General features: G+C 39.5%; 1 protein-coding gene and 1 long non-coding RNA gene across 2 annotated transcripts; one reads left to right on the top strand and one right to left on the bottom strand.

Annotated features, from left to right (window-relative positions):
- Positions 1-44,591: 44,591 nt before the first annotated feature.
- Positions 44,592-56,987, top strand: LOC101467951 (transforming growth factor beta-3 proprotein). Its single transcript, XM_004541874.4, has 7 exons — positions 44,592-45,596; positions 49,449-49,612; positions 51,616-51,745; positions 51,861-51,968; positions 52,604-52,769; positions 52,961-53,114; positions 55,183-56,987. The coding sequence occupies exons 1-7, from the start codon at positions 45,251-45,253 to the stop codon at positions 55,339-55,341; spliced, it is 1,227 nt and encodes a 408-aa protein (XP_004541931.1). The 5' UTR covers positions 44,592-45,250; the 3' UTR covers positions 55,342-56,987.
- Positions 56,988-67,659: 10,672 nt separating this feature from the next.
- LOC143412601 (uncharacterized) lies at positions 67,660-71,411 on the bottom strand. The gene is made up of 4 exons (XR_013093116.1): positions 70,644-71,411; positions 70,133-70,285; positions 69,676-69,766; positions 67,660-69,084 (listed from the first exon to the last, which is right to left on the bottom strand). It is a non-coding gene; the product is annotated as an uncharacterized LOC143412601 (long non-coding RNA).
- Between the last annotated feature and the right edge of the window lie 678 nt (positions 71,412-72,089).

Genomic DNA, 72,089 nt, shown 5'->3' with positions numbered 1-72,089 from the left:
CATCTGTTCAGAATGGCCTCAAGACTGGCATGAGAGAGGCCTGTCTACGCTGCTTGACCTTGGCTCGGCGGCCGCGGTTTTGGGAAAAAAATGACTGTTACAGCAGACAGACTACAGCGTGGATGATGCATACATGTGGTGTAGTGCACCTTCTTAAATGTAAACGTGTCGTCAGACTGTAACCCAGATACGCTCTCTATACTAATTAAATGCACAGGCTAACATTTAAAGCGACTTCACGCAGTATGCCATCCATGTGCTTCGCTGTAATCAACAAAAGCAGCAACATCACCATCGCGATGATAAAAATAGATCATAGCAAGGCTAAAAAACATGTTCACATTGTTGCAGCTACACAAGTTTATGCACAATCCCAGTTAGGGTTTGTGTTTGTTACTCACAGTGTTAATGTGGACATCTATTTTGTTTTAGTTTTAGTCGAATAAATATCCCTCACACTCTGTCAGCTGCAGATAACCTTATGACACAAGGAGATTACTTTTGATTGGATCACTTCCAAACTCATCCCGCCTTTCTCCACAACTTCATTCGTTCTGGTTGGATCTCGTCTCTCCAAAACATTTTCATCTCCTTTTTATTCACTGACTAGAAGTTCAATACATTTTAGCAAAGTTTTGGTCCTCTTATTGTCTTGTTTTCATTAAAAAAAACCCCCACTAACAATCAGTAAGAAAAATAAAACAAAACAAAAAAACACAGTAAAAATGAAATTAAAACTGGTTAGTCAGTAGGTTGTTAAAACCCCATAAGAGAACACATTTTGGCAAATATATGACAAATATATATATATATATACATATATATATATATATATATATATATACATATATATATATATATATATATATATATATATATATATATATGTAGGTGTGTGTGTGTGTGTGTGTGTGAACTACCCAATGCGTCCAGGACAGGACGGTTTCATGGGTCCTTGGCAATAATCCCACCAACTCAGGCTGGAAAAACTAACAAAAGAAACCAAAAGGCAGATACAGACACACACACATTTACACACACACACACAGTCCTTATAAAAAAAGTTGATAAAAGTCCAAACTTAAGGTTGCTGATTTCATGTGACTGATGTGCAGTTTATATTAAAGCTACTTTCAGCTGCTCACTCCTTCACACAGAGGTCACCACAGAATGCAGCTCCAAATGTTTGAATTGGCAGATTTTTGTGTCAAATGCACGTCCTGATACAACATGAAAGGGATTTGCATCTCCTGCTGGCATCTTGCATTCGTTTGGCAAACATACAAACCACTACACTATGGAGCCACTATGTGTAAAACAACACTGACAACCTAATTAATAGCAGAGTGAAGCCAAATTGGACAAAATATCTTGAACGACATTAGCTTAGTTATTTCTATTATATTTTTTAATGCTTGCTTTTAAAACATAATTTATTAGTCTAGATTTTTTTTGCACCTCTGTTTGCCCAGTGTGCTATTTAAAAAAATACTTGACTTTAGTTGGTACTGGCGTATTATCTGTTCCCTAATATGTGACAAAAAGTTGTGAGATATATTGATGACACAGTTTACACACCAAGCATCTGCAAAAAGACTTAACACTGTAAAATATCTGACTCATCTTAAACTGTTTTCACCCATGAAGCAGGTCAGAGACATTTTTCACAGTTGTCCTTTTTGCAGATGTGTAGAGAAGGCAGCACATAAACCCACTCAGCAGCAGCAAATGCACTGCATTTCTGTAAACCAGGATAACATATGGCTATAATGCCCGATCTAAATGACCTGATATATACATTTTCACATGCACCTCTACTGGCTAAGAGTCCTAGAAAAGTTGCAGTGTTGCAGTGCATGCTTGAACATGGCTTGGACACAGATGTGATCTAATGAATGTGAATGAAACTGTTTCCCCCTGGTTACACAAATCTGGTCTAAAAAGTCCAACGTCAATCAAACTACAAATCATGTAGCATGTTACTATAAATGTAAAAAATCAAGTGCAGCTCCAACTATGGGAAAATACAAAACATCAAAATAAGTAAACTGCACAAAAAGAACAAGAACACAAAAAACAATGAAAATGAAAACTAAACAAAAAAACAACTAATGCTTACATAAAACTTTAATACTAAGCTGAAACCTATAAAGAGCATCAGCAGGGGTCAGCAGTCACAAAAATACTGCTCTTTAAAGCAACATTGATCAGTTTTATAACAAAGAACTGGAAAAAAAACTGTGCAAATGTACACCCAACTCAGCCGCTCCCTTTGTAACAGATTTCAGCCCATTGTTTACCTGTTCCATCCACATATTTAATTTCTGGGGCATTTTGGTAAATGGCCTTTATTTGTATAGCGCTTTACCATTCCTAAGGACCCCAAAGCGCTTTACACATCCAGTCATCCACCCATTCACACACACATTCACACACTGGTGATGGCAAGCTACATTGTAGCCACAGCCACCCTGGGGCGCACTGACAGAGGTGAGGCTGCCAGACACTGGCGCCACCGGGCCCTCTGACCACCACCAGTAGGCAATGAGTGAAGTGTCTTGCCCAAGGACACAACGACCGGGACTGTCCGAGCCGGGGCTCGAACCAGCAACCTTCCGATTACAAGGCCCAACTCCTGAGCCACAATCGCTTTCATCGCTTTCATGTTGCCATTTCTGGAAACAGAAGTTAGCTGTGTTCAGTTAAATGTGAAGGTCTGCACCATAAAATCAGTGAACATCTGGAAGCAAACTAGACTCACCTATAATTTGGTAGAGACCAAAAAATATAAAATAAATAGAAAACAATTTGAATTAACATATTTCTCTATGATGGCTGAATGAGTAAACAAGCAAATGTTTCCTAATAGGTTGTAACTGTTCTGGGATTTATAGCTCCGAAACTCATTACTGGTCCATGCAGCCATAAAAGTGGTTAATTTTTCAAATAGTTTAGTGCATGTAAGATTCAGACCACTGACTGACCTCAAAATTTTTTACCAATACCCAGTTGGATGTCTTCTATGAAAGGCGAGTCTTTTTTTTTGTATTTTTTTTAGCACTGCAACTGGCAACCAAGTAAAATCTGGCATTAGTTCAAAAAATAAGATCGATGCACATTTCAATATCTGGTAGCCTTCCTAGTTGACGCATTTGTGACTCAACTACAGCACAACAAAGTCCACTTCTTGATCAAATATGAATCTGAGGCTAAAAAGGAATTGACTTTCCCATCCAAGAAGAGCTATCCAATTTTTTGTTTATCATGAGATGAGGAAAGCTGACATGAAAATATAAAAACAAAAATTGAAATTAGTTCAATAAAAATATATTTTATTTATATATGAGCATTTACAACAACAGGTGGCTTTGATTTAAAGTAAAGACCCTGAAATATTAGAGAGAAAAACCCTAGCAAACACAGGACCCCGTTTAAACACTTGGCAAAACTGGGAGGGGAAAATTCCCTTTTAACAGGAAGAAAACCTCCAACAGAGCCAGGCTCAGAGAGAGGCAGCCTCTACTGTGACCAGCTGGGGGTGAAGGGAAAACAGAAGAGGAAAAAAAGGCGAGTATACAGGACAAAAGCGAAGACCTAATGCAATCACATGCAGTAGTGGAATCTAAACACATGTGGAGTGTAAAGATGGAAGTGGAGAAGAAGTGTTCAGTGTGTCCTGGGAAGTCCCTGTGCAGCCTGAGCCTAAAGCAGCATAACTAAGCGATGGCTGAGGGTCACCTGATCCAGCCCTCAGTATAAGCTTTATCAAAACCGACATTTTTAAGCCTAACCTTTAAGGTAGAAAGGGTGTCTGTTTCTTGAATCAAAACTGGGAGGTTGGGAGCCCTGACAGCCAAAGGCTCTGCCTCCCATTCTACTTTCGGAAACTCAAGGTCTCTAAGATATGATGCTCATCCTGATTATTAAATGCTTTGTATGTGAGGGCAAGAATTTTAAATTCACTTATAGATTTAACAGGAAGCCAGTGAAGAGAAGCCAAACTAGTTGAAATATGATCTCTCTGTCTAGTCCCTGTCAATACTCTCACTGCAGTGTTTTGGATCAAATGAAGATTTTTTTCAGGGAGCACAATTTTATAATAGTGAATTGTAATAGTCCAGCCTAGAAGCTTGTTTTTCAGCATCACTCTGAGAAAAGTGCAGAAAACAGGGATGAATATATTTGCATTGAGTTAACATGGTTTGATGACAATTCATAGCTTTGAATTAAGATCGCAGCCATTATGAAGCCATTCTGTCTTAATCTAAGAAAATACACAGTGCTCTTCTGGAATCAACCATATATTTCAGAAAAATATTGCAGAGAAACGACTGACCACTACCAACACTTTTCTTGCTTTAATTCTTCATGGAGGTTGTTCTCTGCCAGTAAGCCTATCGATTTTTCTATCAAATACAAAAACAGGCATAGTGGAGAGGCCACAGAGGTCAGTGTGAATTAGAGCAGAGGTGTGTGTGTGTGTTTGTCCGTGGATATGTGTGTATGAGGGCGTCCCCTCCTCTTCCCCCTACATCCCCGTTGTCACTCCCCAGAGGCCTCTCTGTTAAATTGGCTGACAGATAATAAGATCATACACGAGAGTACAGACACAGAGAATTTGTCCCACAGTCCGAGAGTCCTGCTTCTGGTAAAGCTCTTGGTCTGGTTCACAAACCCTGAGCAGAAGTATTTGTGGTGATGGGTGAACCTGTTTCACAAATATTTAATGTTAATGGACTCCAGTCCACCCATTGCTTCATTTTTCATGACCTTTCCACATCATTTGACCTTGTGCATATTTATGGGATCATAACATTGACTCAACAAATCACTCTAAAAGTAATTGATGAGGAATCCTTGCTTAACACACAGCATACATGCACTGGATACTTTGTTAGGTACACCATCCTGGTACCAGGTTGGACCCCCTTTTAATTAAAAAGGCGCTGCAAACATTTCTCAGAGAAAACCCCAACAATACTATGACCCCCTATGACCAAGCGCTTTGTTGACTGTTTGGTGACAGTGGGAAGGAAAAACTCCCTTTCAACAGGAAGAAACCTGCAGCAGAGCCAGGCTCAGGGAGGAACGACCATCTGCTGCGACCGGTTGGGGGGGTGAGTATTTCCACTGTCACCATCTTGGTTTAAAGAAAACCAGATGTGACAAGGAGGGGCAGGTCTAACTGTGAAACTACATCCTCAATGGCTACCAACCAATCAATTACAAGTTATTAACCAATGAGCATTCCACAGATAAACTTTCATCTTTTAAAATTTCAAGCATATTAAATTTAACGATTTAAAAATAGACTTTGGTATGATCCGAAATTAGTGACTGAGCCCATATACTCAGCAGGAAAGTATTTACAAAAGGTCAAGGCAGCAGGACAGAAAGCCCTTTCCCCATAGACCTTAAGTCTTCTTTCAACCATGACTATCGCCATCTGGTGGCTTTCAGATCAAATGCAGGTTTACAGCGCTTCAACATTAGTTTCATTTTTGCAGCCCAGAAACTATGACCATGCTTTATACTGTCTATGCCTGTCGCATTTAAAGAATCTTCTACTGTTAATAACAGGCCCAAAGTATGCAAAAAAAAAAAAAATCTGCAACACAAACATCCCAACACCACCAGCAGCCTTAACTGTTGATACAAGGCAGGATGAATCCATGCTTTCAAGATGTTACACCATATTTGAACCCTAAGAGATGAATGCTGCAGCAGACCAACTTATTTTCAATATTCTATTGTCTAAATTTGTTGAGCCTGTGTGAACTGTAGCCTCAGTTTCCTGTTCTTAGTTGATGGGGTTAGAACCTAGTGTGGTCTTCAGCTGCTGTAGCCCACGTGCTTCAATATGTTGTGCATTCAGAGATGCTCTTCTGCATACTTTGGTTGTTGTCATTCACCTCTGACCTCTGAGGCACTTTCACCCAAAGAACTGCAACTCACTGAATATTTCTTTACTGGACCATTCTGTGTAAAAACCCTAGAGATGGTAGTGTGTGAAAATGTCATCATGAAATACTATCACCAGCACCTCTGGCAACAACAAACCTCCCACATTCAAAGTCACTTAAATCACCCTTCCTACCAATTTTGATGCTTTGTCTGAACATCAGCAGGTTGTCCTGTCTGATGCTGGCATGTAGTTGGCCGATTAGATATTTGTGTTAACAAGTGCATGAGCAGGTGTACCTAATAAAGTTACCAGTAATGTTTTCTCACAAGCAGCCTGGTTTCTTTCTCAGAAACACCATTCATTCACACATTCAGGGACAATAATAGGCATACTATAACTTTGCCAGCTGCTGAGATCAGAAGGCTTAGAAGCACCATTTATTTTTCTCAGTCTGTGGATCGTGTGTTAAAATGCCATTTTCTAAAAAAGCCAACTGACTATAAATTGCCTTTTCAAAAGCTCCAATATTATAGGTCTTCTTGCACATCTGCTTGTGGTCTAACTATTTATACTGCAGTACCTTTTTTCCCATTATCTCTTAATCTCTTTGCTAAAATCCCAAATGGGCCAATTTTATTCAACAACTATCTGCTTTACATTTATCTATAGTCATCATATTGAGATATTCAGCTCTCCTTTTTTTCCCACAACACCCCTCAATACATCCCCACAGCGTGTCCTCGGGCCTTCTGCCCCAAGGGCTCATGGGATACGAATATTCCCTGGGGCTGCTGTTTTCACAGCCTGTGAGAGAAGCACTCGAGAGAGAACAGGAGTGAGGCGGCAGCAGCGTTTCTCTGTTTGCTTGATGTCACTATAATGGAAATATGCATAAGTGAGAAAAAGCATAGTGGGCCTTTGGGGCCCAAAAAGTACAAATATTTTAATAACAAACACTTTCACTGTTTGCCTCCTGTAATGGCACCTGGGTACTATTTCACATTGAATGCAGTCAGTCGCTGCTGGATTGTGTATGCATAAAGATATAGATGTTTTCTTCTTCTTCTTCTTCTTTTTTACTGGAAGTGATTTTCATGCTGTGGAAAGTTTTTGCTGGTGAGATGTCCTTTGGAGAACTGTCATTAATCAAAAGTCAAAGTCACCTCAGATCTCACATTAGAAAAGACCAGTTTAGCTACAGCTGAAATTGCAGCTGACCCCTCTTGCCCTGAGCACTTATTCAAAATCAGCAACACGGCCATAGGGGGCTAAAACAACTAAATTGAGTGAGGTTGCAAGAAGCTAGTAAGAGTACTGAGGGAAAATACCCAATAAAGCACTGCCAACTGGCACTCTCGGGGGTTTCTTTGAGCTTTCTAGTGTCCTCATGGGTGACTTATAGCTTTTTATATGATTTAAATGTAAATGACAAGGGGGTTATACAGCAGTGAACAATGCAAAAAAAAAAAAAAAAAAAGAATGTTCCTGCCAAAACAATAACCTCTGTCCAGCTCAAACACCTGCTCGTGTGATTAAAAACAGACATGGAAAGTATTGAACATACAGAAGGTGGAAACCTTCAAAAGCTGGGTGAGGTGAGGTTGATAAAAGTGGACCAATTAACCAAAAACAGCAACCAGTCCTGAAATCTGGTTGCTTGCCACCGATGAGTGTAAAAAAACAACGCTAAACTATTTGTGTTTTATTAAACAAGACTTTCAGGTTTTGCTTAAATTTGACTAGAATTTCTGTTTTTCCTCCTTCTCAGACGCCAAAAAAAGAACATTTCCAGATAACTAAAAGCACTCATATTAGTGCACATTTGTGTCTGCGTTTTGTGCATTTCAAACGGGGAAAAAGACAAGAAAACACAGTAAAAAGGAGTGGCTGAACAAGTTAGGTTCCCTCCTTGGATTTTCATAATGAGCTGTCAGTCATTTCTCACTGCCCAACAACTTTCATCTGCCCTGATTCTTTCCAACCTCCCTCATTTATCAATCCTTTCTCTCTTCTGCGACGCTCTCCTCCGACGCCCAGTGTCGTTTATCACGTCCGGTGGAATAGAGTTTCTCCAGCTGTCAATTTAGGAAATGGAGTGACGAGTGAGACCCCAGGGACCCCTCACTAATCTCGGGCTGCAATGTTACACAAAATGATATACAGTACGTCTCCAGCAGCCGGTTACCCTTGCATCCACTGAAAAACACCCAGACATCAATAACCCGTGCTCCCCAAAAATTCATCCCGTTAGAAAACAAGCGCAAATAAAATCAAATATTGTGTCAACGAGTTCCCGTATAGCTGCGTTGTTACAGCTGGTATTTATTCTGAAGCTTAGCCCTGCTTTAGCCGACTGCTCTTTCACCTTGATGGCATTTAATAAAATGCTTCGTGTGCCATGGTTTTAGCGGCCAGTGCTGCTGTTGCTGTCAGAGCCAGTGAGGGATGCCGGTGCTACACTGTTACGCGTCTCATGGGGAACGGGTATCACACTCTGCCACATGACAGACGTGGTGGATGAGTGGTGAGTGAGACCTCTGCTCGTCACTCTGCTGACCGGTTAAGACGGCAGCTGGGAGTTTGCTACGTGTGCTACCTCGCCTGCAAACACATAAACACCTCAAATCCACTGACACCAGCAACCTAGTCTTGTTATTTTGGAAAATTTGAGGTGATGAACTGTATCTTTAGGGCCAGTTACTGTTACTGCACATCAAAGACCAGAGTTTGTCTTCATGTTTTAAATTTTCCAGTCTGAAATAAATGCATAACCACTGCATAAAGCAGTAGCAGTTGGACAGCAGGGTGAGGTTTGAGTGCAAGAGAATGGTAACAGTATAGCACTTACTCCACTGGCTGGCCACTTGTAATCACCCTTGTGGTTTAAAAGGTCGAGAGGTCAGAGGTTATGAGAGATAAGGACCCCGAGGGAGCGTCATAAAACACTTGCGACACTTCAGCCCTCGTTTGTCAAGCTAGAGCTCGATACTGCTCATTCATCTTGTTTAGGAAAGTCTTTTCCTTCAATAGACGTCTTACATCATAATCCTGCAACGCGCCCACAGTCTACACTCTCTAAGGCCAGTTTTCATTTTATTTTTAGTATTATGGCTAAATTTAAATGTACAGAAGATTTATTTCGAATAGTTCTTCCTCTGCGTCTCTTGCAGTGAGATACGCTTGGTGCTTTCAAGGGAACACACTTCCTTAGATTGGGCAGTAACAGCGACTGCTCCCCCTTGTTCACATCTGCATTGTGTTTTTTTTTTTTTTTTTTTTTTAAAGTTTGCCAGCAGAGAAAGGCACAATCAAACGTCGCACACAAACCAAATGTGATTCCCTTACATTAGGCAACTATGTAATCACATTTCCCATGTTGTCCCTTACCTTGAACGCTACATCCTGTTGAAACTGGAGCCAGGATGCAGACGCTGCATCAGGAGGGTCACAGTGCAGCCCGGTGCAGGCCTCCCTCTGTTAGCTCTGCATACAGAGACGCTCGCTCCCGCTGAGACATCTCATTTAGTGCATCTGCAAACAACATTACAGGTGGAAACACTTTAGGAGATGTCTTGCAAACATTAATCCAATTTGTGTCCAAACCCATTTCGAATGTGTGTTCGGCTGCACTCATGAAATGAGAGGGATGCAGCCACGATCAGATGGATGCAACACAAACATTTCCAAGGACTTCAGTGGACACACAAAGGATATGTCATCACTATGAGGCTCTGCATTCAGCGAAAGGGAAGGAAACTGATGTTTTAAATTGCTGAGAGGCTGGGCTAATAATTTGTATACGTGGAAGCTAAATGTGGGGTCAAATTTAAAAGCCTCTAGTAAGATTTCAACAAAAGAAGACAAAAATTATGTTTATTAACTTAAAAAGTCTCTTTTATGTTCTACAAGATCGTAATAGAGGAAGAAACCGGAATAGTACAAAGCGTGTAAACACAGCATGAGCAGAAATCTTAAAATTAAATATTTACAGCAGCAGGTGGTGACAGTTGGGAGTCATATCACGCCTTTTAAAAATATTGGGATTCTTGCTCCTGATTAAGTAGTTTCACATGGCTTCCAAGTGATTTTGAAACAGCAGTGATCTGCTTTAAATCAGCAACCAGGTCTTATTTGTTTCCATTTAAGTTCACGTAGGATGGATATTAAAAATATCAATGTTTAGTGATACAAGATGTTTACAAAAAATAAAACCAAAACAAGAACTATTTGGGATCATTGGACAAAAACACGCATAACCGTCAGCAGACAGAGGTTTCTTAAATACATGATTAAGAATTTTTAACAAAAGAAGAAATGTTCAGTGTTTTGTGAGAATAATAAGCTTTTAAGTGGGTCAATGATTGTGGGAGAAAAAGGTAAAGAATTTTACCAAACTCCAAAAACAGACACGCATGCAGTAGACAGTGCAGATAGTTTAGAATTCAGAAATAGATATTAAATACTGCCTGTAGTTAAATACTACCCTCTAGTGGGCGTTACAGCATTGCTGGGTGTCTAGTTATGATCCAGTTCAAGGAAAGCAAAGTCTCCATTTCATTACCAAATGATGTTGTTGTTCTAATCTCACATTCAGAGCAAAACACTGAAACGTGATCTTCATAAAGGCGTGAGTAATCCGAACATGAGAATATCAGACGTAAGCTAACGGTCCTCGGTATTTTAAAATGCTCAAAGTCAAATATTAAACATGAGAAGCAGCTTTTTTAACAAGTGAGGCATAACGTTAAAGTTCATCTGTTCATACAGAACTAAAGAGATCGTGCAGGACAAGAGCTAAACATGGAAACAGTCATTTTCAGTAGTACATTTAATATTTACTGTGGCCTTTACAAATTGTGAATGCAGGTTTATTTATTTAATTATTATTTACTTATTTTAATATTCGATACACTAAATGTGTTATATATAAATTAGAAAAAAAAATGAGCAGACAGGTGAATAATATTATAGTATTACAGCTCTATGGTCTTCTTTTTTCCCCACCTTTCGCTTCACTCTTACACTTCCATGCTGCGAGCTAAGCTACTGCCAGCATGAATGACATACGGCACCCTAGTCTCCATCTCTGCCTGCTCTTAGCATTCCCCTCTTGGTCACGTTCAATTAGCTATCCCCTAAACACTCTTTCTCATTAGTCTACCCATAATCCACTCATCGTGCCTTGATTTGGCAAATAAATCACACTCTGAGTTTTTTCAGACTCTTCCTGTCTTCCTGTCTGTCTCTCCCTCGTTAACCCTGTCCAGAGTTTCTACGGTGACAGTCTCCGCCAGGCCTCCTCATTGGACATGGCAGCCGGCAATTTGCATGCCAGACTATTTCTCTTCATCATTGGGCCTCTTTCTCGAGCTCTCTCATTCTCCCCCTCTCTCTCTCTTTTTCTATGCTAGAAGAATAGAGAATAACTCAGCAACTGACGGCAGACGGCATGCACGTCCTTGTCCTACAAGGTTACGAATCCATTTCATCTGTGCAAGAGGGGAGTGAATTAAAATAAATGATGGCCGGACATTTATTGCATTCCGGGGTGAAGGAGGGATTGGGGAGGAGAGGCACAAGTTGCGGAGTGAGACTCGCGTCTCATACTGAGCCAGACTGGCAGACAGTTTGATATCGACTGGCATACAGCGTTGGCACAAAGAATGAAGACAATGCGAGGACAATAAAATTATCCGCCACGGAGCAGAGTTTGAATCTGTTTGTCTCCGGGCAGATTAGGCTTCAGGCTGAGCTTTACGTAGCACAGCAACTCATATGTTACCAGTCAAAAACGGGACAAGTCTCACACCACACACGTGTGTGTGTGTGTGTGTGTGTGTGGGGGGGTAACAAAAATTACAGGTGTCGTTACATATCTTCTTGATATATATATATATATACACTCACCCTCAACCGGTCGCTACAGACCCTCCCTGAGCCTGGTTCTGCTGAAGGTTTCTTCCTGTTAAAAGGGAGTTTTTCCTTCCCACTGTTGCTAAGGCGCTTGCTCTTAGGGGAAGTCATATGATTGTTAGGGTTTCCTCTGTTTTCTTTGTACTATTGTAGGGTCTTTACCTTACAATAAAGTAAGTAATAAAGTGCCTTATGGCAACTGTTATTGTGATTTGGTGCTAAATAAAGAAATTGGATTGGAATAATTTAAATATAACATGCAACAACAAGTTTCATTACAACTTTACATTCATGACGCTATTGTGGTGACAAAGTCTGTCCACAGAGAGACATAAACACCTACCAAAACACTCAAAACCACACACACACACACACACACACACACACACACACACACACACACACACACACTGTGTAAGCAGATTTAGATCCCCATTATGAGTAACAGTCATGGTTTGTCCCACAGATTTTCTGTGCCCCTCAAGGTGGTTTTATTTAGTAAGAGGTAAAACCAGACTCACCAGCATTGTGACAAATATTTTTTAAACAAATTGAAGTTTAAATAATTGTTGTTTTAATGACTCAGTTGCAACAAGTTTATCATATTGATCAAATGCTCTGCAATTACAGGAAAGTGCACACGTTATTCATCACCTTTCCAGAAAGTGGACTGGTCATGCTTGCGTTTGCGGTAGCCCCAAAAGGCCCATTTGGATTGAAGGAAAACCCAAGTGTCTGGACCAGACCACACACACCCCTACAGACACACATGAGCAAAAGAAAGCAAAGGAAAAATCCCATTTTTAGACAGTTTAACTAAACTTTTAGAAGTTGGTTGCTCTAAGGTAAAAAGTCCAGTTTAACTATATACTAAGAGAAATAAAGGCAGCATTTATTTCACTTTGAGCACTTTTTAAAATCAACCTTAAATATAAATGCCACTGAATTAATGATATTTTTTTACTTCTGTGAGTTGTATTCTCTGTTAACCTGAGGTCTAAGATTTGGTTGTACAGATTCGCTTATTGTAACACTGTGGCAGTAGGGTCAATCAGTGATTAAACCTCCTCTGCTCTGTTTCCTCTGTGTGAAACTTGTTGAACGAGGTATGTAGAAACTATATTTCCTTGAAGCATTTGATAGCCAGTATAAGTTCAAATCTAAAATAACAGAACAGTAAATTATCCAGTCATTTTCTTCCACTTATCTGCAGTTGCTGGTCGCGGAGGCAGTAGTCTAAGCAAGGAAGCCAAGACCTCCTTCTCACCAGCCACCTACTCTAGTTTATCCGGTTAAAAATAGAGACGTTCACAGGCCAGCCAATAGCTATAATGTCTGCAGCGTGTCCTGGATCGACCTTGGGGCCTTCTCCCTGTAGGAAATACCTGGTTGGAACACCTTACCCAGTAGGCGGGCTGGCTCCTTTTGATGTGGAGCGGTAACAGCTCTACTCTGAGCCTCTCTTGAATGACTGAACGTCTCACCCTTTGCTAACGGAAAGCCCATTCACTCCTCAGAGAAAGCTCATTTCTACTGCTTGTATCTGTGATCTCATTCTTTCGCTTTTAAAAGAACAATCAAGCCGAGAGTAACAAATTTATGGCATTTCTCAAAGGTTATGCAGGCATCTAATGACAAAGCAAATTACTGGCATTGGGCGTCAATTGAAATGTTAACAATTAAATAACCAGTATATTTGGTATTGACTAGTTAAAATAGCAGCGATTAGTCGTGTCGTAATCTAGTTGATTAGCAAGCCCATCCCTACTTTCTACACACAATAACCCACCTACAATTTCTCCAGTAATTGCATAGTGTAGTACAGCGGTCCCCAACCTTTTTTCCGCCACGAACCGTTTTAATGTCTGACAATATTTTCATGGATCGGCCTTTAAGGTGTCGCGGATAAATACAACAAAATAAAATGATACGACCAAGACAAAAACTGTGGTATTTTGTAAATATAATAATAAACGCAAATTCACTGTGTAATTGTGTAACTTTATTAGCAGCGTCCTCCTGAAATGCGCCAACAACATTGAGAGTAACATCCTCCTCTCTGCCCCTTAATGCTCTCTGGTCGCTATGGTAACGTGTAAATATTTCACACAACTACAACACGGGAAAAGACCCAGGGAAACCGAGTTAACGATAAAAACTCTGAAAACCATGAATTTCACACCCAAGCCTCAACTTTCGCAGCCCGGTACCAAACGACTGGTCCGTGGCCCAGGGGTTGGGGACCGCTGGTCTAGTAAACAGCGTAATTTAAATTATGCTATTCTGGGTTATGATTTATTTAAAATCTTAACCCAGTCGGAGGTCTTTGAGAATGTACTTTTTAAAATTTTGAAGGTTTTCTTGCACTAGAATAAGTTCTTTATCCTGGAGTTCGCCTCACACTTCTTCTAGAAGCCAACTGTGAATGTTCTCTGAGCATCCACAAATGCAAGCCATGTTTAATTGCTTAGCTTTATGGCAAAATGAAGGAATATTTTAATTTAAGCTTTACATTAAAAGTCACGTACTGCATGGGAAGCTGCAACTGGGATGCATTTTTATTAATTCTGGATCTTTTATCGTCTGAGTGCCAAGAATTGCCCATGTTACGCTGACTATGGCTCTCAGTCTGGGTACCTAACCACAATCTCATGAGCGCCAACAAAACCTTTACTTTTACCTAAATATAAATATAATATAATATAAACAGAGTGGTGTTGTGTGGTGAATCATATTCTGTTGTTAAAGGTGTTTTCCTTCTGAGAACATCAGGGAGAATTTCAGGTGCCTTTGTGAACGCCAAACATTTGCCCACTGAAGCTGATTTAAGTGTTTCAAGCTCACAGAGCTCGCAGGCTGAAGCAGAGAATCAACATCATCAACAGGTTTCTCCACTGATTCACTGTTTTTTTTTTTTTTTCATCGTTTTTATTGCAGATTTTCCTTTAACACGACAGTGTCTCGACAGTAGACACAGAACAACAAAACAGTACAAACACAAAACGTACACAACAGCTCTTAAATAAGGCATAATACAAGATACAAAATACAAAATATAACATACAAGAGGTGGTGAGTCAGTCTTACAGCGCCCGGGTGGTGATCACGTGTGTAGTAGTCCTTTGAATAAGATAGCGGAAAGGTCCGGTCCAATATAGTCCAAAAAGGGGTGCCACATCCCATAGAACTGACCCACACTGTGGTGTATAACGTGTGTGAGGTATTCCAAAGGAATCAGTTCAAAAACTATTTTGCGCCAGCCACAGACAGTGGGAGTCCTATCGTTGATCCATTGTAAGAGGATATTTTTCCTGGCTGCAAATGTTAGAGTGTTATACAATCTTTTGTTGGCCGCCGCTTTTAGGCGGTCACTTGGAAGACCTAGAATCAGGGACAAAGGGTCCATCTCTATATCAACGTGGAAGATTTTCCCCAGTTCACCTGTAATGTCAGCCCAGTATTCTTGAAGCTTATAACAGGACCAAAAACAGTGAGTTAAAGTCCCTACATCAGTTTTGCACTTAAGACACACAGGGGAAAGAGAGCGGCTGAAGAGGTGTCTGCGGTGAGGGGATACGTGTAATCTGTGTAAAATCTTAAATTGGATTGCTCTTGTCCGAGTACAAATTGAAATCCTTTTTGCGAGAGACCAAACGGTATCCCACTTATCTTCATCTATGGTTACCGACAGTTCCCTCTCCCACACACCTCTAATCCCCTGCGCATCAGTGGTAGTCAAAGCATTAAGCACATGGTAAAATAAACTCAGAGACACCGTCAGCTGTTGCCCAAACAAAACCCTCTCAACATCAGATACTTCAGGGTGCTCAGCAAGGGTTGTATTGTGAGTGATATAGTGTCGTATTTGCAAAAAACGAAAGAAATCCTGTCTAGGCAAGCCGTAACTGTTGGTAAGCTGTTCAAACGACATGAGTTCACCACCCGAGAAAAGGTCACCAAGAGACTTAATATTCTTATCAGACCATCGTTGAAAGCCGGGGTCCAAAGAACCCGGAGGGAAAGCAGGGTTATTCATTATAGGGGTAAAGGTTGATGTTATTCTCGATCTTCCCTCAAGACGGCGGACAATTCGCCACGCTTTTAGGGTGTTGATTGTTACAGGATTTGTACAAAGGGCCTTAATTCCGTTAAAATCATTACAAAATAATAGATCGCTTAGTTTGCATTGTGACAGAGCTGTCTCAATATCCGACCAGATTGAGGTTTTACCCCTAACCCAGTCGCTCACAAATCTTAAATGGGCAGAAAGCTGATACAATCTAATATTAGGTAGATCCAAGCCGCCCCTGGAGCTTGGCAGATGCAACACTGCCATCTTGAGTCTGGGTCTGCGCTTGTTCCAGATGAAAGAGGTGAGCCAACCATTTATGTCCTTCAGTACTCTCTTAGAGAACAAGACGGGGATCATTTGGATAGGATACAATAGCCTGGGCAGCACATTCATTTTGATCAGGGCAATGCGTCCTAGCCAGGAGACAGGAAGTGACGCCCACCGCTCTAGGTCCTGTTTGAGTTTGCCAAATAAGGGTGTGAAGTTGGCTTTGTACAATTGGTCGAGAGACGGGGTAATAAAGATCCCCAAATACACAAATCCATTAGGAGACCATTTAAAAGGAAAGGAAGGAACAGTAGCCGGCATTGTGAAAAGAGTACCGAGAGGCATGGCCTCTGACTTAGCCAAATTGATTCTATAGCCAGAGAAATGGCTAAACCTGTCAATCACCTCAATGAGACTGGGTACGGATGTTACAGGGTTAGTCAAAAGAATCAAGATGTCGTCCGCGTATAAGGTTATTTTATGACACAGCTGTCCAATCTCTAAACTACGTATTGTGGGCGTCGCCCTTATGGCCTCAGCAAGAGGCTCTATGGCCAGAGCGAATAGAAGGGGCGATAAGGGGCAGCCCTGCATAACTCCCCTATGAGTGTTGAAGTAATCAGACCTAAGTCCATTAGTCAGGACTGCTGCCTGTGGATTATTGTAGATAACTTTGACCCATTTTATAAAATTCTCCCCTAAGCCGAATTTGCCCAGAGTATACAACAAATAAGACCACTCAATTCTGTCAAATGCTTTCTCCGCATCGAGAGAAAGCACCAGGCCGTCAATAGATTTTTGCTTGAAAGCTACAATAGCGTTCAGTAAGCGTCTAACATTGGTGGCTGAGTTTCGACCCTTTATAAAGCCTGTCTGGTCCTCCCTTATCAGCACAGGTAAAAAATTTTCTAAGCGGGTGGCCAGAATTTTAGAAAGCAGTTTCCTATCTACATTCAAGAGGGCTATAGGTCTATAGGATCCGCACAAATCAGGACACTTCCCTTTCTTTAGAATTAGGGAAATGTTGGCTTCCTTCAGTGTCTGCGGGAATTCACCCGTAATGAAGGAGTGGTTGAACATATCAAGAAGCGGTTCCACAATAATATCCCGAAACTGTTTATAAAATTCACAACAGAAGCCATCAGGCCCTGGCGACTTTCCACTTCGCAGTGATTTAATAGCCTTAAACACTTCGGTCTTAGTTATAGGGCTGTTAAGGGCAGTCTTCTGTTCCTCTGACAAATTTGGTAAGTCGAATTGGGTGAAGAAATTATGCATCAGCTGCACCCCCTCCGGGACTTGTTGAGAAGAGTACAAGGCTTCGTAGAACTTCTTAACACAGTCATTTATCAGTTTGTTTTCATATATCTTGTGGCCACCTTCATCAGATATCGCTGCAATGGTATTCGATTCTGCGCGCTTCTTAACATAGTACGCCAGACATTTACCGGCCTTATCTCCATGCTCGTAGAACCTCTGTCTGGTGTATTTAAGTTTCTTCTCTGCATCTCTGGTAAGAAGGCAATTCAGCAGCGCTGACATGAGTGCGGTTATTTCTTGCCATAATGATGGTGATGGGGAGGCAATATATGTTTTCTCCAGTAGTAGCTGAGGGGGTGTTGATATCCAAAAACGCTTTAAATTCTGCAGAGAAGTGAGAGGTAAATTCCTCATCCTTAAGAATAATGGTATTAAGCGATTCACTGTTTTTAACTTTGCTCTGTCTGTGAAACTCAGCCCTGAGGAATTGTTGTTTTTTTGCAAACTGCTTTGTAAAGTTTTTCTTTGATCTGCAGTTCTTTAGTGACTGCTCAAATTTCTTTTTACATGCTGTAAGAGTGATTGCCACTCTCACATTGATCCTCAAATGAAAGAGTGAATTTCTCTAAAATATATCAGTTCTGTCTGACTGCAACTTTTTCAGTAACAAAGTCAGTAACAAAAAGAAATTTGTGACAACCTTTTGAATGAAACGTTGGGCAATTTTTGTCCTGGGAGCCTTTTTTGGCCTTTTTATTGTCTTCCTCCATTTGTTCCTGTGGGACATCTGTAGTATCTGTTATTGAAGTGTCTAACACTTTATAATACGGCCCCCCGACTATGAGTGTAATTAAACAGAATTTCATTGTCTCTCATTTTAAATGTCAATGTAGTAAGCAATAGTATTACTTAAAGGGAGACAGATTAGAATGAGGTTTTTACAAGAATGATTCTAATCGCTCTAATCGCTCATCATCCAAGTGAGCATCTGGTTTTAGTATTGGTAGTTGATATATTATGTATATGGTGTTTGAAACACTTTTCATCTTCTGTATTTTCTTTTTCACAAAATACATTTTCAGGTAGAAGTTGTAGCACATGCACAGTCTTCGAAGATGTGGGCTTATGAATGTGTCTGCTGTATTGTTATTGTAGTAAAGGTGACCCTTTGCAGTATGCAATCATTTTTTACATGGGAAAATGTTTATAGTTTGATTATTATACAGTTTGAAATGATTTCTGTAAAGCGTGCTGTGCAAAATGTGTAATACACAACATAGACAGAAGAAGAAATCCTATGTTGTAATTGAACTGATAATCTTCAGTATACAAAGCCATAGGGCTGCTCGATTATGGCAAAAATGATAATCACGATTATTTTCACTGAAATTGAGATCTCGATTATTTGACGATATTTATTTAACCCTTTAAGACCTACTATAGAACCAAGTCCGCCAGAGCTTATATTATATTTTTACATGTTGTAGTGCCATTTGTGGGAGCATTTCAATTTGCTATGCAACTGTAATAGCCCATATTTTAATAATATGTATGCATTAAGTACATAGTAACTACATTAATTGCAAAAAAGTGCAATAAACTACAAAAAAAATTGAAAATCATTTTTGTTTTTTTTACATATATTTCTACTTGGAGAAATTTAAGAGGCTTATCCTTCAAAACTTTAAATACAAAAAAGTTGCAAAAAATAGTTTACAACAACAGGAAATTTATTTTGAGTGTCTTCATAGTTTTATTTTGGAGATACACCAATTTTTATATACTGCAGGAAAAACGAAAAAACAATCCTATGATGCAAATTTGCAAAGAAAACAGCAGGTGCATCAAAATAAAATATTTCCAGCAGTGCAATTCGAGTTCTAAGCATCCCAGCAACTATTCAGAAAAGTCAAACATGACCAGTATAGGTTTTTAAGGCCTACAAGTAAAAAAACTACAATTTCCGCGAAAATGACGTCACTTCCGGTTTCGGGCAGGAAATGGCGGACATGTGACAGTTCGAGCTGACGTCTGTTTAACTGTGGGAAGTGTTACGAACAGCTGATCAGATCGGCAAAGCGTGTTTCTGGAATATTATGTTTTTGTTCCTGCAAACGCTTTTTATGCAATTTTTGCAAAGCTTTATGTGGAAGGAAACCGTGACCGAGGACAAGCTGATGGCATCAGATGTAAGTACAACTCCTCCGGTGCAAAACAAATTATTGCGCTAGCTTACACGTTCCGGTTCTACAGGGATTTAAAAATAGTTACACAAAACGGAGCGTGCTGCTCTGACCGGCTTTAAAGGGTTAACAATGACTTTAAAAAAATAATATAAAATAGTGTGCAACACCAGTGAAGTTTTTTTTAACCTCTCTTTTCAACCAACAGCAGTCACTCTCCTCTCCAAATAACTTCTGCTTAGCTTTCCGAGCTTCCCTCGGGTCCTCTTAATCAGCGGTCTCCAACCTTTTTTGCGCCACGGACGGTTTATGCCCGACAATATTTTCAGGGACCGGCCTTTAAGGTGTCGCGGATAAATGAAGGAGGGGCTAATCCGATTGTTCAGTCTGACGTCACTAGCCGTGTCTGGGTCTAAACTCCGCTGCAGGTCCATATATCAAACGATCACTATGGCATTACTGAGAGTTGAAAAACTGTCTAAAGTCTTTCATCTTTAATAAAATGATCAGCGTTCTGCTCTACCAGGTGTAACAATTGAGTTTAACATCCAGGCATCCATGAAAACGGAATTTATGACATTTAACGGAGTTAGAAGTTAGCAGGGAGTTAGCTCGCTAGCTTCTATCTAAATACAATATAGCATGTCCTGACTGCGGGGTTTTGGAAACAAATTAAAACGTACAGCTCTGCTATCACTTCCAGCATAAATGAAGACAGAAAACTAAACAGCAGTGACGTTTGTAGGGTTACTGAAGTTGGGCTAGCTGGTATATAATGATGTGCTACGTGACCGCTAGCGACACAGCTATGTTAGCTTAATATAAACAAGCTAACTTTTTTTTCCACTCAATAAAAGTTAATGTGAGTGTTGTCGGTGGTCAGGAACAAATGTAATCGCATGGCAGGATGCTGTAAAAGGACCAAACTTCAGCCAGGAGAACAACTGAGATCCATCCACATATGAGGTTAGTCATTCATATACTGCTGCATGGGCTGGGCTGTAGTTTCATCCTAAGGTTTTAAAAACTGAGTTTAAATAAATGATTAGTGGTAATAAAAGCCGAGGGAGGTCAACAGTGATCACTGACTGTTTTAGGAGCTTTTTGAGATCAAATAGAAGAAAATACATAACATTAAACATGTTAACAACACAAAAGCCATATTAAACGCAGACTACTTTAGACCCGGAAGTAGGATTCGTCGCGTCATCACTGAACAACCGGATAATCGGCTCCGTCATTTTTAATGATCGTTGAAAGCCCAGATCGTAATCGTGATTAAAATTCGATTAATTGAGCAGCCCTACAAAGCCAAAAGGGGAAAGGTGAGAGAGAACTTGCCCTCAATTCAAAATGAATGGAACTTTATCATCAGAAAAAGTAGAATAGTTCAGAAACAGTAAAAATTTTTGAAAGTTTAAATAGAAGAACACAGCATATGATTGAGGCAGTCATTTTGAGGTGCGAGCAGTCTCTCTACAGACAAACGGCGTAAATAAATATTCGGAGAAGAAGAGGAAAAATTGTAGATGACAATAACACGTAGTGGGATTGCTGCTTTGTAACAATCCAACCAATTATTTAAGCAACACTGAGCGTCACATTATCATTTAGTTGATCCAACACGCTCAAACATGCAAGGAATATGACACATGGGCAGGTCAGAAAGTGTTTAGAGTTGCGTTGCCCCCAAAATATGTCTCTGTGACTCTGTTAGTACCTGTGTTAATCAGCTAAATGAACTTGCTATTACTGATCGCTACAGTGTGCACCAGCTTTGAAGTGTCTGTTTATACCCACAATACCACACAAACCCCACAGCTTCAATTACGTGATATAAGTAAAATTAGAGTATTACTTTACAGCGAAAAAAAAGAAGCTTAAAATGAGTTTTATTTGTCTCTTACCAAGACTAGTATTCCAAGTGGTATTCCACTGCTGGATGAGTGTGTAGGTGAGGGAGAAGTGTTGCTGCTGGGCGGAAATCGAGCTAGAGGCTAAAATCAAATGTTAGCCTGTTTGCTCAATTTAAATCCGCTTGTTAAGTGATGACATGCTTCCGGATCAAATAGAGCTATTGGATTTGCTCTGCTAATGTTGTTATATTATTATTCTAACCATAGCTCAGTAGGTAGCCACCAGGTAGCACACCATTATATGCCAGCTAGCATAATTTTAATAACCCTACAAACATTTCTACTGTTTAACAGTGTTGGTCAAGTTACTTGAAAAAAATAATCAGTAACTAATTACTGATTACTTCCCCAAAAAAGTAATCCCGTTACTTCACTGATTACTTATTTTGAAAAGTAATTAGTTACTTAGTTAATTGATTACTTTTTAAAAACACGATGTTGGCGACTTTCAAGCCTTTGAGTCGCCGAGCAGCTGAATAGGGGAATAATGTTGACGCGCCCGCTGTTTAAAACGTTAGTCAAAGTTCCAAGTTAAAACTCCTTTATTTGTTATCAAATCCTTAAAATCCGTAGAAAAACAGTGATCAAAAACATTCCAAGCTTGAGCGGTCAGCAAAAGTCGACTTCCCCCATCACCCACTCATTCACAAAATTTCCCTCGGGCCGTGAACAGGTGATATAGCAATCACTATTACAGACACCACGTGACCCAAAGCTACGCCTATCCATAACATTCCGGCCCCTAATTATTACATTTTTACAGTAATAATTACACATCCAACACCACAACTCACAACACACACTTCATCATATCACAGACACCCAGTGAGACAACATAACATACTCAAAAAGTCCACCAAAGTTATTTTCTCATGTCTTCTCTTCTGTCTGCACATGGTCAGTCAGTCATAGGCCAGAGGTTACCAGCACTTAGCCTAAATATAGTCAGTCTGTAATGTACATCTCATAACATTAAAGTCAATTCAAAGTTAGTTATGTCACACTGTGTCAAAATGTCATAATCATGGGTCAGAAGTCTCCTGAAGAAGGCATATCTTTGTGATGGGTCTGCACACATGGCTGGTTGGGGTCTTAATCCAGACCTGACGCACAAGCCCCTTTTCATCTGGTACAGCTCCGGTGACTCTCCCAATGATCCAGGAACCACGAGGTGCAGAATCATCCACTATAAGGACCACATCTCCGGGAACGAAGTTGCGTTTAATCCTTCCCCATTTCTGGCGCTCTAATTCTGTGACTGGGACTCTCTTTGCATATCCTCTAGATATAAGATCTGTCATGAAGGCAGTGTAGTCTTTGTGAAAGTCTTTATCTCTGATGAACCTTTTCTTCAAACCTAAGGCTCATTGCTCAATTGCACGGTTGTCAGGCATTCTTATGTCTCGGTCTTTTAGTGGCAGGGCAATGCTGTAGTGCCAATCCCCCAAAGTCACCGTCTTGCTGGCCAATTCCAGGAACTTCAAGTCTTCCTTTGACAGCCCCATCTGTTCATCATTGCTGCTCTCAGGAAAATCCATCTTGAACTGCTGTTTCCATAGCTTGTCCAGTATGACAGCAGAAACTCTGTTGGCGGTAACTGTTGCCAAACATCCTGGCCTTCCACAGCATTCTCGATTAAGTGGCCCATTCACAGTCCAGCCGAGCACAGTCCTAATGGCAAAGGGTCCATCACCTACACTCCGGATGACCTCCAAAGGTTCTAGAGCTCTGGGCATATTCATGCCAATCAAAAGCTCAACATTGGCCTTAATTTCTGGCAAATGAACGTGCTTCAAATGTGGCCAGTCATCCAGGTCCTGTTGATTTGGGATGTTACCAGTATCCACAGGCATTTTATGCTGAGTGAAGAGGTTAGGCATATCACAGTACATGTCACTGTCCAATCCAGCAACTTCAAGTTCAGGTACAATGAAACTGTCCACCACTTTCTCCTGTCCCATGGTGCGCAGGAGAATCTTTGTCTTCCTCCCAGCAATATTCAGCTTGTCCATAAGACCCACTGTACAAAAGGATGCTGAACTCCCATGGTCCAGAAAGGCATACGTTTCCACTATTCTTTGACCTCTCTTTGATTTTACTTTAACTGGCACAATGGCAAGCTTACAGTCCTGTTCACCGGCCCCAGTAAGACCACTAGTCTGGATCGTAACAGGAATGTTATCTGCCTCATTATTAGGTTTGACTTCATTCTTCTCTTTGTGGTGGATATGGAGTATACTTGCATGTCGGAGGCCACAGATTTTACATGAAAGGCGTTTTCTGCATTCTTTGCTTATGTGCCCAGTACACAAACAGCCAAAACAAATGCGGTTCTTTTTAAGAAAAGAAATCTTCTCATCATGAGGTTTCTTATCAAGCAGAGCACATGACTCCAGTGTGTGTCCGCCTTTGCAGAAAAAACAAGCCTTCACAGTGCTGTGACGATCTTGAGCCTCTATCTGATTCTGTCTCTCGACGTCAGAGACTGTTGTGGCGAAGCTACTTCCTTTAGCTTTTAGATGTGGAGAACATTTCCCTCCATTGCTGCCCTTGGCTGCTAGATGTGTTGCTGGAACGTCACATAGATTTCCAAAGATGGGATCTGTTACAATTTTAACTTGACGCTCAAGGAAGGAAACAATGTCAATGAATGTGGCTCTGCGATGTTGCCTCTCCTGAATGTCATATGCTACTGTTCGCCATTTGTCTTTTAACTTATATGGCAGCCTTCTAATCACAGCAAGCATATTGGCAGGTGTATTTAATTCAGAGAGATCATCAATCTCTTCCATTGCATTGCAGCATCCACGTAAGAACAAACAATATGCCTGAAGAGCTTTTCCATCTTCCGATCTAATCAGTGGCCATGAGTGAACTTTGTTCAAATAGGCAGATGCAATCACATGTCCATTCCCAAAGTGCTCATACAGCAGAGTCTTTGCCTTTACATATCCAGCACTTCCAGACATATGTTGGCAGCTTTTAACAAGTTCATTGGGCTGCCCCTTGGTGTACTGTGCAAGATAATGCAGGCAGTCACCAGCATCGCCAGTCTTTGCTTCTATGACCTGTTCAAACGAGCGCATAAAGGCCTGAAAATGTAAAGGGTCACCATCAAAGGTTTGAATCTCCCTTTTGGGCAGTGAAGAAAGACTTTGCTGATGGACCAACATACAAGATAATTCATTTTGTTTTTCCATAATGGACAACAGATTTTCATTGGCTACTGGAAGAGCAGCTTGTAGCTTAGGCAAAGGTGGAATTGATCCAAAAGCATCAGAAGGCCCCATAAAAGCTGGTGCAGGCCTTTCCCTTTTGATATTCTGTTGCACTGTTTTTACTTGAAGGTCTGCATTCCCAGTGATTGCATTTCCTTTTGTAAGCGTCTGAGGAACAAAAGTCTCTGCATCCGCATTAAGAATTTCAAGGCTGTTTCCCTTTGTTTTAAAATATGATTCCATTCCATTAGATTTCCGTGAAGCGACGCTCCGCATAGCGGATCCAGTTCTCAGCACGTTCACCTTTGCAACAGTTGCAGCTATATCTGCTTCAAGCTGAAGTTGTTCTTTCTTTCTCCTCAATTGTTCCTCTTGTTCTTCAAGAGAGTGTTTTTCTTTCAGCATATGTTGACGTGCGAGCAAGGCGGCCATTTCAGCTTCTGCCCTGAGACATGCAGATGAAGTAGATGATACTCTTGAGCTTGACCTACTGCCTTGATTTGACACACTGTCGGATGGCAACACGTCATCATTAACATCATTCTGAGGATTAAGAGATAATTGTGGTTCTTTTCCAGTGTGCTCTCGAACCTCCACTTCTCCTCCCAGGGAAGTTTCCTGTGACTGTGCCTTGTCAGATGATGGCCTCCCTGAATGTTTATCAGTTTCAGAAAGCCATATGTTAACATCCTCCATAAACCCTTTATTGTATTTAGAGATGCTTGAGAACCATGTATTTTGTTTATCTTTCTCATCAAATGAGATTAGAGAAAGTAAAGATTCATGCAATGCACTGGCATCCTTAAACAGGTGTGTTAACTCATCAAACTGTTTTTTGACTTGTGAATGATTTTTATCATCTTTCATTAGCTCTTTAAGAGACATAATAACACTTTTCATTTTGTTTACATGCCTTTTCCGATCTGTTTGGATGGTTTCAATTTTGTTTGCAAGAGCTTTCTCAGTGAGGGAAGTTATTCTTTTATCCTTTTCAGTTTTTCCAACAACAGATGCAGCCTGTGATCCACTCATTTTAAGCATTCAACATAAGCAGCATGCCAAAATCCAAAACAAAGGCAACAGCAATTCCTTCAAACTCAGTTGAACGCCTGCAGAGCCTCAACTCACACACACCAAATCCAACAGCAAACGTAGCGGTGGGCGTGTCACAAAAACATCTTCGTATGGTCAGAATCCAAACTGCGTTCAAACAAACAATACGCAGCACAAAAACACAGTTTACATACCACCGTCGTCTTCTCCTTATCTGTCGGTCTAGCCGCTTTTACGGGTGTAGTGGCGGCGGTGTGTGGGCTCGCATCGGCGTTTATTCAGCGCTGATTGCGGGACGGTCCATTGCCGTCGCACATTTTGCTGACAAATGTTGGCGACTTTCAAGCCTTTGAGTCGCCGAGCAGCTGAATAGGGGAATAATGTTGACGCGCCCGCTGTTTAAAACGTTAGTCAAAGTTCCAAGTTAAAACTCCTTTATTTGTTATCAAATCCTTAAAATCCGTAGAAAAACAGTGATCAAAAACATTCCAAGCTTGAGCGGTCAGCAAAAGTCGACTTCCCCCATCACCCACTCATTCACAAAATTTCCCTCGGGCCGTGAACAGGTGATATAGCAATCACTATTACAGACACCACGTGACCCAAAGCTACGCCTATCCATAACACACGATTTACAACCTGAATAGGTGATAAAGCGATAGATCTTTCAGCCCAATTCTACTTTTTCTGCATAATCCATCATACAAAATGTAATCAAATGGAAAAGTCTCTTTTTAAAACTTAAACTTGTTTTTATTAGTTTTAATCAGTGTTGGGAAGGTTACTTTTAAAATGTATTCCATTACAGAATACAGAATACATGCCCCAAAATGTATTCTGTAACGTATTCCCGTTACGTTACTCAATGAGAGTAACGTATTCTGAATACTTTGGATTACTTAATATATTATCGTGCTTTTTACAACAACGTGAATGTACTATTGCTGTGTGATTTATTACTATTACTGAAGGTCCGCGACTCCGAACTGTAGTAAAGGGACCTCTGACTAATACGGCGGGGTCCCTGTCGGCTCATAGCCGAAAAATAGCTTTACTTTGTTGTGTGGGTCAATTTTTTTTGCGAGAGACAGAGAGAGGCGTTGAAAGACTGCTCCAACGGAACTTATTGTTTTCGGAGGAAAACACGAACACGGTGTACAGTCGAGTCTTAATAGCTTACTTACAACTGGGCTCGTCAGGCACTCTTCTTGGCTGCAAGAAGAGTGCCTGAGGTTATTATTATATTTACATGTTTCCAGCTCCCGTTTTTCCTCGACGACAACTCGTACCTTTCCACTCGCCTTTTTCTCCCTCCTCGCGCTCACAGACACATAACGTGTATGGCAGTCCATTCTCCCTGCAACACGGACTATACTGCCCATGATGCTACATTCTTTAGAGCTATGCTTGTAGCATTCTGCCTGTTAGCTTAGCACAACAACAACAACGAAAAGGCGCTCTCTCACCCAGGAAACACACAGTCGCAGAGAGAGAGAGAGAGCGTCGCCCTGTAACCATGGCAACCGTAACGCTGCCGCCTGGAACGAAAGAACGTAGCTGTCAAACAAAACCCGAACAGTCCTGACCCGTGACAAAATGAAACAGGAAAGTACCGCAGTGTAATCCATTTATTTCAACAAAGTAACTGTATTCTGAATACCACCTTTTTAAACGGTAACTGTAACGGAATACAGTTACTCATATTTTGTATTCTAAATACGTAACGGCGGTACATGTATTCCGTTACTCCCCAACACTGGTTTTAATCTTTTAACTTTATGCATCAAGCAAAAATTTAATTATATGCAACATTCTCTGACTTGAAGAAATTAGTTTAACATTTAAACCTATTTTCTGCACATTCCAGCACATAAAATAAAATATGTTTTTGTGTTTACACTCACTCTTTCAAATAGATGCAAGTAAAACACAGCAGAAAATAAATAAAATCAAACACTAGCGGTCCTGTTGCTCTATTTTCACCTGTAAAGCAGGAGTGGGGTAGGCAGATGTTTGCCCTGGTGCAGGTGTGCTGCAGCGGTCAGTTGAAGAATCCGCGAGTTTCTCTGTGAATTTCCCATTACGTGGTAGCGCACTCGGTGCTTGCTTGGAAGTTTAGGGTTTTTGTCACTTTTTATGGAATCAAACTCAAAATAAGGTCAGTACTTCTACTTTAAACGCTGAATGCTCATACTCTCTCCCGCACTGGATATATTATCCACTGTTGATCTGCACACAGCTGTTGTCACAAACGTGGCACTCGCTTACGTCACTGTCATGAGACATTCTTGCAAAAAAAAGTCACGGTTTTAGTAACGCAGTAACGCAGCGTTCCTACGGGAAAGTAACAGCAAGCTAATCTAATCTAATCTAATCTTGCAATAGTAATCCCTTACTTTACTCGTTACTTGAAAAAGTAATCGGATTACAGTAACGCGTAATCCGATTACCCAGCTGAGATGGGCAGTAACGCGTTACTGCTGTTTAATCCTTTATGATCCTTCGTTTATGTTGAAAGACTCCAAGGTTTTCAGAAATCCCTCATTCAGGTATCACCTTTAAATTGAAACTAGCAAGTTAACTTCTAACTCTGTTAAACCTCGCAAATCCTCTTGCATGAACTGAAGACCAAGGTCCATACTAGAAGACCATCAAATCTGGAGGAGCTTGAGAGAGAAGAATAAGCTGGGATTGCTAGAGACCCAACTGACAAATTTTTAACCTTGCATTTTTTAAATTAATTTCTTAAAATAATTTTGTTTCTGTGCGCAAAGTAAAATAATTTAAGCACCCAAAGTAAAATTAGGATGTTTGGAAAAGCTGTTTTAAAAATTCCGTGCTCTGTTTAACAGGACTTGGGAAATACCTCAAAAGAATGAAATGCTCATAGGAGGGCCTAATAGTCCTCATCTGAATATTATAATTCATCATATAAAATACATATTAAAGTGTCAAAGACCACAATGCTGGCAGTTGACAGAGGACTGTAGATAGCTATTTGGTTTAATTCACTGTTATCACATGCCAGCACTTCTATTTCTTTATTTATTCCTTTTGTTTATTAGTCAGATGGCATCTGCACCCAAACTTAAGTATGCATCTATAGATGACTATTAAGTAATTACTGTTGACATTGAGATATATCTTGAATCTTTGTTTTATCTAACATGGTAAAAAACGCTTTACATCTTGGATTCTATCATTAAAGCTTCAACGCTCTGATGGGAGAATTACTTTAAATAAGCTCTTGGCCTCAGTCTTAATGTTCCAGAAATACATCCTCTGACCCAAAGGATCCCTATGTGAAGTGGGTTCTTTTTTTTCTCCTGCTGACCACAAAGCTATCGATATGCCTGCACTTTCTTGACACTGCCATGTCTCTCTCTGGACTTTGAATGCTGACTGCTGCTCGCTCCACAACTCGCCTGGACCTTTTCCAGGATACTCAATTGTAATACAGTTATTTTTAGACAAGCTGACGCAAATACATATTTATAGTTGTTTGCAGGTCAGGTGTCTCAATGAACCACAGCATGGATGGAGTGTATGAAACTGTGTAAGCACGAATATGGCATCAATAACTAATGGGTTCTGAAGTGAGATATTTAAGGCTTGGCGATTCCTCTTACTTTAAAATGGAAAAAAATACGTACATAAAAATTGTGATCTATGGCGCAAAATTAAGGTTGAGTCCATATCTATCAATTCTAATTCTGGTTAACTTCACAATAACCTAAGTGGAGAGTTTCCCAGTGCCTTATGAGGTTATTCATTGCAATGTTAGATTTTTGCTCACACTTTCCCTAAATGCAGCTTTCTCTTTTTCCTTGACATGTGAATGCCTGATGATAGCTCTGGCTCTGATCACTTTTACATTAAGCCTCGGTCTCAATGGAGATGTGTGTCAGTGGAAATTATTACACTTGTCATTTCAATCCACTTCCTTTCAAATTTATAATTTAGAGAGGATATTTCTATGCAAAGAGAGTGGAATGACCTAGACAAAGCCTTGGCCTGGCTGATGAAGGAGTAGCACAGGAGAGGAAAATTTAAGGCTCAAGGAAATGTGGAAATGCTGAAGAAGCCAAAATGGTGATTGAATGGTAACATTTTCTTGTGGTCTCCCCTCCAACCAGAATTTGGACTGAAAACGGGGGGAATATTGTGTTTCTGTCATTGTTCGTCTAGCATAACTTTCAGTCTAAATATAGGTTATGTAAGAAAGCCTCAGGCTACACACATGCACAGCAACACACGCACAAACAACAGAGTAAGTAATTATTGTGAGCTTTTACTGTTAAATGATGCTTATACATATCTTTTTGAATGTTATAATTAGTAGAGTTACATCATTATTAAGTTAGTAATTGTCTTCATTTTTAACATGGACATCATATTACTATATGAAGAAAGTTCTTATCGGCAATATCAATCAATACAATCAAAGAACTGTATATAAAGGATGTAGCCACTGTGATGTCACCAACACTAGGGCTGTGCCATATCAGGCCATCCACAATACCAGTGTTGGGGAGTAACGGAATACATCCTATGAGGTTCAGTTGGACTCTGGAAGTGTCCTGAGGAGGAATCGGAGGCACCTGAGACATGCAGGCGTGGTGGATCAGGAAAATGCCATAACGGACACCGGGGCACTGACCAGGTCAGTGACAGCTCCCTCAGACACTCGTGAGCGGCAGATCAAGACTGACGAGGTAACAGGGGGTGTCAGGACAAGGTCAGGCCGCAAAGTGGTTCCACCACTTAGGTACAAAGACTATGTTGCATAATGAGGATTTATTGTTTATTGTTTGAGGGGAAGAGTTGTGTATTCTGTGGATACTGATGTTCACTACAGCTTACAGAAATGTACATGTTTGAATAAGTGGAATGCTTTTGTATTCTTTGAGTGTTTCATATTGTTTTCACCCTCAGTGAGAAGAAGGACAAATCAAAACAAAAGGACTTCTGTTTTTTCCAAAAAAAAAAAAAAAAAGAGAAGGGATGTAATAATGTGAATTATTGTTTGCAAGATGTTTTGTTCCACAATAGATTGTGTTGCTGCACGGACGTTTTAGAGTGTCACACAAGTAAGGATTGCTAGGCTGTATGTTGCTGTTGTACATGGCAGAGGACCAATCTGAGTCGCATGACTTGTTAATAAAACTTACTACCCCGTTGGGTAGGAAATAGATATTCTGGAGTCTGTCGTGAATGAGACCAGAATATAACACCGTTGGAGCAGTCTTTCAACGCCTCTCTCTGTCTCTCGCAAGAAAAATTGACCCACACAACAAAGTAAAGCTATTTTTCGGCTATGAGCTGACAGGGACCCCGCCGTATTGGTCAGAGGTCCCTTTACTACAGTTCGGAGTCGCGGACCTTCAGTAATAGTAATAAATCACACAGCAATAGTACATTCACGTTGTTGTAAAAAGCACGATAATATATTAAGTAATCCAAAGTATTCAGAATACGTTACTCTCATTGAGTAACGTAACGGAATACGTTACAGAATACATTTTGGGGCATGTATTCTGTATTCTGTAACGGAATACATTTTAAAAGTAACCTTCCCAACACTGCACAATACTACATGTGATTTTCATGTGATTAAAAAAATGTCATCTCATGATATCCATAATATAGCTACACGGTGTGTTTAACATTTTCTAGCACAAATACATAACTCTGGTTCTCTGAGAGCAAGAGCCAAAGTTATTATAGTCTTGTATTTTTAAAATGTTTCAGTGTTAGTTTGAGACTTTTTAAGTACCGCAATAAACTTGGTACAGTTACAGTTGACAATTTAAGAATATAGATTTTTAATAACTAAAAATTTGGAAACAATAGGAAGCAGTAGAAACAAGTAACTTAAACACAAAGATAGAATGGTGGCGGGCCCATCCTGTATGTGGTATGGCTCTTATCATGAACTAGTTACAATGATTGTTCTACATATCTTTTCTGTTACTTCAAAACGTTGATCTACCACAAATAGCTGATTTACTGCTAAATTATTATTAAAGATGACTTGGAGCAGCATTTAAAACTACACATTTATACTGTCAGTAAATGAGGAAAGGGTACAGCTTTCAATATTTTGCAACAGGTCAGAAATTATATTTTAATTAATGATTAATTCATATTAATCCATTATTTAATTTTAATTGTGAACACAGAAATTGAGACTGAAGTGACTGAAAAGGGAAGTCAATACCTTACCTCAAAGGAATGACCAGCCACACAGTTCATGGCAAATCCTTGCAGACTTTTAAGGTGATCATGGTTCTTTGTATGTAACATGCAAATGTCTAGAAAGTTTCCCTCTCTCTGCCATCTGCTGTAACCATCTTTCAACCTAAGTTAATGGTCTAGAACAGCGGTCCCCAACCCCCGGGCTGGGCAAGATGAGGCTCGGGTGTGACATTTATGGTTTTCAGGGTTTTTATCCATTTTTATCGTTATTTTTTTTAAATTATTTTTATCATTAACTCTGTTTCCCTGGGTCTTTTTCCGTGTGTTATGAATAAATCTTCTTGTTTTAGGTACCCACACTGGTTTTACTTATCCGCAACACCTTAAAGGCTGGTTCATGAAAATATTGTCGGACATAAACCGTCCGTGGCGCAAAAAAGGTTTGGGACCGGTGGTCTAGAATTGTAAAGCATGCCAGATAGGAAATTAAAACTGCAAATTCGTAAAACTTGAACTCAATAATGACCGTTAAAACGTAAGTGTAATGTGCGCATGAACGTGCAAACATTACGTTCAATTTATATTTGTAAAAATGGCGTGCGTTCACAAACTAGCCTCAGTCACATAGTTTCTATGTACAAACAAAAGACACAGGAAAAGCACTTTCTATTTGAAATAACAGTGGTGGATCTACTGTGGTGGCAAAATAATAAAATAATCTCTTGCCAACCCTAGTGCCACCATTGCATATGACAATGTTGTTCATTAAAATAAGCTAGCATTAACATGTTAAGCCTATTAGTAATTAATATTGAATGCAAATTCTTAAAGTGAATATACCGCATAATGGCCCCACAATTAAAAAATGGTTCACCCATAGCTTCCTTATTTCTTGTTATCAGTAGCAATTAAAACTTATGTTAGACTTGTATTTCTAACTGAACCACCTTATGTTGTGTAGCTTTCTAGATTTAGTACTTATTTGGCTACATGCTTATTTGTTATACAAAAAATTCAAATTCAAATTTTTTTTATGTAACTGAAATGTTTAATTACTTGGGCTAAAGCTATTAAGAATGTTACAGACAATGTTTAAATGAAACGTGTATACTTTCTGCATTTTATGTATTTTAACCACATATAGTACATATTCCATGCCACCCTAGCAAAATTTCTCTAGATCCACCCCTGTGAAGGAAATATTTTAAACCCTATAGGGATGTTAGGTATTCCAGTTAGTTTTCTTTTTTTTTCAAAAGTCCACTTTAAATTTTTATTTTAGTTAACTAAATGTATTTTCCCACTTTGCTTTTAGTTTTAGGTTTTTTTAAGTAGCGTATCAGCACGACTTAGTACCTAAAAAAGAAGCAATTTCAATAGTATGGAGGTGGTTTTGCAACAAGAGACCAGACTTCCAAAAAACCACAGTGCTTTGCGAAAAATGCAAACCATTCGTGCTAAACCTTGAACACCACTGTCAACAAATTCTGCTGGAAGCAAAAACACACTATTGAGTACAGCCAGTTAATGAAGGCCAGTCAAGTGAAGATACAATCATCTGGTGATGTTCACTCCAAAAGTAAAAACAAATGCCTAAACTGAGTAGTTGCACTCCACATAATTGGATGAGCAAAAAGCGGATGGAAAATACTGATGCAGTTACATGTGTTTTGGCCAAGGATATACTGCCAATCCAATTGGAGGAAAAGAAGGACTTTAACTAACTGGTTGAAAAAGTTAGACCCAAACACTCCAACATGCTACTGCTACTTCTGTGCTTAAATATATTTTATGCTGTGTCAGTACTATTGTGCTATACCTTCTACCACCAACATTTTGTGTCATCAATGACAGTAGCTCATTGGACAAGAAGAATGGAAACTGCCTTTGTTTTTGTTTGCAGTAGTAAACTACAACGTCTCAAAACGAATAGCAGCCTTATATCTACGTTACTTTACGTATACGTTATTGTTTGTAAATGCATTTTGTTAAACTGTTTTTAGTGCAGCAGCACTAAAAAGAATTAATTTAGTCTTCAATGAATACGTAGCTTGCAAAGAACAAGAACAACCCATATGGAAAAGATATATATAAATCTTATAAAGTTTGTATCTGTCTTGTGTGAAACTTGTATGAAAAGCATACAAGAGTGAAAACAGATATAAGATCCCTTGAAAAATTATATAAATGAAACTCTTTTGGATACTTACTCAAACAATATGTGAAAGTAATGAAAATGTGGCCACTTTCATGAGTAAATCATATAAGCCTTACATGATTCACTATATGAAGCAAGCCAAATCTTATGCAAGTCTTTTATACGTTTTTTCTATTTATTTTCCATATGGGAATAAAAACATGCATTTATTATTGATTTGTTTTGGGTTTGTGAACAGCGGTTTATGCCAGCAGTCTCACTATATACTGTAATATAAGGAAGATGAAAAAAATAATATGATAAATCAATTTACATATCTGTGTTTTGATGCATGAGCAAAGTGAAGAAGCATTAAAGGCCTACTAAAAACAGTTTTTTGCTAGTCATCATAAATATCATTATTACTAATTTTCTTAAAATATGGTGATATAACTTTAAGACTGTAAATGTCCACCCCTAGTGGAGTAGGTTTTTCTGAAGCTTAATTAATGTTTGACCAAAATATCTTGACTTGTCATCTATTTTACTCTAAATAAGACCATAATTTACAAAAATAAAAAGCATTAGGAATTAGGGAAGATTTTAAACTTGTGATTTAGAACATAAACTATTTACTGAGGTCACACATCGGAGGAGCCCAGGATGTTTTCTCATAGACTAATTTACAATCAGCAACCCTCTGATTTACTCCTCTTTGAATCCACACCAATGTGGGTTAATGATTAATAAACTTACATACACTTACACTCTTTACAGAGAATAGATGACTCTAAATGGAATGGGGTAGATGAAGAAAAAGTCTAACCTGAACACTGAACCAACTGATACACGTAGATCTTCTGCAAAAAAAATCCAAACACAGAGTTTCATCTGGTTTTGTCTCCATTATTCATCATACAAGAGATCGCCGTCAGATTGTGCAGGCAGTCAGACAATACAGAGAATACAAAGGAGTCGATTTTAATTTCTGAAAGTAATGGTGTAAACCTCCGTCTCTGAGACCACGTGCACCCATAATGGATCATATTTGTCCTTTGCCTTTCGCAAATTCAGTAAAGAAGAAAATAATATGGTCGACTGTCCAATCAGCTTTTCAAAATTTGACATGAAATATCTCACAACTATTAAAAGTCTGTAGTTCAGCAGCCCAAACTGTGGCACATTTTGACCTTCCTACCCACCAACCCAGCAGGCGTCCGCTAGTCAAGGCTGCACAAACAGTGCTGCTCAAACACTTGTCATCATCCCTCATCAGCATCTTGATTGTTGAGGAGTACAGATCAGAGGGAATGTCCACATTCATCCAACGGCCTCTGATATGACAGCAAGGGTTTATGGGATAGCAACGCACGAGCCCTTCCCGCTTCACCTTGACCCCGCCACCCTGTTTCCACCACCGCCACTCTTCTCGTCTCAGCCTTTTTAGTCTGACCTCGTCATCCCAGGGCCTCTGGCCTCGCCTCTGACAGCTGAGTTATTACCATAATTACCCAGGAGGCATTGCAGGGATCGGCCACATGGCAGAGGCCGTCCATGTTTAACAGAATATTTGGGTGTTTTATCGGCTTTATTTCAGCCCCCGGGGCAGGTGATAGGAGACCTGGATGATAAGAAAACCACTCATGTGGGAAATGAAGAGGACCATTTCGTAGACAGAACCAAGAAGGGGATGACATATACTGTTAATGCAGCAGTCAGCAGTGCACATTTGTCATATATTCTCTAAGACAAGGTGCAAATATACTCATATATTAAATTTTCAACAGGAAAAACTTGTTGGCAATAAGTACAGTATCACTTAAAGCTTTAGAGAGATGTATATTAATATATACTCATCACCAGCCACTTTGTTAACTGCATCTGTTCAACTGCTCATTAACAAATTAAACAAAAAACAAACAATCACATGTGGACGTGGTCAAGACAACCTGCTAAAGTTCAATCTGAGCATCACATTGAGGAAGAACGGTGATTTATGTGGTTTTGAACATGTATGGTTGTTCCTGCCAGATGGACTGATTTGAATATTTCAGAAATTGCTGATCTACTGGGTTTTCCCCCACAACCATCTCAAGCGTTCATAGAGAACGGTCTGATATTCAGTGAGAGGCAGTTATCTGGATGAAAATTACTTGTTAATGCCAGAGGTGAATGGTCAGATTGTTTTGAGCTAATAGGAAGGCAAGAGTAACTGATATGCAGTAGAGTATTTCTAAATTGACAACTGTGACGCATATAGGCTACAGCAGCATTGAATAAGCAAAAAACTGGAAACCGAGAGTGGATGAAAATTGAAAGAAGATTAGAAATATGTTTTTGTGGTCTGATGAGTCTCAATTTATGCTGTGATAGTTGGATCATAGGTCCAGAATTTGGTATAAACAACAAGAATGCAGTGAAATGGCCTATTATTCATCCATCCAACCATCCACCTTTGGGTAATAGCCTTTTTTTTCAGTTTATTGTGCTTACAGCCTACTGAGATGGCACTGAATTCCCAATATCTAGATATCGGTCACAGATATTCCAGATATGCTTACCTCCACGCTACCATGCTGCCCATGGGAGGGAAGGATGGTGAGCAATTAGTTTCAAAAAGGTTTGGACAGGAACAATAAAAGTAGTGATAAATGTTCTGTAAGCCAAAACAAGCAGTCAAAAAAGTAACACAACTTTTTATGGTCTTTACCTTACACTATAAAGCACCTTGAGGTAACCGTTGTTTTGATTTGGCGCTGATTTGATTTTGTTCAATTCTGCAAAAAGCCCAGAAATGTTGACTTTTGAGAGGTGGGCAAAATTCAAACATCTAAAAAGTTTTAACTGTTTCTCAACAATATATTGCATAGGAGTTGAAGGTTTAGCCATGTACAGTGTATGTTAAATGAGTCTGTACACAAAGAAACTAATGCAGAACTGTCAAGAACTTTAGGCCAAAGAGGAACACAAACATGATTTTGAAGTGGAAATAACTGCATGGGCTGAGACATTTTTTTTCAAACAATTGTTGGTGGAAACAGATTGTCATAGTGCCCACAAATACATGTCAAAAAAGCACCAAAAAGACAAAAACATATACAAACAAAGGGAAAATGTCTTTTTTGGGCCTGTACTCATTTAAAATGCACTGGGGTGAACAGGATAATTGTCCTGTGGTTGGACAAGTCAAAATTTGAAAGTCTCTTTGGAAATAAACACAGCGGTTTCCAACATAAAAGGCTGGAGAGGGGGGGTTATACAGCTTTTTATCAGCACATAGTCCAAAAGCCAGAGTCAGTGATGGAATGGGTTTGTATTAGTACACATCAGACAGGTGACTAAACGTTTGGCTTTTAAAACTACAGCAACTGGTCTTGTGAGTTCCCAGTGATGTAAAGTTTAAAATTTTAGGGGAGTTATGGCGATTGGGACAATTTTTGAAATGGCCTCAAGTGGTTATCACAGGAGCTGCCACTTGTAGTAATCTACCTCCATCCTAATGTTACTGAAACGTGTTGCTGGCATCAAATTTAAAATAAGTAGACTGTTAAAAAAATGTATTAGACCGCCTGTAATAGAAACATAAAAACAAGAAAACTTTATTTTAGAAACCTGTCAACAATCTGTTTAAAACTAAGAATTATGGTGTTATTTATTAGACTAATTTGTCATCTATTTATTTACTATTTTCTAGTCAGGAATGCAAGTATATGACCGTAATTTGGATTCTTTTTTTTGTAAAAGCGTAAAGTTGAAAACTCATGGATATCAGCAGTAATTGTATTTGAGCATTAAAAATAAAATTCTAGTTAAAGAGCTTGAGAATATTGGTAGATTCACTATTACAGAAACATAAAAAATAATTTTAGCAATTACCAATATTTTTACGTCAGCTTATTGGTGTGGTCCTCCACAACAGTCCCAGTTTCTAATGTCGGAAAAGTAATTGCTTGGCTAAAATAATTGCAAATTATATTTTTATCAGCATTTATATTCTATTTGTTTTCAGGATAAGGAACTTCCGGTCTGTCTAAAATTCAGTTTTTAGCAGATTTGATATTAATATTATAGTACTGTTTTCCTTGTTACTTACCTAAAAAAATCACAAATACTCATGTTTCATATGTGACACAGGGTTAAAAACAGCAGCTCAGGTTAAACTGAACAAGTGTCATAAAAAGGTATTAAATAAAAACAGTAAAATTCCCCCTAAGGCAAAAAACCCCAAACAAAGAAAGGAAATCTTTGACAATGGCAAATAGCATGACAATATAAACACATTTTGAAATCCAGGTAAATATAAAACTATTTAAAGGTGCAGCTATATGCAATATTATTTAAAAAGCTCTTTTCCAAGCCATGTCTACACTGCCATTTCTAATGAGCCAGGAGGCTATGCATATTCATACTGCCAGAGTGAAAAGTACAGCACATCCTGCCATAGAGGGGGCACAGAGGTCACTGGCCTCAGGCCAATAACACACAGAGAGACAAAGATTATTACAGTAGGCGGACTTCTACTGGTGTCTGTATTTACGCTTAAGAGATCAGTCAAACTCACGGAGTGAACTATAGAAATGTGCACATTCACACAAGACTTCACCTGCTCAGGAAGGTCAACACATTAGCAATTCAGTGCATACAGTATTTAAAATTTTCTAGTCCGATATAGCTACCCATCAAACATGTCCGAGATGGCACTTAGCCGTGTGTGCCCGTGTCTTATTATGCAGACCCATCTGTGTGGGTTCAAAGGTCATGGCCAGGCCTGGCAGGGGCTACAGGTGAGCAGATGAGAACAGCAGGGGCTCGGTTTAATTTAGCTAAGCACTACAGGATGCAGTGCGCCCCTGTACCTGAGAAGGACGAGTTGAACTTTTCACACTGAGCCTCAGACTCATCATTTCGAGGAAAAACGAGTAATCGAGCCGAAAAAAGCTTCTGACATGGAATCTGTGTTTCTCCGTTGGCTGAGTTGTTTTGTATTTTGTGTGCGACTGATTCAGTGACAGACAAGCATATAAACACACAAAATCTGTGTACACACAGGGCTCTGTCACCAAATTGCCATCCCTTTTACCTCCCTTTCTTTCCTACTTTCTTTCTCCCTGTCTGACACACACGGAACCACAAAATACACACAGATGTATTGAAAGAAGTGTGTGTGTGGGTGTGTGTTATGGTGGTGTAAGGGTGTGAGGGAGAAAATCCCTAATCTGGCATGGACCAGCTTCCTGTCTAGACTCTGCATGAGGAGGCCAGCACTAACCTGGCCCATGCTGTGTGTGTCTATGTGCGTGTGTTACCATTGTGCTTGTGTGCAAGTGTGAGCACAAACCTACATTAGCTCTGTGTCTTAGAGAGAGTATTTGCACACTATCATTGCTTTTGTCCAAACAGGGAACAGTCGTTAACCTTTGGCCTGCCATATCTACTGTCCAATGTCTGTTTTTAATTGGCCTGTTTCCAGTAAAGCTCCTTTTTGTTTTCGCTATTATTTTGACACTTTCTTTACCATGTATGCCAAAACTGCTACAATTCCAAGAGCCAATTTCCTCATTATCCAGCTTGCAGCATTTACGGGAATACAGAGGTGGGGGAGTGGAGGGCTAAAGTTGGAGGGCAGTAGGGGGGAAAAAAAGCCATATGCGGTTTTCTCTGAAATTCCATGAAAATAGCAAGGATAAGCTGGTAAAGGACTGGAGAATTCCCTTTCTTTCCTTATTCTTTGGCCTTCCTAATACAGGTGATCAGCTTAAGAATGGTAAATGTGGTAACTTTTGTCCTAACTGCACAAAAACTAGGCTGAAACATAAGAAAGTTAAGTCACTGAAAAAGAATCCCTTGTGGTTTTTTGTAACACAATTAAACTGAGCTGAATCATAACTGGAATCGCTAAGAGCTTCTGCCATCAATCATTCGCACAACCCCTGCCATTAGTAATCACAACAAACATCACTGAGCACAGCAACTTTGCGCCATCTTACTCTCACAGAGTGCTAATCCAGAAATGCTAAGTGTGTTCAGCCTTAACCGTGACAGTATTTGTCTGGAGTGTGAATCAACATGCCGGGCGCTGCTATTTCATATTCATGCAGTGGCCCAATGACACCTTGTCCTTTGTTTTGCAAAAAGGTCTTAACTCAGCAGATCGTTTCCCCCTTTAGACCCAGATGTAAAGTGAACAGTCTTCACCTCTGTGACATCAGACCACCACAATATGCCATCTTATGGGAGCAAGCCGTCACAAAACCCTGCCAAAAACAAAAAACAAAAAAGTGACTACAAGAAGGGATAAATAATGATAAAGGTGATTTGTATAAGCAACAGAGAGACAGTTAAACGGAATAACTTGACGTGATGAGTGTTATTAGAGCAGTTTCTTAAAAAACAAGCATTTTTTTGATTGTTTTTTGTTTTATAGATGCCAACTTTTTTTGGTTCTTGCTTATTCTTCAGGTTTTTACCAAATAAGATTAGAGAAAGCACTGTTTGTACAACACAGTTCAAACTGGAAAAGGTTTATCAGGTGGAGGTGCCACGCTTCAGTAGCGGGCAAAACAAAAATGAATAAACAAAAGCAATAAAAGGACTTACATTCACAAGGATGTGGGAGGCTGAATCAGATCTGTGTCCTTCAGCAGATCAAAACCTTTTGGCTAACACTTTGGTCACATCAACAAAGCCATGGCAGTCAGCAGATTTGACATCCTCTGCCCCTTAGTGGAGAAAAAAATAATTAAAACGTGGATGGTTACTATAAAAACAGAATGAGAAATTATTTAGTAAAAAATGAATTTAACTAAATAGCTTCTTGTTCAGAAGTGTTTTTGATAACTGCATTTGGTCCCTAAAGGAATAAAAGAAAGATGTCACCAAAACATTGAAAGCCTATAAGGTGAGACTATGTCATAAAATCATTATAAAGTCGACAAAGTGGCTTTGTAATGTTCTTTATAGACCTAACCCTAGCAAAATTAATTCTGGAAACCTCCAGGGGAAGCCACCAGAGTTTTAGGACTTCCTGTGCAGCCACTAGAAATCCTCACCAAGACAGAAAGCAGTGAACTGAAAAAGGGGAGTGAAAAGAGAAATCATTTTTCCTGAATGGTTTCCTGTTGGTCAGCTTGTTCCTGTATTTTTCTCCCCGAGTGGACTGTTTACCTGCGTGCAGCCAAAGTGTGCTCTAACACGACTGCTTCCCACAGATTGCTGCATGTTCACATCCAGATGTGTGTGTTTATAAAGATCAGGCAGACGTTAGTTTACATTAGCTAGGATTTAAGCAGCCGTGCTCGTATTGAAGCAGCAAAACTCCTCAGTGCCTTGAAATGCATGGTGGTGCGTTTAGCGTTTCTAAATAAAATAAGCGTGTTACTTATTTTTAATTCGATAATTTCCCACCACTTGGAGATGTCAGTACAGTAATTAAAGCCGCCTGAAACCTCAAACATAACACAGACATAAGCATTTAACTTGTGTGTTTTAAGTACTGTACGCCATAAAAAAATAAACCTCAGACACATCAGTGACAAAATGACAGACAAACGTCTGCTGCTTCCACGTGATCTCACTTTAAGTCATCGTCTAGCTGCCATGTTTTTCCCTTTCTATGGACGTGTAGTAAGAGGGCTGATGACTAACACAGATGGTGGACAGATTAAATGATTCATTTGAGTCGTATGGCTGTGACATATACACATCATTGTCTCTACTGGTGTGAGTTTTAGGGGTCTCCTGTAGCATTCCTACACAACTGACTCTCTACGTATGACTCATAGACTTGTAACCTCCAGACGAAGCAGACTTTACTGTGCTGGCTGGCTTGTCTGCATGCTGTAGTAGGGAAATCTGGCAGGATGCTGCTTAGTATTTGGGGTTTGCCTGACTGTCTAGCCAGTCTGTGTGCGCGTGGTCAGATCAGTCTGTCTACAGAAGCATAATGAATCGCCACTTCACTCACAGAAGAGGTTACAAAGTTACGTTCACCACTCTGACAGCTATACTCAGCAGGAATCCCACCTACGTGACAGCAAAAAACCCCACAAAAAACAGGGCATACTTCTCTGTGTGGCTAAGAGCATGTGTTTTTATTTTCATCCTCGGATCTGTAGCTGCATTCCTTTTCCGTGTGTTGTGCGAGACGGAGAGATTGCCTGAGAGTGACTCACTTAAACCTGACCCAGCGGTGAGGTAATCACTGGAGGACGCTTCGAGTAAAAGTGAACTTTGATGATGGTGTCTGGGATTGTGTCTAAGAGTCCTACCCCGTCCAGACAGTTAAAATACTACAACGTGCATGTATGTATCCACATGTGTGTGTTTTAGGGCTTTAAGGTAATGCTTTTTGCCTCCTTAGGGAGTCCTCTCTTCACTTTGTTCCAGGCACTGAGAGAGCATGCAAAGTGCACACACAGAAGCCTCAGGCAGGTTGAACCTACTGCACCTATCATCTCAACCCATTGTTATTGGTTTTGCTCTTGTTTGAGGTTCCATCAGGTTTTTGTGATACATTTACAGAACATCTAAATAAATCCTTATGTGAGAGCACAGTTTAGAGCACAGGTCTGCCTGTTGTTACATCTTCACTTAAAAATGAGTCCACTATAATTTAGATTTAGCTCTGGGGCTGTGTAAGATGCTTTCTTTCCTCCGCTCTTGTGTGTGGATTCAGACACTAACAGCAGATATTGTTTGTTATGCAGCATCACCTGCTGGCTTAATGGAGAATTGCCAAAGGATGAATAAGACAGCAGTGGGAGAGTTGCACAGCAGAGAGCTCCTTCAAAGCCATCAAAACAGGGAAAATGCTGAGATTCACCAGAGCATTATGGACAACAGCAAAGAGCAAAAACAAAGTCAAAAAATGCCTTTTTGTTTTGTCACAAATATCTCACATTCTCCCCCAAAGTCGTTTTCAAAAGTTCTTCTGATAAACTTGAGTCTTGTGCATTAAAGTATGCATAGAGCACTGTGGGTAAGCGGCTGAGAGAAACCAGAGACCTGGGTGTCTGCCTGAAAATACTCTGACAATAGCTATAGAAAAACTCTGCTCTTTTTGGGATCATACAAAAAAACCCAAACTCCCTCATTTAAGTTAATTTTGGGTTTGGATTGCTTACATATCGCTCCCGACATCAAGTTATAGATGAAGGCGTTTCAGCTGGAGTTTGGAGAGACTTTAGTTTGGAGATGGATTCAAGTAGACACAAAAATACATATATTTCTGTGACTAAAGTATCAAAAGCAGCAAAGACAGAGAATCTTGGTTATTAATGGACAAACAAAAAAATCTTCACCACAGTTAAAAGAGTTAAACAATAACTGCGATTCAGGGATACTTGGCATTCCTAACAAGCCAAAGAGTAAATGGAAGTCAGAGTTATTACATAAAGAGTATGAGCCATGTTTTTCTGAGAAGACATCTGGCTGTAAAAAATAAAACAGACAGTAAGTGGATTCACATCATAATTATGTTTTCACTATAATCTGCATATTTACCCAATAATGCTTCCCTGCAAAGTCAACCAATAAATGTGTATATGATACACCTGAGCTTACTCTTAATGCCAAATATTTACCAAGTTTGGCAATTGTATGAAATTATTCTTGCTATGCAAACTGGTGGACAAAATAAACACGGCGAAATGCCATGTTTGGGTACGGGGCCTCCAGTGTCTGACTGAGCTTCGACTTAAAATAGGTCTGAGAAATGTGAATATGCTCTATGAAAAGAGATAAAACAAGCTGGGTGAGGGGTGGAGGTGGGGGGATGTAAATATATAATAACTTACAGGCTTCCAAGGCCTTCAGACATCAGCACAAAAACAAAAAAAAAATTCTGTGTGGATGGCGGTTTGCAGAGGGCATGGGAAAATCTGCGCTGACAGCGAGGAAACTTTGGTTCTTTTCAACAGTAATGTAATCACGTTGCCTGAAAGTGACGTTTCAAAAGGATCTATGTAATCTGAGTGCAACCTTGGACAACAACCGCTGCCCTGTTTTGTGCTGGTCTTTGTGGGAAGACTCCAACATCAGACAACAGAGCAAAACAAACACATACAAAAATACCCAACAGTGAATTATCACTTGTTATCTTTATGGATTTTTTTATGTGTAAACTTTGTGACCTCTATTTATTGCCATTGTTAAAGCTGCTACCACAACTTTCCTCCGGGGCTGTTTAGAGGGAAAGACAACACCAAACGTTTGTATCTGGACAATAAACACCACACAGTATTACATCCTTTTCAAGTGTAAGGCTCTTTGAGCAATTTGTTGGGGAAACAAAATTGGCAACTGCAAGTGGTACAACTTGCCACTAGGGGGCATACGACAGCAGACAATCAGAAGACGCACCAACTGAGATTTCAACACGGTTATAATTTACAGCGACGTACGACTATAAAGACACACGCGAACTCACACTCACACAAACGGGGACCACAAGACCAGACCTGAACACCACTTCAAATACCTTCGTAAACAAACAAATGTGGGCTGGAGCTTAAATTGTCCCTGCTGTTTGATGGGCCTGCCCGTGAAACTTGCTTATTATGTCAGAGTTGATGACTGGAGCGTTGCATTCACTGCCCGCTTACGTTTTGGGCGCTCCCGGGGACCCTCCTCCATCAAAACGTCAGAAACGACCGCTATAAAGCTCATGTGAGGCCATACCGACCGCTCAGAGTCGCATATACCTCGTTAACGGGACAACCTGCGGTCTGCCTCCTCTGAGACAATAAGGCGGCTCCACATTTAAGTGATACAGACTTAGAGGAGAAGTGTGCCAGGCTACCGGATAAATCTGCTGGAGTGAGTACAAGTATGCAAAAGACCAGATTGCTTGTTTCTACGGATCAGTTTCATATATGTGGGAGAGCGTCTTTTTCGGGACTTTGAATTGAGTTGTGTCTAATGGGCGAACACAAAATTGGATTTCCGCAGGCGAAGGGGACAAGAAAACGAAACAAGCGAGGAGTTTTTAAGCATTAGTTTCCAAGGGAAGTTTAGAGAAGCACAAGAAGAACCATAGGTCACAGGACTGTGATTTTGACGGATAGTTGACACGGACCCTGGTAGTCCTCCACACATTTCAACCATCGAGCGAACAAATGCAGAGAGAAAGATGCATTTGGGCAAGGCTTTACTGTTTGTCATCCTCCTCAACTGCGCAACTTTGAGCTCATCCCTGTCAACTTGTGCCACTGTGGATATTGACCATGTGAAAAGGAAGAGGGTCGAGGCGATACGGGGTCAAATTTTGAGCAAACTTCGGCTGACTAGTCCTCCACAATCCCTTGGACCGAGTAAAATCCCCTATCAAATCCAAGCGTTGTATAACAGCACCAAGGAGCTACTGGAGGAGTTGGGGAGGGATCGGCAGCAGAGTTGCGGTCAAGACAACACAGAGACAGAGTACTATGCCAAAGAGATATACAAATTCAACATGGACAACGGACCGCCGGAGAACAGTAAGTATCGCACTTTTTCAGACAGCCAAGCTGTCTTTCTCCAACTTGTGCCAGCCACCAACGTGTCCATAGTGCGTAATTACGCATCAAACGAAGAGTGTACGCCTAAACCCAGCGGCACAAGACTCAAAACAGCAATTATGTAATTCCGTTTCATTGACAGTTTTAGATTGATAAAATTTCTAGCTGGCAAAAGACTCTCTCAATTTTATGATATTATTTTTATTATAATATATATATTTTTATATTCCACGTTTAACTCCATTCAAGCCGTCCTCTCTTTTACAAACTAAATCCTCTTTTTTAGTGTTTGTGCTGGTAACTGGTTAGTGTCACATAATCATCGCAAACATAGAAAAAACAAATTCCCCTTTGGCAGATTAATGTTTAATTGTATAAAACTCTTCTCTGAATTTTTGTAAAACTAAAAGGCGAACAGAAAGCAGTGCCCTTGTGAATGATGTGCTTTATTTCTTTTGTGCTCGCCAACCTGTTTTATGTCTGAACCTGTGTTCCAGGAAGGCCACTCTCCTCCCACTCCTGACTCCGCTCTTATTCGCTTTGTTTTTTTCCCCTCTCTATGGTTCATGTCTCCCATCCCAGATGTTCCCATTTCCTTTCCAGTCAGGTTCAAATGAGAGGGACATCTGCACAGGCAGATGGGGATGCCTATAGAAGAAGGAGTTGGAAAAGTTATCAGAAATGAGCAGGAAAAGCTAGACAGCAGGACCTCCCCATTAGCTGGGATAGAAGGACTCTTTTCTGGTTTAGAGTTTCTCTGCATGGGAGGAGTTGGCTCTTCTGTAGCCCTCATGCTGGTGCCACCCACTTGCCTATTGAGATGGCAGTGACCCCACTGGCCGTCTTGGCTAGTTAATTATGCTCGCGGGTGGCCCACGAGAATGAGATCACATACAGGACAGCTCAGGTTTAACTTTACTAAACCGTGTGTGAGGCTGAGCCCTAAACCCAATTAAGTCTAAAGACTATGCCAGCATCTCATATTGCCAGCAGGTATAGGTAATAAGTCATTACTTGGCTTAAAATGAGTTTAAATTTATATGTGAAATATTTGTTAAAATAACACATAAAGACTGCTTAGGCTCACATTATTTCCTCTACATGTGTTAAACCCATATTTGACTTTCTCCTCTATAGAATAAAAAGCTACGAACTGTAATTGGAAAACCTGTGCTGGAGGGACATGTGTCAGCACTTGAAGGAAATTCAAGTGGCATGTGGTCCGACTGAGTCTGGATTACCGAAAAAGCAGAATAGGATAACTGCTGTGCGTGTGCGAGAGGCGAAGCGGGCCTCATGGTCTAGAGCAAAGCCAAGACCATTGCATCACAGTCCCTTTGAAATCAACAGGTGTTTCTCAAAAGACCTACTTTCCCTCAGCAATGTTCTGTTTCAAATCTCACAAAATGGTTTTTGACAAAAACACCAGGAAATAGGCGCCTTGAGATGGTGGACTCGTAGCTGGATTTGAGAGCCACGGATGGTCTCGAGGTACGACAATGTGACGACAAAGATTTATATACGGTGTCCTGTTCACTGGTGTTTAAACAGAATAACACACGCCGATTGATGACAAAATCTTAAATACAAGAGTTGTATGTGTATGCCAGTGTTTTTTTTAATATGTCCAGTGTGATCTCATACTTGGAAATATGCATTCTGTCAATGCCCAGTATATCCACTTGTATTCATTCAGCCCCTAAACTGAGAGTGGGTAATGTGATTTTCATATGATGGAGAAGGAAAGATGATGAACTTTCAGATTGGTTGAGGTCCACTTTTGAATTTTGCAGGAAAGGAAAAAAAAAAGCAACGCAAACATCTTTTAGATTAAAACAACATTTAAAGCAATGTATTCTCCATGTTTATCCAGTTTACTTCTTCATACAAGACATACAAAACTCAAAACATAAGTTTTACCTCAATGGGAGCAAATGGGTAAGGTCCCCTCTGTTTTAACCCAGTTCATCAACAACTCAAGCAAATTTAAAACATGTCTTCTCCTGCAGAAAAATGCAGGGTTTTTTATGTATTTACTCAAAATCTATGTAACAGATGGAGACAAATCCCCATCTTCTTTAAGGTATGATGATGTGTCAAACTCTCCAACAAATCTTTCAAAATAAAAACAAATTACATCAGCTTTCATTGCCCTCGACACATACAGACGAAGCACTTTTTGATCTGCCACGCCTATCACCAGGATACCTTTTACAAAGCACCCCTAATCTCTTTTGTGTAATGATAAAGCTACAGTTAAAGTTAGATTAGATTCAGGTGCAGATAAGACTTGGGAAGGTTTTACTGAGAGACTGTTTTGTGTAATGTTGGGTAGAAACACTGTGACCCCTCTTAAAGTGACTCGAACACTTTGTAGCTCTTAGTGAAGCTTTGTTGTTGTGGTTACACCATTAGCTGCCCACTGACTGGTTTGTCCCACAATCTGCAGTCCATAGACAAGAAATAAAAACTCACTTTTGTGGCTAAGACTCCATGAATTTGATCCATCGTATTTAACAGTTTTACAGATGTCTCTTTTGATAATGGCGGTCTACGGGGAAAAAACGTTTTCTGGACCACAGGGACTGTTTTCAATTCAAATGCAAATGGGTACTTGGAAAGCATAGCAGCAAGACTGAGCAGTGGTGCAGTATCCGGCCCTGTTAATGCATTCATTAACTATACTCCCAAACCTCTACCGTGTCAGTTGTTTTTTCTTTTCAACGTCACATGACTTGTTTGTATCCAATTACGCTCTAGAGGTCTGTGTTATTTACCCTTGATTACACTTTAGAATGTACTGTCATTCATTAAAGGTGGCCACAGATTTTATTATCATTCCACAATAGGCACATGCTTGTGAATGACATCATGTATTACCACACGCCAAGAATACTGCATCTAGCTGCCAACATTAGATCCTATTATTTTTTGAGAATGAAATGACGTGTGACTAGCTGTTAGCTCGCGCCATCCTTTTTTTTGGGGTGGAATTCATAGCAGTGATGTCACGTTTCTCACGTAACCTACAGCGAGGAAGTGGGAATGTAAGTTTTACAAAATATCAAACCACTCCTTTAAGACAGTAGACTGTCAGTGATTACAAGCCACAGCGCCAATGGTGCTCCCTGCATGAGGCATAAGAGTGCTTGGAGGCTGACTTTGTGGAATGAAAATTTGAGTCTGGGCCAGTGACATCACGCGCTTTATCTCATTTACATACATTAGCTTTTTGATGGGGTTCAGAGGTAATAGGTTGACCTGTCAGTCTTGTGGCAGCCTTCTGCTTCATTTACACCTGCCACGGCCTCGAGTTGGTTCACAGAGCAGCCTTAAGGTCATTCAAATTACTGTGTTGAGAGTGTGGACAACAAGCATCGGAAAGATTTCCTTTTATAGCATGGTACTTATACAGAGTCTGGCATGTCTCAAGGACTGAGGTTGGGCTGTGGAGAAGTCATCATGGTCAGAAAGGGTTCAGGTCCAAAAAGTTGTCAGTGGGACTGAGGATAGGAAGGTTTTTGATACCAGATAGGTGAGGTCATACTTATCTAAATAATGCTATTTCAGTGACGACATTTTCATTTCCACCAAATATAGACAAAATGTGTTAGAGAAACACTGACAAGTTCTGATTAAGGTGTGCAGCAACACTAGTCGTTCACTGTGATAAACGTAGTGCCAGACACCACAGAACCACTATGGCCAAGATCGGATTTGAACTGTGTATCTTTATCTATACAAGGTCCATCTGTCTTATCTATCTACGGACATAAAATGCTTCTAAGCATGCTCCCTCACAAAACATTTGTTTTATTCTATTTGTTCCAGACGATCTGTCTTACTGCCCAAAAGGCATTACTTCTAAGGTTTTCCGTTTTAACATCTCCGCCATGGAGAGGAACGCCACCAACCTGTTCAGAGCAGAGTTTCGAGCGCTGAGAGTTCCAAACTCGACTGCCAAGAGGAATGAACAGCGGATTGAGCTCTACCAGGTGCGTAAAGGTACCGTTTCCTTGTCCTTCTACCTAGATAAAAGGCAGACCGCAAATACTTTTTCTGGATGTAATCTTTGTATACAAGGAAAAACAAACAAAAGAAAAATACCACTACAATTCTGAACTGTTGAGAAACCGGTCTTGAAATAGCTAGTCAGTTCTATTGTTATTTCAGGCTCCAACTAACAAAAAATAGACAATTATAACTCGATTGCAGTTAGGCTCTAGGTAACAAATAGATGAACAACTGAAAGGTTCAGCAGGCCTGCAAGATCTTTGCAGAACCGGGACAGTTAGCCACAGACAGTGTTATCGAAGAACAAGTAGTAGACATCTACAAATGTCTATAATGATCTTAATTATAGTTATGTGTAGATCTCTAGTACTGAATATTGTAGTTAATGTCCTTAATGCAATATTCTGTTATAAGGATCTAAGATAGGGGTGTCAAACATATGGCCTGGGGACCAGAGTTGGCCCAGAAAAGACTCCAATTCGGTCCACTCTTTGTTTTTGGAAACTGTGAAAAAGTTTTAACTGTAGCTTCTTAACTTTTACAACTTTTCCTGCTGATAAGGACCTCCCCAATGCTACACCAAAGTAACCGATACACAATTAAATGACAGAAAAATATACTATTAACATAGTACCCAGAGTTGGTATTAATCTTGGCAGTTAAAAGCATCATAGCAATCTGGTGTGTGTGCAGGTGCTTAGATACACATGGTTGGCATGTTGGTATTTACATGTATGCTGTGTTCTGTGGTTGGTTTTGTAAGATTTTGGTGTAAATAAATGATTTTGTTTAAAATCTGCCTTTTTATTTTCATAAAAATAGATCTGCCCAACCCACTGACCGAAAAACACCTGCAACATGGATTCAGATTAAACTTCATTGTCACACCACAGATTAACAAGTAAAAAGTGTGTGAAAAACCTATGGAAAAAAAGCTCTAGATTAGAAGGTCACAAGAAAAAAAAAAGAATAATTTAGATGTGTGCAAAATACAAAAAAAGAATGTCTGTCAATAAAATTAATAATAAATAAATAAACAGGTCATAACTTGTTCAGTGACTTAATAGCGGTTAGAAAAAAGCTCTTTTGCATCCTGCTCTGGTGACAGAGGAGGTATTTATAGCATGTTCTAGCCAAATAGCCAAATTCCACAGAAAAACCAGGGACCTGTAGCAACCTTGCCAAAAGTTAAGTAAATAATAACAGAAATAGTCAAATGTAAATTTATAGATCTTGTGCACATTCCCACATGTCTTTAGTTATAAAGAAACAAATACAAGCCAACAAAAATGGAAAGACAAGGTTTAGTCTGATTTTATCAAATGCAATAATACAGTCTCCTGGAACACTGCGAAAAGCAGCATTAATGGGGAATTTAACTAAAAGTAACTGACAGCTGTTATAATAGCAGAGTTGGCCTTTTGTTGATTAAAAATACATCTTTTGTTTAAGATATAGCACCATTAAATTTTAGCATATTGAGTCTGGCTGATGTAAGAAATGCATATTTTGTCATTTTTGTCTTTTGCCACTTCAAACCTTCTTCATCATTTGAACAGTTATGACATGATATGACTTATTATGCAAAGGTGGGAATTTGCATTTAGCTTAAAAACACCCCTTGCCTGCAGTCCGTCTACGTGCACACACGTATTTTGATAAATGTAGCTTTTCTATAGCTTTTAGCCTTTTCCAACACATAAATGGCATTTTACTGTCATTTTACGGTCACTGAAATTGGAGCTTTTGAAAAACCCCTTCCAGGGTGAAGATTTAAATCTAGGCAGGGAAATGAATGAGGAAAGTCAGATGTGTGAGTGTCAGATTTGTGTGTGCATTCATAGTTTCTGTATTCATAGTTTATTAATATATTGAATGCACTCTTTCCTCCACATGATTCACTATTATTGAACAATCAGAACAAGAACAACTAAAACAGTTAAGAAAAAAGGCTTCAGACCAACTATTTATTTTTGCTTCACAGATCGTGAGGCGAAATGAACACATTAGAAAGCAGCGCTTCATTGGAGCCAAGAATGTGCTGACCAAAGGTACCGCAGAATGGATTTCCTTTGATGTGACCGAAACAGTGCGGGAGTGGCTGATGAAGAGAGGTGAGCCTGAGATCTCCATATTTCCTCATTTCATAATAACTCAGAATTGTTATCATTAGGAATAATAAAGGATTACCATTAAGGTTAATGAAAGCTTGCCTTTTTTTAATTGCAGGATCTAATATGGGTTTGGAAATTAGTGTCCACTGTCCATGCCACACCTTCAGCCCAAATGGCGACATCATTGACAAGGAAAGTGAGGTCCTGGAGGTCAAGTTTAAAGGTGAGCTACAGTGAGATTTTGTCACATCAGTTTTTATATATACCCCCCCCCCCCACACACAAACAAACAAACAAACAAACAAACAAACAAACAAACAAACAAACAAAAAAACAAAAAAACAGTATATAGGATGGACATAGCTACTAGGGGTTTGTGCAAGTCATGTTTTATGCTCTGTGTGAGTTCTTACCATCCCTGCAATACATTTACATGGCAACATTTCATTGAATTCAATACACCTTTATTTATACAGCGCCAAATCACCAATAGTTGCCTCAAGGCAAAGACCCAACAATAGCACAAAGGAAACACAGAAAACCCCCTAAATTATATAACCCCTGATTAGCAAACGCTTTGGCGACAGTGGGAAGGAAAAACTCCCTTCTAACAGGAAGAAAGAAAGAAAATGTAATCTTCGTAATAACCAAATCACATCTTTATTGTGATAAATAATCAAAGGTTATTTACATAGAAATAATTTTTAAGCATAGATGCTTCAATTTGATGAATTGCAATACAGTACAAGTGCTCTTATATTATGGTGAATAATATTTAAGGTCTTTCTCAGATAAAAAAGGATGGATTTTTTCCACAGTTGTTAATAGTTGTGCACTTGGATCATGTTTATAATCAAGGTATTGATGAAGAGGAGGAGCACAGTCGCTTGGATCTGGATCACTTGAAGAGGAAAATGGAACAGAATCTCCCTCATCTCATCCTCATGATGATCCCGCCCCACCGCCTGGACACTCAGTCAACACGCCGACGCAAGAGAGCGCTGGACACAAACTACTGTTTCTCGTAAGGGGATTCACGCCAGTTTTAGCTAGTCCTTGAGAAATCTATTCTTAGTGCTGTCAAGTTTTAATGGTACTTTCATGTGCAGGAGCTTAAATATTTGATACAACAATTAAATATTAAGAGAACCTAAATGTTCCACTGAAAACATTTCTTGAGACTGACTATGTTTTTGTTGTTCCTCCTCATCACAGAAACACGGAGGAGAGCTGCTGTGTTCGCCGGCTGCACATTGATTTCCGCCGTGATTTGGACTGGAAGTGGATCCACGAGCCCAGTGGTTACGATGCCAACTACTGCTCTGGGCCATGCCCTTACCTGAGGAGCTCAGACACAACGCACAGCTCGGTAAGTGGGATTATGCTGAGGGAGTTTTGCACAGTAGAATTTACAGCAGCAGAAACAAAAATACCTTTAAGTACATCGTAGATTGCAGAAAAAAAAGCATCATAAATGTCAATGTTTTATATGTATATTCACTACAACTATACATGGTATTTTAAATTACAGTGTAAAAAACAAAATATAAAAAACTTGTCCATTTGATCACAAATCAATATATCTGATAAATATATCTGAAAGCTATCTTTCACAGTCAGAGTATAGGTATTGCATTGATTAAAATAAAAATGCCTTGGGCTGTAACTCTTCTAGCAGAAACTCTAGCCACTTTGCCACTGAATCTCCAGGCAGCTGTTTTGTGTTAACAAGACTGAGCCCTGTATTTAAACATGGGGAAAGAGCTATATTCTTTATTTGATATGTAAACTGAATGAATCCCCACCTGCTGGGGCATCCAGTCAAAAGAAAGTTGACTTTAGGGGAAAGGAAAAGAGCTACAGCTATGTTAGCCAGAAATTGGTTCCTTTCATGATTTTTTATGGTGGGGTTTTTTTTGTGTGTGTGTGTGTGTGTGTATCATGAACCTCATCTGTGCACTTGCATCAGTAGTAAACAAGGTATGCTTTATACACTCACGGGCTACTTCATTAGCTATACCTTGCTATTATCAGGTTGCACGCAGTTCTGATTCAACAAGGAGCTGGAAACCTTCCTCTGACATTTTGGTGGATATTGACATGACAGCATCACGCAGTTGCTGCAGATTTATCGCCTGCACATCCATGATGTGGATCTCCCATTCCACCACATCCCAAAGTTGGTTTATTGGATTAAGACCCGGTGACTGTGGAAGCCATTAGAGTACAGTGACCTTATTGTCATGTTGAGAGATACCTTGGTTGTAACAAGTGGTTTATTTGAATTGCTGCTGCCTTCCTATCAGCTCAAAGCAGTCTGGCCATTCTCCACTGATGTCTGATATAAACACAGTGTTTTTGCTTTTTTGCGTTGTTCATGTATAAAACATGGACGTACCTTGTGGGTCGGAAAACTCCATCAATGCAGAAGTGTCTTAAACGTGCATTCTATCTGAACGTCACCAGATGGCAATAGTTGTGGTTGCAAAAAGACTTCTGGCCCTATAGATGTCTATGGGAAAACAGCTTTCTGTCGTGACTTCCATAGTCACTTTTCTGCTAAGCTTGTAGGTCACTCTGCAGTCACTCTTTTTTCATATTGTTATTGTTTTTTGCCAGTGTACATCGTACCATGTTTCATGCACCATATGCATGCTATGAAACCACAAAGACATTGGCTTACGAGTTGACGAGTTGTCAGTCACAAGTTGTTAGGCGGTAAGCGTTTGGTTTCGCAGTCAGACCTGCCCAGCCTCGTCATGTCCAGTTTTTGCAACCAAGGTGGCGACATGGGAAGCCCTCGTCACGAGGCTTCAGAACAGGACTTCACAAACCACTGGGTGATGTCACTGTAGCTATGTTCATCTTTCATACTGATATTTGCCCAGAGTTGGTTATTTTCTCTTTTTCCCTTTTTCGGACTATTGTTTTAAAATTGTCCTAGAAATGGTTTGGTGGGAAAATCCCTGCCGGCCAGCACATTCTGAAATACTCAGACTAGCCTGTCTGGCACCAACAAACATGCCACGTTCACTGTTACTTAAATCACCCTTTTTCCCCCATTCTGATGCTCAGTTTGAACTTGAACAGGAGGTCATCGTCACCATGTTTACATGACTAAATGCACTGAGTTGCCGCCATGTGTTAGGCTGATTAGATATTGGCGTCAATGAGCAGTTGAACAGGTGTACCTAATGAAGTGGCTAGTGAGTGTATATTTCTCCAGTTTGGCTGTGAAAAACCAGATGTTTGGCTCTCTGGTAGAGGGGCAGAGGCTCTTTGCTGTTACTACTTTCTCTCATGGATTTCTGCGCAGAAGTCTTTGTGTGCCATGTCTCTGCCATGTAATATCACATAGGAAGAGACAGCAGAGATACACGGTACACAAAACAAATGTGAATTTTATAATTATTTAATTTCTATGTCCTATTCAATAGCTGCTGAGCCTCTACAACACTCTGAATCCAGAGGCATCCGCCTCCCCCTGCTGTGTCCCCCAAGACCTGGAACCCCTCACTATACTCTACTACTCTGGACGGACACCTAAAGTGGAGCAACTCTCCAACATGATTGTCAAGTCTTGCAAGTGTAGCTGAGAGGACATGAATGTGAGGCAGTGTGGCAGGATTTTACTCGGTACAGACCAAACCCATGCATGACTTTTGGACTTTTAGCTGTGACAAATACTTAAACTGTGGCCTCATGGCTTAGATTTGAAGACCACTCAGGAGGTGGCACATTTTTAACGATGCAGATTTTCTCAAAAAACAAAAAACCCCAAAACAAACAAACTTGATATTTTGATACTAATTTTTATTGTTTCCCTCAATTGGTTCTGGTTGACAAGTAAAGTAGTTTAATTTGAATCTAACTAAAAAAATAGTCCCAAATAAGACTTGAGCTTAAAATATTTCCCCCTATATTTGTGAGGATGGACAACATACTTTAGAGGCTAGATTGACAAGGGCACCTATTTGTGACAAAATGAAAGAAATTAAAATAAAAACAACAAAAAAACTAACTATAGCTGCTTCATTGATAATTACTCAAAGAGGGCTACGTTGTAGTATTTTTGTGTAACTCTTTCTTGAATCTAGCCTTGATTTTACATTGTTAGTCGTCACAAATATAGACAGGTCTCTTCTTTCAGGCCCAATTTTCCCTTAAACTTGCCTTAAATTCCCTTCACTTCAAACAGTGGGCATTATCTTCAAACACAAAAGGAGAAAGGACAGACTTGCTGCTGTATCCAAAGCCATAGCTGTGGTCAGGGAAAAGGAGAGCTGAGAGAGAATGCCTGCTGGATTTGCAATGGAAAGTCAATGAACAAAGAAGGTTGAGCCAAGCTTTTCTTTTTTTGGCCAGCCAGCAGCAATGGTCTCGTTTTTATTTTTTTTTCTCGGTGAATCTATTAAAACGAATGGAAGAAGAAGAAGAAGAGGGGACCTGTATGGAAGGGAAGAACTGTGATGGAAACTAGCCACGAGCACACTGCCATTCACTGGAAGTTTTCATCTTTAACAGGTTCACATTATTTTTGGGACATCAAAGAATATACTGGAAAAGAACACGTGTTATGCAACAGGTTTTTATGAGACTTCTTTTACATTAATAGCAGATTTAGTCTGTTATGCAACTTGTCGTATAGTGATTGTTTCACTAACTGGGAAGAAGATTGACGTGTAACAGTTTTATATTAAACTGTGGGTACTGTTACATTTCCTTTGTGATTTAGAAAGAATATGCAACATTATTGTCCATATAGGAGTTTAACCTGTTATGTGGAATCCCCTTATTTGTCTGACTAAAGGCCATTTTTTTAGTGCAGCTGTTTTCTTCTATTTCTTTTGTCTCCTGTCAACTCACCTGTCACCCTTCACTCCAGCCCGCTGACAAGGAATTTACATGTGCAGTCTGGGCTTCCCAAAACATTGCAGTCTTTCATTCCCTTTTGCTCTGTCTCTGTTTGTTTTGGTGCTCTCTTACAGTGTGAAGTCCTAATGGAACAGAAATGAAGAGGGAGTGGAGGAAAAGTTATAACATGACAGTGGCCTGATGTACAGTTAGACCTCATTTTCTCCAACTCATTTCTGAATCCCTGTACTGTTTGACATTTGCCCAATCGCAGTCATCTAGCTTTTAGGTGACATTTACATCATGTTGTTGTTTTTTTGTTTGGTTTTTTTGGCAGTCATGTTGTTTGATAAAATGATTGTTATTAAAAAGACATCATGCAAAAGTCTATGAGCCCCTTCTTAAAGCGTAACGTTCAAATCTGTGCAAACATTTAACTCCAAATTAGGAGATGATGAATGTATGAACTGTTCTTGTCTGCCTTATTGAAATGTCATTTAAAATGCTATTTTCACATAATGTTTTGGCTCCATGCAAACATCATTTTTCTTTCTTGAATCTCACCAACCCCACCTGTTTCCTGCAGGCGCATGCACAGCCTTTTCTTTTTTTTTTAAACCAGAGTGATAAATTCAAGTTTCTCAGGGGTTACTGCTTAACAGCTTTCCCAGGCAAAAAGCAATTACTCTTATTTTAAGAGCGTATTACTGCACAGGCATCTCTTTATTTCCTTGTTTTTCATAAAATGGATAGCATAAATCACGCAAAAAAACTGAAAAAAAGGCATATTACATTCAGTACCGCCTCATACCTAGGTATGTGTTCTCCTCAGAGTTTGATACTTGCTTTCAGTAGTAGAGCCAGACACTTTTTACAGCGGTGCCTAAGCTCATGCTATTACTTGCAGTACTGTGTAAAAGTCACACGCCACCCCTTATTTCTTTGTAGTTTACTAGGAAAATAGGACATAGGTGCAACAAGGTATCGAAACACACAAAAACATTATTTGATATAAAACCCTTTTTTATTCAACACAGCCTGAACTCTCTTAGTCAAGCTTTCTTGTCATTTCTTTAAGGAGTCTTCAGGAATATTTCTCCAGACTACTTGAAAGACATTCTTTGGATGTTGGCTGCCTTGGCTTCTTGTTCTCTGTCAAGATGATCCCACTGCTTCAATTATTATTAACATCCAAGTTCTGGGAAGGTCAATCCATGACTGATAGTGTTCGTTTGTGTGCTCTTTCTATCCAGGTAACAAAGCCGCTGCCAATCTGATACTTTGCAGGTGGTATAACATGCTGGATCAAAATCTTATGGTACTTTTTTGTGTTCATAATTCCATCAATTTTGACAAGATCTCCAACACCACTGTCTGAAATGCAGCTCCAAACCATGACAGAGCCTCTCCCATGTTTTACAGATGACTGTAGAAACTCATTGTTAAACCTCGACCTCCTCGATACATATTGATTGCAAATTTAATCAGACCTGCTGCCACTGATTTCCAGTCAAGTTCTTGTGTAATGTATCATATCTTAGCCTTTTCTCCATATTTTCTTTCTCTAGGAATGGCTTCTTGATAGCCATCCTTCCATTTTTTCCTATTTCTTAAGGAAATGATTTTCAGATACTGTCATCTGTGATAGTTTTTTAAGGCCAACTTTTTCTTTTTATCTCCACTTGCTCAGTTTCTTTAATTGTTTTTAAGAACATGCTGCACACCATACCGAGATATGTCAGGTTTTCAGCAAATAACTTTTTGTTAATCAGCTGGTTAGTGCAAAAATACTATTTATGCCAGTCAAGCGGTGCTATCTTTTTTTTTTTTTTAGATTCAGTTAAAGAGAAATGAGAACAAATTCCATGTGCTTGCAACACAATGCTAATAACAAAACATATAGATACATTTTAAAAATTGTTCTTTTCTAAGTTGTCTGTGGTGTGTAGACACAAACTGGTTCATTCCTTGAGTTAGGTGATTTTTTAAATACTCTAATGACTCACAGGTCAGTGTTAAATACCTTGACAAACAAACAAGGGAAAAAGGTGTAAAAGCAGCAAATGTCCAAAGAAAAAAATTGAAAGACCTTAAAAAATGTTGGGGAACTTTAGCTCTGCTCGAGACCAATTTAAAAAATGATATGAAAGTCTTTTGAGCAGCACTGTACATTAGGGTAATTATCTTGGGTCACTCACTCTCACTATTTACTTATGTGGCCATGTCAACACAGTTTTAAATTTGCTGATAAAACTCAGAAGATTATTACAGTGGAAATAGGCTCTTTAAAAGACATATGATAGAAATTGTTACTAATAATACTAATAATCACTGGATATTACTTCAGTGCTGTGTATGTGCATAGTCCCCACACAGGCTTCCCCAGTGGCTGCATGACTCTGGCTGTTCTTACTTTGTCATCTGTAAGAGTTTGATAATGATTTATTAAATAGTTAAATCTAAGAATAATTAACTTACTTTACTACTACTTTACTATACTATTAATTACAATTTTGAAGACACAATTATAAAGTGGGAAATGTACACGTAAACGTTTAAGATTGTATTAGCATTAGTAACTGGCATATCAGACACACTATGGAGTAAAATGAATGAAAAAGAACAACAGGCAGATCTTGTGCAATTCTTACCCAAAAGTTGGTGTTATTGATGGCTCATTACCAAATGTTTAGTTGCTTGTCTAAAGACTGGGTGATCAGAGGTTGCTTATATTTTTTATGTCAGCTCTGCTAATGGGTTACACCGATTGGAGGGGTTGTTGGTTGAGCTAATACGGACTGACAAGTAGCCAGAAAGAATTCCGTTTCTCTACGTGCCCATTATTGTTCCCTGTCACAATTAATCAGAAATGAAGCACATTGATGGAAACACAAAGACCAGAGGGCATGACAAGGTCTAAAAACAGGGGTCGAGGCTTTAATGGGTTTACAGACAGCCCTGTACCAACAACACACATTACTGGTACAGAGCGGCTGTGCCCCATGCATGAGTGACTTTCAACCATCAACGAAAGCCAGCAGACGACATGTTACTTACTTGTGTACAAGTCCGCAGTTTGGCCCTGTGAAAAAAATTCAGTATCACAAAAATCAGGGCTCTTATTGCTTCAGTATACATAAATGCTACATATACATTAAAAGCTCTGCAACTGGATTACCTCTTTGACTTCTTTATGTGTGTGGATAGAACCAGTGAACCAGCGGACTCCCAGGAAGAGTAAAATATCCGAGTATCTTTTTCTCATGTCAGTTTAATGGAATGAGCTGCGGAGTTAGCCACGATAAGGCGTTTCCTAACAGAGGTGGCACCTTTGCTTGTGTCTTCTTATTCAAGCAAGGGCTCATTTAGGGCCACGTAGTGGCGAGCCACATTGTTGAGCACAGTCAGACACTGAAACACATGAAGGAAATACACTAAAGCGTCTACTTCAGTGAAAGAGTTGGCAAGGAACCACAGTTGAATTTGTTGCCATCGACAATATGAGCAGCAGCCTGGTAATAACAACAAATAATAGTCTTTCATTGGTTCACTAGCTAAATGGATCCAACACAAGAAACTTCACAGGTAATAATATTTCTTGTGGCTTCTTCATTTTAATTGGGTAAGTCTTTCGAAAATCACTGAAAAAAACCTGATGTATCTGGATTCTGCTAAGCCTTGACTTTCATCTTTTATGTTCGAAGGTGTAGATAAGAACATTGTTTGCTTCTCTTTGAGGAAAGCTGACCACCTCAAACCCAAACCTGCAATAAACCTATTTCAAGTTCTCGGCTACTGGCTGGATGAGCAAACCATAATCTGATTTGAGTTCAGGGTCCTTTTCTGGGTTGAAGTCTGACTTTCTCAGAACTTGTGCTCATCCAAGACTTACCAATGATGAATTGCATGACACGTAAATGCACAGAGGTTTGGAAAACTGTGCTGCTATTCCCTGAGCAGATTAACAGATGTGGAGGTAGAAAAAAAAATTAGAGGGGGAAGTGAGAGACAGAGGGAAAGTAGTGTGTGTGTGTGTGTGTGTGTGTGTGTGTGTGTGTGTGTGTGTGTGTGTGTGTGTGAGGGAGAGAGAGAGCTAGAGAGAAAGAGTCAAAATAGACTGCTGCTGCAATAAAATCATCAGGTCACATCAGACTAGTTCTCAGGCCCCAGGGTGGAAAGAGTTGTGTAATTCAGCGATGGGAAGAACACACACACACACACACACACACACACACACACACACACACACACACACACACACACACACACACACATATACACATACATGCACGAGTCAAGCCAGCAGCCATAGTTACTGGAAAAGAGTGAAGGGGTGAACAAATATGTAAACATGTATCAACTTCATAGACCTTTATAGCTAAACAAATGAATGGGAGGTCTGGATCAAACTACAGCATTATATTACAGCAGAGTGTGCGTTTCCGTGACAGTATTCCAATAATAGGAGAGAGGAGAGACAAAGAGAGGAGGGAAGCAAACTGTAGGAAGACAGACAGTGTGACATTATAATTTGCACGCCCTTTAAAATTAGCACACACCATTACACAAAACTCGCTTCTCTGAGGAGTGAAGAAGTGAGAATTACTCAAAATGGCCATTTTCCCTTAAACTACACCATAAGGTTTAGAAGAAAGAAACATAATCTTCCTTCTACAAATGATAACTCTATAACAGGAGTACATGCTCTACAATTTAGATGGACAGTAGCCCTGGATGGAAAAAACAAAACAAAAACACTGAAGGCAAAAACCAGTATGCACAGGGCAGGGAGTCATCCAGACTTTCAAGCACCTCCAAAGCAGCACATCAGGTCAGAAGCGTGACTAGTTCCATATGTAGCATGGATATGGGGAGAAATTGTGCTTATGGACCAAGGTCCCTGCTTATGCTTCCTGTTTGGGGAACAATTTCCCAGTAACCAAAGGAGAGAGAGGACACAAGGAAATATAAGGTGACAAAATAAAAATGGCCATCTCATACTTCCTTGTGTGAGGTGTTTGTTCTGATATACTGCGTTTGTTTTTTCTACATGTGTCACTGTCCATTATGACCAAACATCTCCACAAATGACATTATTCCAAATGTCTTGTGGTTTGTTCACTTTACAAACCCAATGAATCAGCCCTGTTATGAATCAGATTGACAGTTGGGATAACCTTTGCCTAACCCAATAGGTTGCCACGGACTTTCATATTTAACACATTTACTGAGGTGTGAAGTTAAATTTCTACTAATGGGAAGGTTGTGGCATTGCGCTAACACCCACCTGAAAGCTCCAGACCAGCAAACTGACAAATCTTCTGCCTTTACAGAAGTTCTCTGTATGAGCAGTGGGGGTGATCTTAGTTTTTTACTTAGCTTTGCTTGCTCAAACACAACCATTTCTGCATTACACAAACTCAGTAATCAATAATTGTATAATTGTGCAACCCTATTACATTTTTTTTTAATAGCGGTTGAGGTTTTAACATTTATGACATGATGTCAAGCTCTTAGTTTTAAATCATTCTGAAGACTATCAGTATATACATGAACATCACACACAGTCATACTGTTCATGATCCTGACTATAAAATTATAAAAGGACTTCTTTGTTGAAGGAATGCATGTAACACTGCCAGAAGCTGAGTTTAAGTTTCCTTTAGAACATTTATTTTGTCTCTTCGTAGCTGTAAACACCTTCTCCATTTACATCAAGTTATAGGCCCTGATGCTTTACCTACCTACTACTTTATAAACGCTCAGAGAAACATGAGGAGTAAGGCTAAAGTAGGACATCTGTGGGATATTTAAAGCATACTTTGATGCATTTCTGTTTGCCTTGGCTGATATTTTTCTGTGCTCACACACATATAGAAAAAAGAATCTTAAATCAATTGGATTTTTAAGCAGTAATACTTTTTAGATTACTCTCTAGGTAATGGTAAGACAGGCCTTTCCCCCCCCCCCCTTATAGTCATCCCAAAAGTGCAAATCAGATTGATGAGAGTAGTCATGTCTTTAACAGCCTCTTATACAGCTGCCACTACTCTACCAGGTAATGGAGACCGGGTCAGCGGGGTGCTTTCTCCTGCACAAGCTCAAAAACGAGGACTCAAGTAGTTTTGCTAAGTTTATTATCTTTCTGCTTGTCTGGGCATACTGTATGCTCTCACAGTAAATGAGGATCAAACTGGTGAAAAAAGCAGTTATACAAAGGTCTCACCACAAAGAAGGAATTTATGCTACTTGGATAAAAGCTAAGTAACACAAATCTTGAAGTTGCGAAGTCAATGAGCTGAAAGAGGCCCCAGCAGCTGCAAGAAATGCTGAAAATATAAGTTTACTTCATTTTCAGTGGGCACCTTTGCCTTAAAAAATGCTAACAGTACCAATTCAGGTAACATATGCCATCTGGTCATAGTTTGAATCATTATATATATACTGCTAATCAAGAGAAAGAAAGAAAATTGCAGGTATTTCATGTACTACAGCACTTGAAATATAGGAAAAACAGGTATTTCGTATTCTTTTTCCTATTAAAACCTAGTATAAAATATAATCTTCATATATTCTCTAGGCCTAGAGTGGAGGATGTATCCTTTTCAGGCCAGTTATTATAAGATATACATACATTTGAAGCAAGAAAATTAATCTGGGCTTTCCGGAGTGCATGAAAGATAGACTTCTAGCCTCTGTGATGTGATCCTTCACTGCTTTGTGAAGGCAAATTTCTATCTTGGTGTGTTGAAAACAGATCTCTTCAGTGAGGGGTGAAGCTGAGAAAAGCAGAGCACACAGCAACAATTGTGACTTATCAATCACAAAGTAACCACACTCTGCTTATTTTACTTACTTACTCTAAATCTGACCAGAATTTAGCAAATGAGCAAATTTTGCAATAAACAATGCTCAAAACTAGAAATCAAGATCATAAACTGAGCAGAAAAGTGTTTACAGAGGGTGAGCACAGGGTCATTTTCTCATAGAGATCTTTACCACCTATCTTTGTGCTCTAACCATTAGAAGAAAATAAAGCAAATCTATGGCTATATCCATGTTTTGCAGAGACAAAGTTGATGAAGATGGCACTCACAATCAATGTGCTTTTCACACAAGGACTTGGGAACAAGACTTATGTGTCAGGTTTCCAGTAATGCGCAACTAAAATTGAGTGATATCATTGGTCTGGCAGAATCTGATGAAGTTAAATGCATGTTTTTAACAGAAAAATAACTTCATGTTTTAAATCTCTAGCTGCTCTTAAAATGACATTACCATCAGTTACCTATGGAAAGAGGAAACTGCATTCTTGGACTGTTGCTTAATGCCAACATTACACAACAAAACTGGAAAGTATAAATTGTAAATCTCTAATAGCGCTGTAATTACTCTTCTATTAGTAACAAGATACCTTGGCCTCCGTGTTTCCAAGTAACCAGGAGAAGCAAAGATGAGCAATTCCTCCACAGAGTCAATGAGAAACATGCTTGGTTTGTGTCTCCTCATTAATCTACACGGGACCTTCTGATTCCTCCAGCTGGCAGCGCTCCACAGTCACTCTATGTCCAACATAATGTGCGTGTGTAGAAATGTACAGCACGCCTATGGTCCCAATGTGAAGTTTGTATCTGCATGCGTATACGTGAAAGTTTTGTACCGTATACGTAAAGCTTCATTTTAATTTGTAGCGCTCACATCCCAAACCGCAGGGAGCCATCGTGCTACGGTGCCAATACTACTGAAAACCTAAATATATGGCTAACATACAGGATTTTGTAAAACTACTTACAGACTCACCACTTCATTAAGCACACCTGCTCAACCGCTTGATAATGGAAATACTGAATCAGCCAGTCACATGGCTGAGGCTCTGAAGAAACTGCTGATCTGCTTGGATTTCTCTACACAACCATGTTTAGAGTTTACAGGGAACGATCAGAAAGCAAGAAAATATCCAGTGAGCAGCAACTTTCTGGATGAAAAGGCCTTGTTGATGCCAGAGGTCAGAGGAAAATGGCCAGAGTTGTTCAAGTAGGCAGGAACTTAAATAATGATTCATTAAAGTGTGCAGATGAGCATCTCTGAACAAGCAGATGGGCTACAGCAGCAAAAGACCACACCAGATGTGACAATTAACACACAAAATATTAAAAATGGAAGATTGGAAATCCATTGACAGGTCTCAATAATAATGCAACAACATTCAAGCAGTAAGGTCAGATTTGGTGTCCCATCCTATTTATCCCATCCTCAGATGGCTGCTCCCAGCAGTGCACCATGTCACAACACTCGAATCATCTCAAAAAGGTTTCTTGAACATGACAATGAGTTCACTGTACTCGAATGGCCTCCACAGTCACAGATCTCAATCCAATAGAGCACATTTGCTTTGGAATGTAGTGAAGCAGGCGATTCACACCACTGATGTGCAGAAACTGTGTCAGGCTATCATATCAATATGGACTAAAATCCCTGAGGAATGTTTCCAGCACCTTGATGAATCTATTCCATGAAGAATTGAGGCAGTTTTGAAGGCAAAAGGAGTTCCAACCTGGTGTTAATAATGTGTTTCTAGTAATCATTTCTGAATGAAGAATGAACTAATTGCTATATTTTATTTGTTAGAAACTATAAAAAGAGCCTATTGACACTGACCGTGGTGAGTCGACAGACTTCTTCTCAATTGATTTCACTTTAGTTGAATCCACTTGGTGTACCAGTCAATGGGCTGCATAGCAAAGGCTTGGTCAAATGAAAACATAGGAACAACTACACACACACACTATGGAGTAATTCTGAGCAGTCACTTGTCAGCAAGTAGCCCTGAATTTGACAAACTATGAGCTCTTAGAGCAGATTTGTGTTACAAATAACATCTTTAGTGAAGTGGATGCTTGTGGCTTCTACTAACAGCAGGACTCTCCCAATCTCACAAATCAGCCGGCTGATCATCCACTTTTGCTGGTCTTTTATAATCAGCGGTGTGTTATGTGGCATAACAAAATGATATAAAACTTTCAGTGTGAGAGTGATGCTTTGGTTTGTCTTTGAGCACAGTAAGAGGACACGGTAGTGTCACGGAGGACTTTGTACTTGGGGGCTGGCTTACATTCATACAACATGTAGGATTTATAATCTAAGTCACTCGGATATTATAAACAAACACAGCATAGTTTTCGGGCCACATCCTGTCGTCACTGTAAACAAAAACTGATATGGACAGTTCCCTCTCGTGTTCCCAATACGTGCACCGACAGAGCACACTAGTAGTTGCTGTTGACATGCTTCACTCTCAAACACAATCACTGGTGTCCTGATGAGAATGGCCTCACAGAGCTAAACCGTTTGTCTTTTGTTTATGAGGGTGTTTCCACTGAAATCAAATTTCTCTAAACAAACTGTTGCTGGTTCACTTTCTCTAATCTTTAATGCTTAGATAATCTAATTTGTCCAGATGGCCAACTAGTATGTATAAACATACAAAATAAGACGGCTTCTTCCCCTGTCGCTGTTCTTCACCCCTTTTTATATTCCCTTCAAAATTAAATCGTGGTTTCGCTGTGGTTGTAAACCGAGCTGATCAGCTGTGCTTTGTTATGTTTGCAAAAGGCAAATAACAAACATCCTTGTAGCCAGGCTGCGGGCTGTCCGATGGTCCACTTCTCCAGAAAAGCAACTAACATGTTTCTTTCATTACACGGGCTGCATTCATTTTATCTTTTCAGCACCGCTAACATAATCAGCATAATGGGAACCAGAACCCCATCCTGACCTAAAAACAATTGTTTTACTATTAAAACTTCCAGCGATGGAATACGAACTAACGTTTGCAGCTATTTTAATTAGTTTCTCAAGTGAATAATTTTAGGGTTTTATGTTTCTACTTACTTATTGGCACATTTAAATGGGATTCATTAAACAAGAAACATAGAGCTGCCAAACGTAAACTGTAAAGCTACTAAACATATTAACGTGGTGATGTTTTGCAGTATCACGCTCAAATAGCTTCACTGTTTAACGAGACAATGTAAACCAGCTTGCCAGCTGTCAAGCAACAGCTCACTTTGTAGATAAATATCTGTTTTGAAAAAAGTGCATGCCAGATCTTAACCAGAATAATTAATGATATGCTGCTCTGAACCAGTTTTCCACGCTGCTTTGAGTTTCTCTGTGTGGTGTTTTGTTTGTGGTCTTAGCACAGCTAATTTCAGTTTTTCAGAGAAGAGAAAATACTTTATGTAATACTTCTAAACACACATTCATGCGAAAAAGAAAGTTTCTATGTACACCATATAATTCAGTAGTTTGTTTAACCATCTTTAGCAGCAAGTATTTTAAGTAATTAAATGAATTTCTAATTTTCTCCCATCATTTTGAATGAATTTTGGCCCACTCTTCTTTACCGCATTGCTTCTGTTAATTAAGATTTCTAAGCACTGGTTTATACACAGGTCTCTTAAGGTCCCACGGCAGCATTTCAGGTCTCGATTCTTGTCTTTTTCATATTTGCTGATGTGCCTCGAATTATTGTTTTAGTTGTCAGACAGATGACCTCACATTTAGAATACTTTAGGGTACAGAGGAGTTTGTGGTCGACTCAATGACTGCTAGGTGCCCAGGTCCTGTGGCTCCATAATAAGCCTCAATCATCACTCCTCCCTCCATCACAGTGATTGACAGCTATGAGGTGTTTGTGCTGACATGCTGTGTTTGGTTTTTACAAAATGTGGTGCTGTGTTATAGTCAAACATCTCCGTTTTGGTCTAATCTGTCCAAAGGACATTGTTCCGGAAGGCTTGTGGTTTGTTCAGATGCAGCTTTGCAAACATAAACTGTGCTGCCATATTATTTTGAGAGGAAAGAGGTTTTCCCCTGGCAAAACTTCCAAACAAGCCATACTTGTTCAGTCTTTGTCTAATTGTGCTGTCATGAAAATTTAACATGCTAACTGAGGCCCGCAGAGTCTAAGATGTACACTGAAAAAAATATGTTGTTGGATTTACTTAATTCAATGGTGGACATTTGTTGCACACAGATGTTTTGCTTTGGCAGCAACTTAAACAACTGAATTAAATTAACACAATTTATTCATGTTCAATAAACTTGTGCAATTTGTGTTGATAAAATGTGACTTAAACATGTTTTGATGAAGTAATTTGAGCTCTTGGAATATTTTAATCCTTCACAATTTTCTCACGTTATCCCAACACGATTCAATAACTTTTACCCAATACTACTTGGTCACTTAAATACTACATGTTATCTTCAAATTACATTTTGCTATTATATTCTAGTATCAAATACACAATTTTCAAATGGAGGCCTTATAACAGATTGTATTGTTCTCTTCCAAGATGGTTGCTGGCATCCACCAGTAACCTTTCAAAACAACATGTCTAATTTCACTGCAGTAGGTAAAGAATTAAACTGACATTACTCCTCTACTGAATCTATATAAATCAACAGTTAAATAATGTCAGTTCTTCCGTGTTCTCTGGAATCAATCACAGCAAAGAAATTAGACTGTTTCTTTTGAAAAATGTTGGGAAAGAACAATACAAAACATTCTATTTAAGGCCTCTAACGTCAAGATTCAGTTAAACAACAATTATAACTAAACAATTTGAGGTAATGTTAGTTTCCATTAACATTAAATTAGGTTACTGAATTGGCAAACACCTTCCTATTAACACTACCCATTTTACCCCAATAACTAAAGAAATTAGCACTTGCAGGTCAAAACCTTTATTCAAGAGATGCAAAAATAACATTGATACAGTGACTGTCAAAAATTACAGCACTGATCATACTGTGACATCTTGGTTCAAAACAGCACACTTAGAAATATTCAACGTTCATTACTTCAACTGAATGAAACTGAAAATACCATTTCACACGACCCATATGGGATATTTAGACTGTATAACTGTTCACGCTACATCTCTTCACTAGTAAAAGAAAGAAAAAATACAAAGAGAAATTTAAAAATGCTGCCAAACAGAGAACTTGTACAGAGCAAAAGGAAAAACAAACAACAACAACAACAACAAAAAGGCTCGTCCTCATGGCAGTTGCAGTGTATATAAAAATGAACCCTGCGATCCGTTCCTGGAATTGAGCTTCAAAAATGCAGCAGAACAAGTGTGAGATTTAAATGTCCTCTCACCTAGAGCTGGTCACCTCACATGCATAACAGTGAGCTTCGTTGCAGGAGCAGTTTTGTCTTAGTTGTGAGCTTTTCTTGAGAGCTGAGTTGCATCCAACTCCATTACCACCCATTGAATCACCTCAAAAGTGTAGCAGAGTTGTGATGGGTAACTCATGTTGAAGGAATAAAAAAGGTCCAAACAGCATGGCTACTGCAAAGGTCACGTTATCCAGATCTTGAAGAACAACATCAGAAAAGTCATTGCCTGCCGCATCCTCTGGAGACAGATGTTCATTGTGGTTTTCTCAATCTGTGCAGTGGCCTCAGTCAAGTCCTGGTTAAACACAAAACATTTCTTTAAGATTCCTTTTTAAACTCATCTCTTTTGAATCTACCAGTTCTAATGTTAGAGTAATTTAAACCAATGCAAGCAACATAGTAAATAGCTATAGCCAAAGAGTGGCCTGCCATGCTGCCATTCATGGTCTAACAGAGTTTCTAAGAGAGGGTGAAAAACATAATTTCAAATGCTTTACATTAGTTTTTGTTAGAAAGACACCGGCCCATCAGAAATCCAGGCTATGTCACTCAGAAGATGTTAGAATTTAGACTTTCAGCCCCACAATTTGGTTAGCTGTTGGTCAGTTGGTCATTTTTTCAAACAAAAGCTAATATAAATATTGGTGGGATTTTCCTTTGTTCATTAGAATGACAAATTTAAAGTTTTTTCACACTGATGTGACCCCTAATACAGGGGTGGGGATGGGGCCTCAAGGGCCGGCGGCCGAGTTCACTACCAGGCCTCATGTGAACTTCAAATTATTAAAGAGGACTACTGGTCCTAACCAGTCCAATGAGGATCAAGTGGATAACTAAATGCATTTTTAAATGTTGCAAAGCCACAATCTACTCATAAAACACTCACCATGAACTCCTGCACCAAGATGTTGCAATTGTCTTTCACACAGATGCGGAGCACTTTGATGAGGGACTCCGAGCATTAATGTCATCCTTGACTATTATAACAAAGAAAACAGAGATTTGTGAACTTTTCAGTAGCACAGAAGAAAATGATCCCAGACAAAAACTCTTGACTTTTTAAACCAGTCAACATGCAACACCAGCATCTACAAAGCAATATCAAAAGTTCCTGTTTGACATCAACTTTATGGATATATAGTTTCCAGAACATTTATTTTTTTAAAAAGATCAATTTTTCTCAGTGGGCCAGTAAATGCATGACGAAAATTATGGCATCCTTTCGGTGGAATCAGTACTCACAGGTAATAGTTGACTGTTTCAATGGATGTAGCATAAAAATCTTTTACTGACCTAATGCAATACATATACACTTTGTAGTTAAAGAATTTTAAAGTTCTTACTGTCATTATGGCAGCTACATCCTTTAGCTTTGTGCCCTGTTCCCCTGATCACTTTGCAAACACTTTCAGCAGACTGTCAGAGAAAAACTCAGCTCCGTCAGAAACCTTGACTGTAAAGGCATGGTTGGGATGCACTGGAATGCTGCATTTTATCTGAAATGACATAAAATTATTTTGAAATAACAGCAGGCACTGTGCTTGGTTAATCAGTAATGTTTTGTTGAATAAAAACTGTGTTTCCAGATCTTATGGGATTAAAAAAAATCCAAAGATGTTTGTTTCTGATTTGCAACCCAACAACCCACAAGTTACAACCTCATTTCAGTTCAAGTGTGCATTAATGCGAGTCCAGTAATCACCTTTCTGGCAATACATACAGGTATAAGTTAAACCTATGGCAGATTTTGGATCTCTCAGTTGTATTAATAGGGTGAGTATGCATGCACCTAATAATTATAAAAAACCCATTATAATTAAGTTACAGAAACGAAAATAGAATATACTTTCTTACCATAACACCTTGAACCCACAATCCATCAGCTGACTCCTGGTGAAATGCAGAATAGAGGTCATCTCTCAATGTGCAGCAAAAAAAACAAAAACAAAAGGACAGCAGGTGAGGGCAGGAGGGGTAGGGATGTAAGCTAGCATAATGCCGCTGATGATATTAGCTAAAGCTGTTCAATGTCCAAAATCTCACTAACACCACGGTGCAGTAAATACACAATGTAACTGAAGAGTCAGTTGACAAATCTATTCACACAGAAAACCAAATTATGTTATGAGTGCCTCGTAATTAGGTTTAATGTGATATTACGGCTCTTGTGCCAAAGACAAATTCAAATGAAAAAGCGCCAATTCTTTGACAACAGATAAAACAGCAAATAAGCTAACGGCTCTTTTTTAGCATGTTACATGGCGACACTCTAGACGTTTAACTACATTTGGCTGAAATATGGTAAAAATGAATTCAAAAAATCAAGACATACCAAAAACGTAGAGTTGGCTGCTCGACTTGACTGAGATGGATGCCTTTTTTAAACCACGATCCAAAGCCCGCGAGATGAAATCACGCGTGGTTTCACGAGATTTAACGTTGCTATCTTATTGACTTACTTCACCTGAACATGATATGAACAATTTAATACACCCTTTCTGCATATCATGTAGTTTTTACACTATATAGTTACATTTAACTTTAAAACATGAGGCAATTGTGTTAAATGCATGCAAGATGCTTACATAAATCCAAGAGATGGCCAGTCCCTTTTTTTCAGTGTAGCTCTTGGGGTTTTTGCAGTTTCTCTGAGCATTACAGAGTCAGACCTTGGGTTTGCATTAGTTGAGACATCCACTGCAAAGATTGGCATGAGTGGCGAATGTTTCCCACTTTTTCTCTGCAGAATGATAGACTTCAAAGAATGTGAAAATGGTGTTAAAGAGGACATGAAACACAAAAAATATAAAGGCTCATTTACATCATGGAGCCCTGCTCTCAAAAACGGACATAGCTGGAAAACCATTAGTGGTGTTGGATTTAGGAAATAAGTTTAAAAACGTGTTTAGCGCCATCTTCTGCAGTAGGGAACGCGACATCATGCGCTTGGTGTATTGGTTGTGGCTAACAAACTTACATTAATTTATGTTAGCTAACTAGTGACAAAATTCAGAGGAACTCAACAGGAAAATAACAAGACTAAAACTAATACCCAGTCTTAGAGGGTACAACCAGAGTTAAGAAACCAAGGGTATATTGTTGAATTTCACTGTCAATCTCTTGAGCAGTAAGTGGCTCTACGTTGTTTGGCTAGCTGAACTTAAGAGTTTCTTAATGTAAAAATCATTGTTGCAGACAGGGGGAGCCCAGAGTTAGCACTTCTGTCACTAGTTAGCTAACATAAATTACAGTAAGGCTATTAGACGCAACCAACCAACCACATGACGTCATGTTCTGTAC

This window comes from Maylandia zebra, linkage group LG15 (genome assembly GCF_041146795.1).
Source record: "Maylandia zebra isolate NMK-2024a linkage group LG15, Mzebra_GT3a, whole genome shotgun sequence".
NCBI classification, from domain to species: domain Eukaryota; kingdom Metazoa; phylum Chordata; class Actinopteri; order Cichliformes; family Cichlidae; genus Maylandia; species Maylandia zebra.
Note: the sequence above shows the minus strand (reverse complement) of the source record. Positions and strands in the feature narration are given on the sequence as shown.

Coding starts and splice junctions, on each gene's coding strand:
- LOC101467951 (XM_004541874.4), top strand. CDS start 45,251: ATGCATTTGGGCAAGGCTTTACTGTTTGTCATCCTCCTCAACTGCGCA. Junction 49,613..51,615: donor AGCGGATTGAGCTCTACCAG/GTGCGTAAAGGT, acceptor TTTGCTTCACAG/ATCGTGAGGCGAAATGAACA. Junction 51,746..51,860: donor GGAGTGGCTGATGAAGAGAG/GTGAGCCTGAGA, acceptor TTTTAATTGCAG/GATCTAATATGGGTTTGGAA.